Genomic DNA, 72,089 nt, shown 5'->3' with positions numbered 1-72,089 from the left:
CTTCACTTTCATTACTCACATGTGCTACTAGTGGTTACATTTGAAATTACATTTGACTTCCCAATTTCTTCAAAGGTTCAATCACTTACATTACAAACAAAGGACTTCACAGGTTCTTGGCCGTCTGCTGGAAGACAAAGGCTCCTTCTGCTTGAACCTGGACGATTTTAATCTCTATAGAAACCTGTTCCTGTTCGCGGCTGGGTGGCGCAGCTGACATTGCGCTCGTCACCAACGCAAGAGACACCGGGTTCGACTCCGGCTGTCGGCGTTGCCTCCGGCTTGGGCCAGTCGTCATACTAACTCAATTGGCAGAGTTAGCGGGTGGAAGTCGATGGGTGGTAATCTGGACGTTGTGGACAGCGACTCCTACAGGTCGGTTGGGGACGTCTGCACAGCAGAGACAGGAAATGGCGGGGGTAGTGTGAGCCTCCCACACGTTACACCTCGCCAATGAGAGTCTGCGCTGGCAGGTGAAAAGATGTGACAGGCTGCCTCCTCGTGTATCGGAAGGCTTCTATCCTCCCTACAACCGGCCAGTGGGGGGCATATGCGAGCAACGTTCAAGACAGGGGAGGGGAGAATTGGCACAGCAGAATTGGGATGGGAGAAAAAATTGAAAAAGTGGAGAAAAAGTGGATAAAAAAAGAAACCTGTTCCTGTTCACACCTTTGTGTCCAGTTTCTGTGAGAACCCATCACCTTCCAATCTCCCAGCTAAGACAGTCTTCAATACACAGACAGACATATAACCTAATTTGACTTAAAGTTACTTATCATTTAATAACTAATCATTATGAAATACAGGTGCAGCTCAATAAATTAGAATATCGTGGAAAAGTTATTTTATTTCAGTAATTCAATTCAAAAAGTGAAACTCTCGTAGATTATAGATTCATTACACACAAAGTGAAATATTTCAAGCCTTTATTTGTTTTAATTTGGATGATTATGTCTTACAGCTCATGAAAGCCCAAAAGTCTGTATCACCAATAAATTTTTTTAAATAGATGTATTTTTCTTTTGTATATAGAAATGTCGGCCTTCTGAAAAGTATGTTCATGTATGTTCACTCAGTACTTGGTTAGGGCTCCTTTTGCACAAATGACTGCATCAATAGAGTGAAATATACTGACTTTCCACGATATTCTAATTTATTGAGCTGCACCTGTATACCTCATATTCTAGGCCAAAGACAGGAGGCTACCTGTGACAACAGAAGAAGAGTGCTCTGCTTTGCACTGTGGACACCTCGAAAAACCTGAATGACAGCTTCATTAATGTCCACCATTCTACGTTGACTTGTGAGTGACAAAATGGTAAATGGCTGCATTTATATAGTGCTTTTATCCAAAGCGCTTTACAATTTGTTCCTCACATTTTACCCATTCACTCACACATACACACCGACGGCAGAGGCAACCATGCAAGGTGCTAACCTGCTCATCAGGAGCAATTAGGGGTTAAGTGTCTTGCTCAAGGACACTTCGACACGATGACCGGGAGGAGTGGGAATCAAACTGGGAACCTCCGGATTACCAGACGACTGCTGTGTCACACGTTTGTCACAATGATAGATAACTTAAACAAATGCAAAATCAAGTTAGAAGGGTGTTATAAGTTGTTGGGGGGGGGGGGGGGGGATCTACCAAAGTTTAACAACAACATTGACATTATCCTTTAATGTCACACAGATAAAGAACATTTGCTGAAAGTCATTGAGTCGTTCAGTAGCTAAATCACAGTGATATCCATGATCATTGGTTTGATGGTAAATCTATTGCACGTTTCTGCTACATGGTCAGTGTGGTCGATGTGCTCCAGCCAATGACTAGGCAGTGGCGGTGGCGGTGCATGAAGGCAGGCAGACGGGCAGGCGGCAGATAAGAGGACCTTGTATTAAAGCCTCGGCTCATTGTGCCACTCTGATCTCCGTCTACTTCCTAATTGGCCGGCTTCTGCCGGCTTGGCGGCCATATTTCAGTTTAAAGAGGAAGGCTCAGCAGGTCATGGAAATAAAAGGGCCCATTTGACAGGTCAGCAGGCCCCTGTCTACAGCATAGTCTGAAGTCAAAGGTCAAACTAACATCAAGATAGGCAGTGGCAGCGCAGGTCAGGCCCAGTGACGAGACCTGCAGACCGGTTGGAATGTTGTAGCTTAGCATTTTATTTGGCAGGGATTTTAATACCAAGAAGATTAGTTCATTGATTTCACCAAGTTGTCTATTTAAAGAGTTACATTCTTGCCCTCATTGCTGTGTTTTGAAGGGATTCAATCCTTTGGCTTGACAACTTTTTTCTTTTCTTTTTTTAATCTAATGCCTATCAAGTTCTAGTTTGAAAGTCTGCCATAGTGGAACAGAAAAGTAAAAGAATTCCAAGTCATTTCTGAGTTACATGCCTGCAGAAAAGAGAAGCGAGCTTGTGTCAAATTGTTGTAGAGTAATATGCAATAAATCTTTAGAGTTTACATTTACATTACATTTAGTCATTTAGCTGACTCTTTTATCCAAAGCGACTTACAAGTTCTGTACGACAAGTCATCAGGAAGGGCACAACTCTATCAGCTGAGTAACAATGTTCATCAAAGTGTTGAGTGCTACAGTGTAGGTTAGTTTATTAGGACAAGTGCATGACAGTAAGGTTAGATAGGGTTAGATTTTCTTCTTCTTTTTTTACCTGAGTTACCTGTCTTAAAGCCCCGACATGTAAGATATTGATTTCAATATATCATTGGCCAATTCAATGTTCACGCCCTGGCAGGATTACTACAATAACATGATGAGACGGATGAGAAGGGATGAGAATTGATGAGCCCACAAAGAGACATGACGTTGGTAGCCTCCATATTGTATTCATATTGTGTGCCACCAAGTCAGATCCACAGTTCTGCTGAACTGCATCACGGTGCAACGGTAGCCTTTCTGAGCAAAACCTGCTTCACCAATAAAAACTATTTCAGTTCACAGTTAGCAAGGGCTGTCAACCCTCTCAGTGCAACATTTCCTTTGCAATGGGAAGCAACAGCAGGGTTTATGGGAAATGTGGTATTAGTGTGAGAATTATGCTACCAATCGTCTTGCCAATTGTCTAATTTGTTTACAGTAGTTATACCAAGTATTACAACTAATCTGACAATAATATATGATATATATGATATTGTTGAGAATTCTGCACGTAGGGACATTACATTACATTAATAATAACAAAATAATGTTCCACATAATTTATTGGAAGATAAATGTCAATTGAGAATGTCAATCAAATATAATACTACAGTTAACAGTAATCTGACTGTAGAGTGTACATGTAACAGTTACCAGTAATCTGACTGTAGAGTGTACATGTAACAGTTACCAGTAATCTGACTGTAGAGTGTACATGTAACAGTTAACAGTAATCTGACTGTAGAGTGTACATGTAACAGTTACCAGTAATCTGACTGTAGAGTTTACATGTAACAGTTAACGGTAATCTGACTGTAGAGTGTACATGTAACAGTTAACAGTAATCTGACTATAAGAGTTTACATGTATGTAACAGTTAACGGTAATCTGACTGTAGAGTGTACATGTAACAGTTACCAGTAATCTGACTGTAGAGTGTACATGTAACAGTTACCAGTAATCTGACTGTAGAGTGTACATGTAACAGTTAACGGTAATCTGACTGTAAGAGTTTACATGTAACAGTAATCTGACCGGTAGCTACAATGCATTACAGTTAAGAGACTGTAGCAGTCAGATTTAGGATAATATAATCTGTAATGCCATCAAACAGCGACCTCTGGGCAAAACAGCCTCTCTTGGTACTGCACTTTGTTTACATTTGGTCTGATGTGTGGGTTGGAGTTGAGTGGGGATAGGGGAGCAGTTGCTATTGCTGGCCACATCTCAAACCCTGCCACGAGACATCTAGAGAAATTCATACAATGATAAGTCACTGTATAGCTAGCTATATATTATATTATTCATATATCTTATATTATTATATATTGTTGTATAGTTTTATTATATTATATTATTCATATAGTGTTTGTTATCAGATTACAGTTACTGATCTCCACTACATGTCCCTCTGTATTGTTATAAATTAAAATAAATATTGTGAGAATTCCATTATCTGCGCAATGCATCTACCGGGAAAACAATGTCCCAAGCCAAGCACTTGTTTTCATCACCCTGCCAGGTTCCTGTTGCTTACACATTGACAAAGGGTACCATGCACAGAGAGAGAGAGAGAGAGAGAGAGAGAGAGAGAGAGAGAGAGAGAGAGAGAGAGAGAGATAGAGAGAGAGAGAGAGAGAGAGAGAGAGAGAGAGAGACTGGAAAGTGTTGCCCTTTTCCCCTGAAGAGCAACAGGCAAAGACACCTGCACCTCCCAGCCCGTTGAGCAAGAACACATTGCAGACAGATTTTTAAAACATCTTAAAGGTTGTAATGTAAAAGTAAGTACTGTAACTAATTACTTTTCCCAGAAAGTAATAAGTAAAACCCTTTTTTTTTTTTTTTTTTTTACTGTTAAGAGAAGTGATTATATATATATATTTTAAATATTATTTAAATTCTATTTCCTTTATTTTGATCATATAATTTATAAACACACACGTCCTGTGGTTGGAGGTCTGGCCGCGTTCCGAGCGAACTGGGAAGCTTTAGACAGGCAGTACATGGCAGACACTTCAAACCAAAAGGTTTGAATCCACACCACAACATGCAAAGGGGTCACCTATCTCTAACACAAAATCATCACCCTCCAGCATTTTGAAACAGCTGACAGGCTGTGTTACCTGTGATACGGCTCCAGCACATAGTAATATTGATTGATTGATTGAAAACATTATTAACAGATTGCAGAATGGGTACAATACAGTACAGCTCAATACATACAACTGCTAAGAGGATGAAGCCCAGAAAAAGACTTTCGTCTTGTTTACATAAGGGTCCTCCATTTTCAATTCATCAAGACATTTATGACATACAAGACATACGGTACTGTGTAAGAAAGAGAGAACATCATAAAAAAAATATGTATCTGAAGGGGAAGAAACTGTACATTAGGGAAGAAACTGTACACAATACACTGGCTTTTTCAGAGAAACAAAATAGTGTCAAATGATACAGTACCAGAATCCTCCAGAGGTGCTGGAGGACGATGATTTTGTGTTAGATATTGTGGTGTAGATTAAACCTATTTAGTTACAGGACCCTGTTTGCGTTCGTTTAGCTTGGACTCCAGCCAGAACTTGGTACCATGGGACTCAGTGAGTAAGCTAATAACGTTGCATCCACTACACCACTGGTAAGTATTTCATACAACTTAATGTTCAAAGATTCAAACTATCCCTTTAAGAATGAACATCTCGGGGGCGGCTAGGTGGTGTAGTGGGCAAGGCGCTCGCCACCAATGCAGGATATGCTGGGTTCGAGCCCAGCTCTCCACATTGCTATCAGCTTGGCTGGTCGTTCATACTAATACAATTGGCAGTATTAGGGGGTGGGAAGCTGATGGGTGGGGCTCGGATGTTGTGGACAGCGACTCCTACAGGTCGGTTGGTGTGCCTGCGCAGCAGAATCAGGAAGCGACGGGGGCGGCGTGCCCTCCAAACGCAGACCCCCGCCGCTGAGAGATCACGCTGTGCAGGTGAAAAGATGCAACGGCTGCTTCCTCGAGTACCGGAGGGGACACGTGATGCAAGGCTTCGTCCACATTGCAGCCGGCTTGTGGGAGGCATGGCCTAACAGCGTTCGAGACAGGGGAGGGTAGAATTGGACGATACGAAATTGGGATGGGAGAAAAATAGAAAATGGGAGAAAAAGTAGATAAAAAAAAAAGAATTGGGGGAGCTCCAGTAGCTCACCGCATATCTCGGCGCTATCTCTGCGTCGGGGAAAACCGTGCTCGTCACGGATCTGGTGGACACGAGTTCGATTCCCGGACCCGCCGTCATTTATCAGAATGTCTTCCCCTGCTCTACATCCCGTTTCAACCTGTTTCTGTCGGTCATGCTTGACCAGAAAAGCGATAAACGCTAAAAAATAAAGTAAAAAAAAAAAAAAAAAAAAAAATGAACATCTCGCCCACACTGCACACACACAATATTGCACATACACGCACACATTATTCACATTTTAACTCACACACACACACACACACACACACACACACGCACACAATATTACATGTCCATTATTATTATCCCTCTCAATCTCTTGCACATAAACACACACACACATGCACACGTGCGCACGCACACACACACAGGACAGTCTGCCTGGCACCAGACAGCAGTGCACGGCCAAGAGAGATGTGTGAGAGCCCCCTGCTGCCAAGAGGCCGACAGGAAGAAGAAACAATCCCTCTCTAATGGAGACATGACATGCTTGCCAGGGCGGAAACTCAAACAAACGATTAATGGGCCATGGACCTTTCAGTACAGCAGCAAAATACCCCCCCTCCCCACCCCTCTCTCTCTCTCTCTCTCTCTCTCTCTCTCTCTCTCTCTCTCTCTCTCTGTCTCTCTCTCTCTCTCTCTCTCTCTCTCTCTCTATCTTCCTCTCTCACTCTCTCTCAACCTCCCTCCCTCCCAATCCCTCTACATATACCCATGTTGGTCAGGGGGCTCGGCGTTTCAAGACCCAGGCCTCTGCACTAAGGCGACATATTTCTGCCCCCAATCCGCTGCCCTCCCCCTCCAGGCTTTGTGCTTGGTGGAGACCCTTGAACTGGAGTGAGTGTGTGACGCAGTGCTGCTCTGCTGCTGCTCTGCTGCTGCGTGTTTTTTTTGTTGCAGGAACATGATGTGCAAAGGCAGTCATTTAGAGACGAGACATTAGGGTGATTTGTTGTGATCGCCATCACTTCCGATGTGATTTGCTTTTATGGCTTTTTAATCTGCCCCATTCCGTCACTAGGTTCAACATATCTGTTGCGTATTTGGTGTCCAAGAATATAGGCTTGACGGACTTGGCTATTGCTCCATGTCTGTGTGTGTGTGTGCGTGAGCATATATACAAATGCGCTGGTCAGCGCGTCTGCGATTGCAAGAACTTTCTGTATCGTGTCCAGAAAGTAGAGCATGGAAAGGTCCATCCTCTCTGGCAGACTCCATGTCGGTGCCTGTAGGAGTCTAGTCTCCGTGGCTTCGGGCGCAGAGCAGCTCAGCCTTGTTGGGCCACGCTCGGGTGGAGGATGTGACCTAACGAGGCACCAGCAACGCAGACCCAAATGGGATTACAGGGTCCTGGAAAAAGACAGAGAGCAAAAACACACAAAGGAGCACCCCCCACCCCCCACCCTGCCTCAGGAGCTCCCATGTGAAATACACTCCTACCACAAACATGGCGGTTGGATTTGTGGACCATAGGGTATAAGGCTGAGTCAGGGAAACATTGTGGGATTGATCAAAGTCAGGGACACATTGTGGGATTGATCAAATGAGATTCAATGTTTCTAACTGATGGGTCTTCTAGCTGATCTAACTTCGATACCACATTGGAAAGATTCTAGACAATCTTCGAGAGATACCGTACAAGAATTCTACCACATTTTGCACAAGCAATTAATATCCACACAAACTCTAGCTCTTCTAACAGTGTAGCATTTGCAGCTCGCAGTCCCACGTTGCAGAGTTCGCTTTTTCCCAGTGACACCCACTAACCGGTGAAGGCTACGGGTAGAGGGCCGGCTGGTGGGTGAACGGGTCCAGGGAGGGGTGGGGGTGGGGTTTAAGAGGGGCTCCTATTCTCATGGGGCTACGGAGGTCTGTCCGATCCAGTAGCCACCTCCTCCTCCTCCTCCTTCTCCTCCAGCTCCCCCAGAAGCCTGGCTCAGCCCAGCGAAGTGGAGCGAAGGGGAAGGGAAGAAGGGAAGCCCCTTACGCTCATGTGTTTTGATTAGCAGGTAATGATCTTTGATCTAATGCGCTGACTGGGAAAGTGCGGCTCCCATTGAAATCCGGTGGATGCTTGGCCGACCTGGAGCCACTGTCACGTCTCATTAGGGCCTGCGGCTCCGTGACCTCCCCATCGACCGTCCCAGCCCCCGCCTCCCAGCGTGAGCGCGCCCCGCGTAATGATATCAATAGCAGCAGGGGTGCAATGAATACAAATCCGCGTGCAGAATGTTTGGACAAGAATTCGCTCCCGGCCCTCCCACTCCTCACCACCCCACTCACCGACGGTCAGTTCCTCTCCCCCCACACAAAGGGCCGGGTTAGGGTATAATCTGGATGGTTGATTCCACACAGTGGTTGCATGTTGCAAAGACCAAACACCCCCTACTGGCTGGTGATGACCGTGTGCATGTCTCACGTACTTACAAAACTTGTCTATATAAATCTCACACCCCCTCACTGTATAAATGCGCATTACGAGCAAATAATGCTGTTGAAGTATATTCTACTGTGCTTTGATTGTTGGGATTATTTTGATAAACACAACTCAAATGTAATTTAAACGACATAATTATACAGTCAATTGAATGAGTGTTTGACTCACATTATCTGCAATGTGTTCTTATGGCTACATTAGTTCTTCACAGTGTCTGCAGTATGTTCTTATGGTTACAGTAGTTATTCACATTATGTGCAGTGTGTTCTTAGGACTACAATAGTTCTTCTTGGGATTATTTTGATAAACACAACTCAAATGTAATTTAAATGACATAATTATACAGTAAATTGAATGAGTGTTTGACTCACATTATCTGCAGTATGTTCTTAGGGTTACAGTAGTTCTGTACATTGTCTGTGGTATGTTCTTAGGGTTACAGTTCTGTACAGTGTCTGCAGTATGTTCTTAGGGTTACAGTTCTGTACAGTGTCTGCAGTATGCTCTTAGGGTTACAGTTCTGTACAGTGTCTGCAGTATGTTCTTAGGGTTACAGTTCTGTACAGTGTCTGCAGTATGTTCTTAGGGTTACAGTTCTGTACAGTGTCTGCAGTATGTTCTTAGGGTTACAGTTCTGTACAGTGTCTGCAGTATGCTCTTAGGGTTACAGTTCTGTACAGTGTCTGCAGTATGTTCTTAGGGTTACAGTTCTGTACAGTGTCTGCAGTATGTTCTTAGGGTTACAGTTCTGTACAGTGTCTGCAGTATGTTCTTAGGGTTACAGTTCTGTACAGTGTCTGCAGTATGCTCTTAGGGTTACAGTTCTGTACAGTGTCTGCAGTATGCTCTTAGGGTTACAGTAGTTCTGTACAGTGTCTGCAGTATGCTCTTAGGATTACAGTAGTTCTGTACATTGTCTGTGGTATGTCCTTCCTGCAGCAATTCTTCCGTGTGCATACTTAAAGTCCTCTTCACTCCCTATGGAGTTGGCCATTAATCTAAATGTCAAAGCCCTCACAAACAGTTCCCATGGCCTTACAGCAGCCTGAAGAGCCGTAGAGCATGAACATATCCTTAAATCCCTATAATGTATCACCGATCGTCAGGTGGCTGATGGGAAATTAAAACTACAGACATAGATTGAGTGCTGGAAGAAACCCCGAGCGCAGGCCGTGGCCTGTCTGTCCAACACACTGTCCAGTGTTGTGCCTGGCACCAGTGGCACGGCAGCCGTTTGATTTCCGTCTCTGGTATTGACACAGCCGCCCGCAGCAGCCTCGCCACCGGTGCCCTGTAACAAAGGCATGTTCATGAAACCAGCCAACGAAAAAGCCGCAGTTAAATCACGAAGGAGAGGGCCTATGCGTTTCTATGTCCGCATTAACAAGACTGGAAAAAGCTATAAAATAGCTCTAGCTATGAGACCTGTTTACTATCAATTACAGGGGCACAATGCCGACACACTGTGAACATGCATGTGCTGCGGCCATGTGCTTCTCTGCGAGGGAACACGCCATGCACACATGCCCCACACACACAGAGCCCTCTCTTCCTCACTGCTTCATTACCGCTGTCTGGACACATCACCTATTGGGTTGTACACAGGCTGTCAATTACATGCTCCAATGTTGGTGTGGTGTGTTGATATGTTGCAGTGTTGTCGTCGGCAACAACAACAACAACAACAACAACAACATGCTAGATCTCTTTTGAGAAGTGCTGTGGCTTACTGATTTGAAATTCTGAGTGTGGTTTTATGCAGATATAATTATGAGTAGTCTTCCAGGAAATTATGCAAACAATAGTGAAAAAGTTAAAAAGTTCTCAAGTAGGCTTTTTACTTTTTAACAAAGATCATTATGATTTAAGATATGAAGAAATCATTCAAAATAAAAAAAATTAAGATATATATATATATATATATATATATATATATATATATATATATATATATATATATATATATATATATAGGCCTACTGTTTTAAGTATATCTTAAAATGTGTTCAATATTTTTGATTTCTTTCATATTTAAAAGCCAGTATGAATTGAAGAAGGTGCTTACAGTTGTAAGCAGTTTATTTCCTCTTCTGGAGGAAGGCATTCAGCGAGGGCTCTCTGAGCCACTGAGCCTGGCAGTATGTAGTATATGATTCACATTTACCCAGAGGCCTTGTCTTGCTTGTAAATTATGTCACAAAATCTATTTTAAATTATCAAAGGACAAAACATAGCAGGACATATTTTTTGAAAAGTTCCCATGTTGATAAGTTGCCTTGAGAGGACCTCTGGGCGGGGGGGGGAGGGAGGGGGTTACGATATCATAATCATACATGCATCATAAACTCTCAATGGGCTTGCTGTCAGATTATCTGAATGTACATATGTGGGTCATTTCTCCAAGTGAGCATCTTCAGCATCCCCAGTCATAATAAGCAACAGAAGCAGAAGTATAAAGTGTGAGGTAGCATTTGCTCACGCGGATTGGACACTCATCCCCTGATCTTTAATTGCAGTGCAGCCAGTCCATCTAGTCACACCAAAGCAGTTGACAGGAGGTATTTGCTTATACCAAAAAAACTGAGAGACTCGCCGCTTGCGACAGTTGGACGAAGATCCTTAGTTTGTGGCCTGTCATCAGCCGAGATACTACAGTTTGAATTGTGTGTTAATTGTTAACACATACGTGGGCTCTCTCTGTGACATTCTGTGGTAGATGAAGATCGACTGTTTGTCTTGTTGTCTGGCCTGTTGGACCTGTTTGTTTGCTTGCTTGCTTGTTTAAATGTTGTAACAATTACTTTCCATAAGCAACATCAGAGAACATTTATGTACATTTTATAAATCAATAGACATACCATAACATACATTTTCAGATGTACTGTATAGGCCTTCAAAACCATTGAGTTTAATAATCAGGGGTTATCGGTTAAACACATAAAGCATGACATTGCTGTGTCTATTAATAATTTTAAGAACCTCGTAAAATAAGACCCCCCCCCACCAGCCCAGAGAGCCTTACCACAGATGGGTCAAATCTGTCTAGTCTTCAATAATTCATACACCCGCTGTGTAGTCGTTTTAAAAAGCCTGTTTGACACTTACATGGGTGTGAGAGCTCCCATCTCCTCTGACTTCACACTCAGACCCTCTTTGTATCAAAAGCTTTTTATTCAAGTACATCTCAAGAGCATTAGCATCATTTAATAAACTACCCTGACTCTTTACACTCAAGTGAAGAAAATCCTCCCGATAGTATAGTGGGCAACACGTTTGTATCATACGGTGCCCAAATTATTACAATAAAACATTTTAAAGCACTGATTGCTTTAGTGTATTTGCATTTGCGTATTTGTTTTTGTGTATTTTTTGTATTTACTTTTCATATATAATCATAATGAGTTCAGAGCATTATTGGTGGACAAAATATTCTCAACAAAACTACTTCACATAACACTTTTCTTTCCCATAAGGGGGGAAGCACTCTGCACGTTTGACTTGTAATGAAAAGTAAAGCGGCCTTCGACTCAATCTGGACTCAAAGACGGGGAAGATGAAGATAGATAGGTACATCTGGCGCTCAGTGAAATCAAAAGGAGGTCTAGATAACGAGGGAGGGTCAGGTTATTCATCACCATCCAGACATGCCGCTCCATACACAACTGTCACGGCCCAGAAAAACACAAGATGGACAGAGAGCAACTCTACTGCAGCACCTGCTCACTGGGAACTGGTCCGGGAGTGTGTGGTGGTGGAGGTGGATGTGGTGGAGGTGGTGCTGGTGGAGGTGGAGGAGGTGGTGGGGGAGGTGGAGGTGGGGGTGTGGGGGGTGCAGTGTCATGAGGTTCAATGTTCTACTTGTGCTGCTTGTCTATAGCAAGCCAGGCCTCTCTCTCCCCAGGGAATGATCATATTTGAAATGTCTTATTTTTACATTTTTATACCTAGGAATATGTCAGCCAATATGACGTATTATTAAAATTTTCAAAATGTAAACTGAAAGTGTAATTTCAGAACGTTGGACACCAGCCCAGTAGCACTTTGTACTATTTTCATGGGATCATATTTTTCAATTGTTATTATCACCATAGACCTTAAAGACCTTGCTCACTGTCACAGAGAGTGGCCTAAAAACAATACAATCTAAAGGATAAGTTCAGAATTTTGGAACCCTAGCCCTACCAACGATGTTGTCAATCGGAGTCCTTTCTCCACAAAATCCTTGCTGTTCTGCATACTGTATATACCTGCAGCGCCCCCTAGTTAGCTGCATACTGGATATACCTGCAGCGCCCCCTAGTTAGCTGCATACTGGATATACCCGCAGCTCCCCCTAGTTAGCTGCATACTGGATATACCTGCAGCGCCCCCTAGTTAGCTGCATACTGGATATACCCGCAGCTCCCCCTAGTTAGCTGCATACTGGATATACCCGCAGCGCCCCCTATAGTTAGCTGCATACTGGATATACCCGCAGCTCTCCCTAGTTAGCCACAACATACTGGATATACCCGCAACGCCCCCTAGTTAGCCACAACATACTGGATATACCCACAGCGCCCCCTAGTTAGCCACAACATACTGGATATACCCACAGCGCCCCCTAGTTAGCCACAACATACTGGATATACCCGCAGCGCCCCCTAGTTAGCCACAACATACTGGATATACCCGCAGCGCCCCCTAGTTAGCCACAACATACTGGATATACCCGCAGCTCCCCCTAGTTAGCCACAACATACTGGATATACCTGCAGCGCCCCCTAGTTAGCCACAACATACTGGATATACCCGCAGCGCCCCCTAGTTAGCCACAACATACTGGATATACCCGCAGCTCCCCCTAGTTAGCCACAACATACTGGATATACCTGCAGCTCTACCTAGTTAGCCACAACATACTGGATATACCCGCAGCTCCCCCTAGTTAGCCACAACATACTGGATATACCCGCAGCTCCCCCTAGTTAGCCACAACATACTGGATATACCCGCAGCTCCCCCTAGTTAGCCACAACATACTGGATATACCTGCAGCGCCCCCTAGTTAGCCACAAACTAATGCAAATCAGTACAAACTCTGAAATAAACATCTCACTCAAAGTAGGTTTCAGCATTTATTTCAGGGCTTGTACAGACTGGACATATACATTTTTAAAACATTTACAGTAGCTCAAAATACGCATTTTACCAGCTGGTTGTACTTGTCAAAACTCTCTACCCATGGGGCGGCCGGGTAGTGCAGCGGACTAAGCGTCTGTCTACCACCACAGTGGGATCGAATCCAGCTGTGGTGCTTCCGGGTTGGCCGACCGTCCATACTAACACAATTGGCTGTGTTAGCGGGTGGGAAACCTGGCGAGGGTGGGTCCTGGTCGCCTGAATACTTTTACCAACGGATTTCCAGTTGCGCGTTTGCGTTCTGCGCTCTGATTGGCCACTGACGTTTCTGGTCGCGCCAATCGTGTGACGGCAAGTTCTGCCACCGGTTAAGCTTAGGCACTCTTTCGAAGTTGGTTAAGGTTAGAGTTTGTCTTAGAGCAGGGCGATAGAACACCAGCCCTGATTCCAAACTCTAACCTTAACCAACTTCGAAAGAGTCGCCTAAGCTTAACCAGTGATAAACTATAGGCATTAGGTAGTTTGCTGCTGTCCGAGGCGGAAATGGGCACATCACGCGATTGGGCGCACATGTCACATGACCAGAAACGTCAGTGGCCAATCAGATCGCACCAGAAACGTCAGTGGCCAATCAGATCGCAGAACGCGAACGCGGAACTGGAAATCCGTTGGTAAAAGAATAGACGCGTCCTGGTCGTTGTAAACAGCGACTCCTACAGGTCGGTCAGGGCGCCTGCACAGCGAGGGAGGGAAATGGTGAAGGTAGTGTGACCTCCCACGCGTTACACTTCACCAATGAGAGTCCTCGCTGCCAGGTGAAAAGAGGCTGCTGGCTGTCTCCTATGTATCGGAGGAAGCATGTGATAGACTTCAGGGCTCCCTAGACCGACCAGTGGGGGGCACATGCGCGCAACGACCAAGAAGGGGAGGGGGGAATTGGCATAACGACTAAATTGGGATGGGAGGAAAATACAGAAAAATAGGAGGAGAAAAAGTGGATAAAAAAAACAACTCTCTACCCATTATTTTAATCTAAACCTAACTTTAACCACTCATTAGCCCGAGATAACTTGCCCAACATTAGTCTGACCCGAACCAAAGAAACGTCAAAATAGGACCTATAAAATCAGTCTAACAAGTAGGAATTTCAGCTCACATTTCACCCGCTACATAATACGAGTGTAAAGAAGGTTTGTTTTGCAGATACAGTTCTTCCCTGGAACTGTGGACCCACTGAGTGGCAGAATGTAGGACACACACATCAGAGAGAATTTCTGCACGAAAAAAGAAAACAGGTGCTCCAATCACAACCAAATCTGTCAGGTACATTAACAAAAATCGAGAAAACACTGGATTCTATAACCTTTCTTTCAGTGAAAGAGTTCGGTAAGGACCAGACTGTGAAAGCACCCATCTACAGTAATTTTGCTGCGGCCATTTTGCATCCATCCTAGTAGTAAGTAGTAAGGTTTAACTCAGTTCCGAAATGCTAAATTGTCCAGCAGAAGAGAAATGAATGTCACTGTTATCTGTGCCACGTCCGTGTCTTTGATGTGGTTCGCCATCATGACTTCGGTTTGTGTCTGAAAAAAAAGAATTGGGAGGAAGGAGGGGGATTGTAGAGGGGGAGGGGAGAATGGATTGACAGCTGGACTAGTGGGGGGCGCCTGGTTAATGTCACCTCTCATACAGGCCCACAGTGCCCTGCATCCCTGCATCCCTCTCTTCTTTTCCTCTCCGCTCTGTTCCTCAAGGGAGCCACTTTTCCCCCGGACCCTGACTGACATAAAGCCTCAGACCCCCGAACACAATTCACAGCAGACCCCTCGCTCTGCGGCTTCCTTCATCTATCTCTCTCTCTCTTCTCTCTCTCTCTCTCTCTCTCTCTCTCTCTCTCTCTCTCTCTCTCTCTCTCTCTCTCTCTCTCTCTCTCTCTCTCTCTCTCTCTCTCTCTCTCTCTCTCTCTCTCTCTCTCTCTCTCACTCTCTCTCTCTCTCTCTTCCACCATTTCCATCCCCTTCTCCGTCTCACCGCCTTTGTTCTTGTGGTCGATCGATGTGCCATAACTCAGCCGGGCCTCTGGTGTTTGATGTCTCGGCTCTGGATATAATTTCAAACTTTTTAATACCTCACTGACAATACCTGCCTCACACACACACACACACACACACACACACACACACACACACACACACACACACACACACACACACACACACACACGCACACAATCCACCACACAGGGAGAAAACAGGAATTTTTTTCACTGGATGTTTTTGACGTGTCATAGCAGGGTAAACGCAGGTGTAACTAATAACATTAATTATGGTTCAGTTCCGTTTAGGTGTGCCAGTACCAGGGCCCTGGTATTGTGCATGCTGGCTCACTGGAACAGGTCTGGCACACCTAAATGGAACGGAACCATTTTCAATCTTATTAGGGTAAGTACACCTGTATTTACCCTGCTATGACACGTCAAAATGGCCACTGTGAAAAATGGTGTATTGAGTAGGGCTGGTTGAAAACGATATCATTCAATATAGGCCTACACCAGACGTATTGATTTAGTATAGGCGGCTATCTGCACAAGGTGCACTTCAACAGAGATCAGCCTTGCAATCTATACCCAACCAACATCCGCTTTAATGGGGCATGTGCGTGTATGATACCATGCCTTCAAGACATCTGACGCGGGCCTATATCATGTCTCGAGACAAAGGGGTGCGTTGAAGCGGAGCGAGGTTGGAGAGAGTGCGGTTGTCATGTTCCCTAACGTGTAGCGGGATGTATTGCCAGCAGAGGCATCAGGGGAGATGCTGAGTCTCTCCTGAACACTCAGAGCCTCATGAATGAATGATGGTGGATTACCTGTAGGAGACGAGCAGGTCCCCCTCCGGAGTCCCAGGGTGACACTTTAACAACGGCGGTCCTGGCGGCGCAGAGAGCAAAGTGAACCTGCCTGGAGGCGACCAGGACATGGAGGGAGAGGGTCCCTTCTCATCCTTTCCTTTAATTCATCCACTGTTTCATTTGATTGTGATTTGTCTCGTCCACGTGTCAATATTCAAACCTCTTATCAACGACTGCAAGATATTGGATTAGGTTGCGCCGTATCCTCATCTCACGGAAGATTACTTTGGCTTTGAGGAATTCTAAATGGATTTCAAGCCTGAAATTATATGAAGCGTTTACTAAGCATCCTGTGAAGGCGAGGTTTCCTATCACAAACATATAACACTGTTTAGGAGAAAGTGTTTTGAAAACCAAATTGTGGTTTCAACTGACCTGTGAACAAAGAGTCAAAACAGGCAACATTACCTCTTGAAAAAGATGAGAAATTACACCGAACACCAAATAACACTGAGCAACAAATAACACAGAATAACAAATAACACTGAACAACAAATAACACAGAATAACAAATAACTCCGAACAACAAATAACATCAAAGACTGAATTATTATCCATCACCCAGCTCCAGGTCATAACTGTGTATGTTTTTCAGACCAACAGGAATACCGTACACATCCTGGTGTGTGTCTGTTCATGAACTGCACCTGAAAAGGCATGTCCAAAACAAAAGTTTTTTATTATCAAAAGGGAAATATCAATTTGACAGAATGCATTAACGGTGTTCAAAATACATCTTGTGGGATTTTGGGTGCGTTGCTTTTCCTAAAATGGTGGTGTTTTGAGATGCTCTACGCGAGCCACTGTACGTTGACCCAGTTTCAACGACTTCAATAGATTTCATGTATTTGGTAAAAAAAAGAAAGAAAAGAAACATACCATATTTTGTACCACGGCTGTTCTGTGGGGGAATAAGGTCCAGATGGCCTCGTGGGGCCCGGCCGCTCTCCCTCAGCCAGCCAGTGAGCTTATCTGGAGTTTCACTTCACTTCAAGGAACCACTGACAGCCCTGTTAATTAGCACCTTTAGTCCTTTTTCCCCAGACACAGACAAGACTATAGCATGATCATGTGCGTGCCGGCTCTCATGCTCTCTGTGTGTCTGTGTTTTCTTCTGATATTCTTTAAGGTAAGAGTTGAGTGCTATGACATGCAAATGTGTGAAGATTAGATTTTGTGGGAAATTTTTGGCCAACGTTCGAACAATGCCATAGTTTTGCTGTAGATTTGCCACAATCGGCAAACATTGTCAAACGTGGGGCAGCATAATTTTGAAGCGAACCAGTGGGTTGCAAATATGCTACAAATCTGTTCCCACAATTATTTCATTTTCCAATTTCTTTTACCCTTTGTTATCAGATAGTGATACCAAGTTAAAATTATATTTCTTACCACATGAGATTTCAGCACAGTGTGAAATTATTTAATTGGTCAGGTATAACGTGCTCTGAAAACATAATCCCCACATTTCTGCTCATCATCATGATTATCATCGTCGTCATCATCATCATCATCATCATCCCTGACATTGTCATTTAACATTGCTCTACTATAATTGCAGCACAGTGGCATCAGTCCAACTCCAGGTCCTTGGCCTCTACCCTCAGCGGAACTGAGTTCCTGACCTTGTGGTCATTTGTCCAGTGGCCTGGCTGGTCAGACCTCGGCTTTGATCTGACCATGGAGTGGGAGTATTGAGACTCTCCCTGCTAAATTACAGTGGGGTTCAAAAGACTAATAAATAATCGTGTCCCCTAATTACAGGTGCCTGGTCCAGATGCAGGTCACATTCTGTAATGAAGGAGGAAAGACTGATGGAGGTATTGTTTCTGAAGATGCTTCCTCCAGACCAATTTAACGACTCTACCAGCAATCCAGTGACAATGTTGGCTAATGTACTGGAATTCAACTTGGAAAAACAAGATATTTTTGGGTTGTTTTTCTGTTACTGGGTGAAAGATGGGAATAGTAGGATGGATGGACCTCTTTCCATGATGTGTTCCTTTTCCTACTCAGTAAACCAATCAATTCACAGGGACTCTCTCGGCCAAAAGATTGGCGAAACCGAGGGATCCATCCTGGTATAGTTTGGGTCATTTATGGAGAAGATGAATAGAAAACGGGTTCTAATGAGAGCTCCTATTTCTTAGCGTGTCGGCCTGCCTGACCAAGGCCTTAATCCGCCTGTGTGTTTGAAGTGGTGGGCTGTGGGCGGGACCAAGCACGTTGATTGATGGCTATTCGTCCTATTGGGTCAGTTGGGCTTCCTCCAGCAGGTCACATCTTGTCTGGCCCCTGTCCACTACACACTTCCACAACATATCCGGGGTCTCGGCCGCCAACCAGCGGGCACACGCACATGCAGACACACACATGCAGACACATACACACACAACCTCCACTAGAGCTTGCACACACACACACACACACATGCACCCACTTAGACAGGCATTGGCCACTGCGCCCCTTCAGATGTACACACACACACACACACACACAACCTCCGCGCCCTCTTGGCGCCACGCTGCGCTGGTGGTCAGGGCCTTGCGTGCCATGCGGGGTCTGGTGTGAGGGGGAGGGGAGGAAGTGAGACAGAGAGGCTGATGGGAAAATGGGGCCGGAGCTCCCAGCACTAAAGTTTCCTTATGGAAAAGGTTACGAGCCCCTCCGCTCGTTTTCCCGCCACTGAAACCATAGATTGAGGCTCTTCACGTGCTACGTTACGTGCCACACACCAGATGTAAAGTGTATTACCTGTTAGGTTTACACTTGGTGACACGGTGGGTTTTGTTCAGGCTCCCCACCGCCGCTCGGGTCCACACAAGGTGCCTGAAAAGCACTGCCCTTTAGTTAGAGACACCGCGCGCTGTTGGACACCGACTGTTGGCGGCCGGACCGCTCCCTGATGAACGGGCACTTTTCACTAACATTTCCACTCAGGCCGTGGCGTGTTGTTCCTGACAGCACGGTCATCTGAGACCCATTCACAAACATCCCCTGCACCTTGAACACAGAGACGTGAAGCGACTAGAGAAGGTCACCGGCTTTCAGTGTGAACCGGGACCGTGGCTATAGCGCCATCCTTTGGTGGCTAAAGGTGAACAGTGTATTACTATGCTGCTAAACGGTGGGGGAAACATTGCTGGAGGTTGAACACCTGGCACCAGGAAGTTTGAGGGAAAACGATTGACTCCGGAGATATACTGGGTTGTAAAAAAATATATATATATATGATAAAAATTTAATAAATAAAAATACCAGAATTCTCAAGGCATTCATCATAGATTTTCTACTGATTGCAGACATTACATTGTGTGAATGGATAGTTTAGCATGGATGGTTTGGTTTTTACAAAGGATGATAAAATGTGTTTACATTAGTTTCCAATAGGCAAATATGTAACTAACTAATTATACTATGAATATGATAATTATCTGGGCGTTTAGTGGTTCTTCCAATTATTTATTATTTATTTATTTATTTATTATTTAAGTACATAATAATGAATTTGATGTTTAATGTAAACAATAATGTAACACTATTATAACCTGTATTACAATAGTAATTAACAACTAATTGTTTTAGAAGCATATTTAACATAATGTAACAACAAGAATGCAATACTAATACAACACGTATAACAATAATTATAGCAACCCATTTTCCCACTGCAGTGCCAAGTGAAGTTTGCCAGAATCAGGGCCAATTTAAAATGTTCAAATAGTTGTCCCTTTCAGATGTACGATCACACCGGACTTATTAGAACTTGGCTACTGGCCATTGAAAGGTACAGGGTGGTAGAATTTCTAAGGTCGATTTTTTTGGGGGGGAAACAACTCACAAAAAAACATACTCTGCTAGGCAAATCACCCATCTAAAAAACACTGGGGAGTGGGAATAATGAAATATGCCATTAGAAAGCAACTCACAGAGGCTATAAAATGTAGCACATTATGGTCGTTATTACACAATTCATTTGACAATGATTTAGGGTAAAAAAATAAAAATAATAAACAATCCTACATGGGTTATGGCCCACTTGGCAAATCATGTCTTTTGGAAATAAGATGCAGAAGAGAATGAGATAAATGTACATTTGGGAGAAAATGAGCAACATAGAGAAATGACCAGGCCATGGAAGCTTTGTTTGGCCCAGCAATGGAGGCTATTGATTTATTGGTACGTTTTGAAATTTGCAAAAGATGTATGGCATCTTTCTCCTGGTGGTAATTAATTAACCAATACAAAATTAATAATAATAATAATAATAATAATAATAATAATAATAATAATAATAATAATAATAATAATAATAATAATAATAATAATAATAATAATAATAATAATAATAATAATAATAAAAATAAAAATAAAGAAAGAAAATCAACAGTCAAGAAAACTTTTTTTGTATAATGGTATAGGGCTCAATCCTGATATTGAAATGAACTTTTCCAATACATTGCTGAGTGTTTTCACATCTGAGTGTGTTCACAGCTAAATAAATTGGTCTCTCTGCTACCCATTTGCTATAAACAACCGTTAAATGTGCTGAAAGACCATTTTTCAATTAACCCCAAAATATATTTTGGTGGGGGGAAACTGCGTAGCTACCTTCTGATATTTCTAATGGTGCTCTGTTGAAGCAGGCCTTGACGTCTTGTTATCTGGGGCTTGTCTGTCGGCTTGCCTGTCGGCTTGCCCTGCTTCTTTGTCCAGTGATTATTTTGATTTCCAGGGCTCCTCTGATCCCCGAGAAGACAAATGAAGTGCTTAACCACGGAGAGACAGAGCGCTCGCAGAGGGTGAAAGGAAAGTCTGGGAAAACATTCCTTAAGAGAAGGAGAGGAAAGAGGGTAGAGAGAGAGAGAGAGAGAGAGAGAGAGAGAGAGAGAGAGAGAGAGAGAGAGAGAGAAGAAAGGGAAGATGTGGCAATCACAGATATATATATTTTTTTTAAATGGCCAGTCTCAAATAACATCAAACTGAGGTCTTTGTTTTTATTTCATAAACTCTTGGCAAATCCTTTGTGGACACAGATATCAGAGTATCGTTGAAGTTCAACAGAGTAAAAAATAAAACGACTGCAATTGAGAGTGAATCACCAAATATGATGAACTTTTGTCAAAAGAGTCGTAGCCATCGTAGCCATTTGCTTGTTACAAATGAGAGGACTGACACTATCTGCTGTTCCGTACAACTGGAGGTCTGACACTATGTAATCACACTCACACAGAGCGTGTCTGAGCGCTGGAAGACCCCTGCATATCTCAGTAGAACAGTGATTTCTAGCTCCCTCTTACACCAAAATCCCATTAACCCCCAGGCTGTGCTGTGATATGGTCAAGCCAAAACACACTCAAAAGCCTTTATTCCTCATCAATAATACATAGCAGACGAGAGAGAGAGAGAGAGAGAGAGAGAGAGAGAGAGAGAGAGAGAGAGAGAGAGAGAGAGAGAGAGGGATAGATTGAGTTTGGGAAAAGCAGGGTTTGTTGAGGAAGAAGAGGATTAATTGCATCAAGGTGACAAATAACGGTCTATTGAATTGAACTGAATGGAGGAAGGAGGGGGTCTCGGCCCTCACAGAGCAGTTGGACTAGAAGGCGATGTGTTGGGAAGTAGTCAGGAAGCAGAGGGTCGGAGCTCTGCCAGAGAGGGGCGGAAGGTGTTGACTAGATGCAAACGAGTTGGCCCCGGCGAGGAGGAGCAACAGTAGTAGGACTGATAACCCACTTTCCAACCCCCCGGCCCCATGGAGGAGCTCTCTTTATAAGGCCTTTGTCATCGGGCCCCAGGCACCTGAGCCTCCCCCAAAAATAACCTGCCGTGAGTCCTACTCCACTAAGCCGTGGCTCTGCGCCAGCATGCCTTCCTTCCCTAAAGGGGCATTTCACCCTGTAACACACCTGAACGCTATATGTCGTCCCGTGCACTCAGTGCATCCAGTGTGCTTGATTCTCCAAGAGAGATCTTTCGCCTATATACGGTCTTTAGTTCATCACATCATTTTATTTATTGTTTTACCCTGTTTTTATTTAAAATGATAAAACTATAATAATTCAACAAGTACCATAAAGCAAGTTGCAACATCAAAAATTATACTTGGATGACATTTCCATCTCACAGGGACAAATCCAAACTCGTAAACCCTCAATAACTCTCAATTCAACTGATCTTTTTACGAGTTTATCATTTTGGGATACGTGCAAGATTATGTATTACCGGTAGTGCTCCTTTAATAACCATACCTCTCCCCTAAACAACCCGTCAGAAACCACAATCAGAAACACTTGACAATGTATGTTCTGGAATCCTCTCGTCCTCCAGTATAGCAACGCACAGGATGTGATGTAAACACTCCTTGTGCCAAAACCATCTTGGTTTAAGGTTATATGAAAAATAAAGGAAAAATAATGTATGTATGTATTGTGTGTATCACTTCCTTTTGCTCCTATAGCCTGCAGGAAAGAATGCCAGCAGGTAACAGGAGGACAACCTGTTTCAAGAGACTTTGTTAAGAATCTGGTGATGGTTGTGTATTTCCCCAGCTCCACCACAAACACCTTCAAGTACAAACCTACGATGGTGCCATACACCCACTTTAGAACACACGCACGCACGCACGCACGCACGCACGCACACACACACACACACACACACACACACACACACACACACACACACACACACACACACACACACACACACACACACACACACACACACACACACACACACACACACACACACACACACACACACACATGTAAAATCTAGAAGCCTGGTAAACAATGAGCAACAAAAAAGATGGACCAGACCATTAACACTTTCAGTGCCAACGACGAGATTTCTCGTTAGTTCATGCCAACCGTTGAGTGCCAGCCGACGAGAGATCTCGTTTTTAATCGTTATTTTTTTTATTATCGATTTCCATTAATTTTTCATCAATCTAGCCTCACGTTACCAGTGGGGATCTGTCTGAGCTCGAACAGGGAAAATACCGCCCCCTATCGTCTCTCCGGATGGTACTGCACCCCATTGGATTGAATGAAACGCATGGAGAAAAAAAGTCCTGCTTCCACATTTTACTTGTCAGGCATGTAATCCAAGCCTACTGGAGTCATCGCCCACCATCAGAACAGCGGAGAATATGTGTTTCCAGTAAGGCTGAGCCCGAACCCTGTTTTTAGGGTTCGAACGTTCGCCAGGGTTATCGAACGAACGTTCGAACGTTCGTTTTTTGTAAATTTTTTAATAAAAATTTTTTTTTATTACTTTTTTTTTTTTTTATATAATTTTTTTTTTTTATTATTATTATAGATCCTAAGGAGGGCGGCATTGCATAATCTATTGGTGAAAAAACATGTTGTTTACAGTGGTGGCTGTTCATGTAAACATGTAATTAAACAAAGCACTCAGAAGAAAATAAACAAGCTACTGAGTACTGCATAAAGTTCCTACTTATGATAAACAATAGCCCTTGCACACCGCAGTCACGTAAGGGGCTAGATAAACAAATGCATTCGTTTTGTGGCATTCACGTTATATAGTTAGTGTTACACGTTCAATAACAGGTATTCACTCTTGGTCGACGGGAAGGAGAGAGGCGCGCGCCTCAGCTCCTTCCACCGTCACCTCGGAACGGGGGACAGCAGAGAGACAGAGAGACACCGGCGCGGGGGTCCCGCCGGGCTCCCAACACGCCCAGAGTGTTTCCAACGCAACCACCTCCCGCCATGAAGCTCGCGCTCCGTGGCCGAAAAAGGCTGGTATTCAATACTATTCATTAATGATCCTTCCGCAGGTTGACCTATGGAAAGTTGTTACGACTTTTACTTCCTCGGCGGGGAGCTAACGCTACGTTAATGCTTCTCTCAAGCAGATCAATGGCGGCATTGCCGGAAGTAAAAAAAATAATAAACGCTTGCCGATTGGTGGTAACAGCAGAGGCGGGTGCAAGCGGTGTGACGTAATTGGCAGAATCGCCTGTCATTCAATCAAAATTGTTCTATTGCATTGGTTGAGACAAGAGCTCTGGTTGAGTATCCAGCAACAGCCCGGCAGAGACCATACTGGTTGAGCCGAGCGATCTCACTCGGGGGACGCGCCGCTTCACATCGCCTCACCGTTGTTGCGCCTGCTTTATTTTTTTTCACCGAACGTTCGAACCCATTAATTAAAGTCCGAATGTCAGCTTAACGAACGAACGTTCGAACGTTCGAACGTTCGGGCTCAGCCTTAGTTTCCAGTACCCAGCATTGGATCAATAAATGCAATCGATATTTGGAATGGCGATCAGGAATTGGAATAACCTTTTTGGAGAACATCTGATCTGAGGTAAGGAATCTATTTTACCAGTCTTGGGATAATCAGAGATATTTTCACCTATATATCAGCGTGTGCCATATGTGTGTGTGTGTGTGTGTGTGTGTGTGTGTGTGTGTGTGTGTGTGTGTGTGTGTGTGTGTGTGTGTGTGAGTGTGTGTGTGTGTGATCAGGAAATAAGATAATCGATTTTCAGTCCGCTTCTATAGTGTGCATAAGTACACATATACTATCAATAATCTAGCATTTATTTGAAAACGATTCATAAACAGGCAGAAAAATGACAACGTGTTTTGTGTATTCCAGTGTATTCCAGTAAAGGGCGATTATCACAGAATTATCACAGAATCTTTATTTTTGTCTGAAATGTTTTTCAGAAAAAAAATGTTGCCTATTTTTTTAGAGAATTTTTTTTGCCGATTTTGCCAGTTTTTTGGGCGAAAATGGGCAGATTTTGTAACTATTTTTTTTTTTTTACTTTATTTCGGTTTTAGGGTTAGGGTTAGGTTAGATGCATCCATCTGTATGGAGAATGGGAGGGGTTTGTCTGATGTTAAGGCCTTGAGAACATCACCCACTGCCTTTGGAGCAAGGACCAGAGCCTCTACCTTTGTTCTTCCTAAAGTAATTTTCTTCACTATTTTGGAATCATGTAGAATCTTTTGATTGAGCTTGTTTTTTAATTTTTTTATTTATCATTTAGAATTGCATTTATTTCATATTCGACGCAGACGGTAGGCTATATATAGCACATTTTGTTAGGTTTTCAGTTTTCAATCCATAATAAGTTAACAGAAAAAATAAGTACACAACCACATTATTTCAACCTAATAAAACTATGTTTATTGTCATTGTTTTAAGAACACAAGGTGACTTGGTAATACTCACATTTTGAGTAAAAAGAATCCCACTGGTCACAATGGTGACCGTAATAATGTTTTTGTTATAAGGCTCTGAAAATGTTACTGAATGATGTATCAATGTATTTCCAGCTAAATTGAAATAATAAAGGCTCTCAATTAAATATGTGTAGTGTCACATGACCAGAACACAGCTCAGTCGTCGCAAGGTTTAACTGAGGCTAACGTTAACATGATGGCACACCCTCCTCCAATCCCTCCACCGGAGCAAGGCCAGAGAGAGAGGAGAGGAGAGAGAGAGGAGAGGAGAGGAGAGGAGAGGAGAGGAGAGGAGAGGAGAGGAGAGGAGAGGAGAGGAGAGGAGAGGAGAGGAGAGGAGAGGAGAGGAGAGGAGAGGAGAGGAGAGGAGAGGGAGAGAGAGGAGAGGAGAGAGAGAGAGGGAGAGGAGGAGAGGAGAGAGAGAGAGAGAGAGAGAGAGAGAGAGAGAATGAATGAATGAAAACTTTATTTAACAGATTGCAGAATGGGTACAATACAGTACGGCTCAATACATACAATTGTTAAGGGGATGCAGACCTGAGAAAGACGTTTGTCTTGTTTCCATCAGGGTCCCCCATTTTCAATTCATATGGACATTTATGACATACACAACATACATGACATTTATGGCATAGGGACATATAGGTATTTAGTACTGATACATTTGTGACATAGGCGGTATTCAAGAAAGACGTTCAAGTTAACATGCTGCAGTGCCATGTGTAGGAAAATAAACAGCTGCCTACCTGAGATCCCTGGCACTGTTTTGCTTTACTGAGCTCCGTTATCTGGGGGCTGTGTTGGTTGGTCCCTTTAAGCTGCACACCGGAGCATCTTTTAATCCAGCTGTTTGCTGTTCTCTGATATTTTCGGACATTTCGTTGATGCGTCGCTCGACACTTCGAGCTGACATGGGGATATCTTTTATCCTTGATTTGATTGTCTCTTTGTTTGGCAAGCCTTCAACATAAGTACACACAGCACGGTCCTTCTGACACACAAACCCGTAGTAGTCTGTCCACGAGGGCTGGAATGCCCGAATTTCCTTTGCTTTAACTTTCTTAGCTGTGCATCATGACAGAATGCAACCGCGGCAGCACTGTGTGATTTTACCTGTGAACTGCGCGAGGCCAGCTGACTGCTGGGATGTACCATGTATTAGCTGTCATAGGGGTGTGCAAACCAGTCAACTTACAAAAAAGAGCCTGTTGGAGGATTTCAACAAGATAAATGCGACAACAGTGCAAAATATTTCACTATAATATTTCAAAGCGAAGTAAAAAAAAATTATTATTATTATTTTTGATCACTGGGGCACAGCTGATCAACACTGGGGCACGTGCCCCAGTGATAGTGGTCTAAATACGCCGATGGTTTATGCGTTCGCAAATATGAGAGCTCTGTCATTGAATAGAGCGTTGGCACGCAGCAGGGTTCCTAGGCACCGCATGGCTGGCACGGAAAGTGTTAAAACCTCCAGACCGCAGTTCTATTTCAATTTGTGGCCAGTGGTCAGTCAATGGCCAGTTAAGACTGACCAGCCTCTGCTATAGCCACAAAATAGCGGCACGCACACACAGGGGCGTAGCTGGGGGGGGGGGGGGGGGGGTAGCTTAGGATGATTCCAAGGGCCCAGCACTGGGGGGGGGGGGGGGGGGGGGGGGGGGCCAAAAAAAAAAAGACATCACTCAGGTGTATTATTGATGCTCTCATTGATACTATGTTTGTTTCTGAAGTGTGTGTGTGTGTGTGGGATATATAGAGAGAGAGGGGGGGCTTTGGTAGACTATTGCATTGGTCCATTCATTGAAGATGAACGCAATGCGACATCCTTTACTAGGCTCACCCACCAACAGTGCAGGTGCTGAACTGCTGATCCGAATGTATAGGTAAAAACCATATTATGCGTTTTCATCAATAAAAAAATGGCCAAAAAAATTTCCGCTCGCGCGCTCGCATTCACTGGGGGCCTACAAATACATTCTTTCATGGGGCCCAGAATCTGGAGCTACATCCCTGCGCACACACACACTCTCTCTCTCCCCAGTGTAGCCAGGGCTGAGTCTGTTCTGGGGGCCAGCAGTTCTCCTGAGGCTTGCAGCTCTCTTGGGCCTATCTCAAGTGGATGCTGTGTCAGGGCCAGGCGAGCAGATAACACTGCCGTTCCTGCTGGCTGGAGCTGCCTTTAGCCCTGGAGAACACTGGCCCTCAGAGAGAGGCCATCAGATAGACCGAGGGAGGGAGGGTGGAGGTGCAGCCCGCCTATAGGCCTGTATATCTCTGTATGGGGATTAACCGCTATCACGGGCGGTGTACCCTCCTTCCCCTGTCTAGTCGCGCTCTGTTCCCAGAGCTGGAGAGCAGACAGTACAGGACCATATCTGGATGTTACTCAATCAAAGTGGAGCGAGAGGTTTCGTAACTATCCGGTGAGGAGGAATGCAATCCAAGAAAATCCCACATTTATATATTAGTTATTAATTATATATATATATATATATAACACTTAGGATAATGTTGAAAGATTACAATCAATAAACCCAGAGGTATTTGTTCCAATAAGGATAGAGACGATTCATGTTGTTATGAATCATCATCATAAACCACAATGTAAACTGAGTAAGTGTTGCAGGGCTTCCTTGCTTAGAAACAATAGCTGTGCATGTTTTATGAATTGACATAGGAAGACCCCCACTCCCACCCCATGAAAAACAACAGTGCTCTGGCGTGTCTCCATGGTGACCCAGACGTGTTTGAACCGAATACAGTACCTAGCCTACCTACCTACCACCCATCTTCCTCTACCGTCAGCATGCAGACGACTGGAAGCCACAAATCTTCATGGTGGAAGAGCCGGTCCACAGATAGCTCTGGCCATAGATAACCTATGATAGCAGCACGGTATATCATCAAACAACAGCTAGTGTCCTAACCATCTCCAGATGGTAGCGTGGCGTCCCACTCTCCGTCATAGGGGAACAATGACAGCTGTTAAGAACTCTGTCCCTGTACAGGTTGTTTGCGTTTGTGTAGTTTTTGTCTCAACGGACAATGGCTGTTGCTTATTCTTCTTAGCACATCTCTCCATGCCACTCACAAACACAGATCACGTCGTAGATTTATGTGTGATGTGGGTTAGAGTTGATCAGCTTTCAATTCAAAATATGAAGAAATTGCAGTTTACTTGCTATTCATTCTCAAGGTTGACACAGGCAACCAAATGCTCACTGCATTTTGACATGTACACATAGCTTACTGTAACCCTAATTAACTACTATACCATTCTCATCTGTTCTCCGAACATCAGTGCATGAGTCATTGTTTAAAGAATGTTTAACTGCCTACAATTAAAATATTCCCTTTAAAAACAAAACTCTGAGTTAGCTGATCATTAAAGAGTACATTTTGGACCCCAAGCCCCGTTTCCTAACTTACCAATGATGTTGTTGAGTCCTTTCTCAGCACCGTTCATACTGGACACCTGCAGCTCTGGCTAGTTATCCACAAAGTCAATGGGGCCTCACTGCGGTCTGTACAAGCCCTGAAATAGCACATTGGGTGCATAATGGACCCACCTTTTCATCACCATTTTACACGGATACAAATCTTTATGATTGAAATTAATAGTATTCATAATACTATATAGGCTACATACGGTAATACTGAAGCACCACCAAACTGATGCAAGTTAGGCTACATGAAGATGGGGTATTTTTGAGGAAATAATGACAAAAAAACAAATCACCTTTATCATATTAAATAGTTGGCGTTACTGTGAGTTCTTAGTCAGGCGTTTATTTTTACCACTAGGCCTACATCACTAAACATTAGAAGACTTTGGTCTGCCCGTGTATGTTTTTATATAAAAAACATAAATGTGACTCCTACCTCCTAAATGTGAAATTACTGGTGTTCTGTGACCTGACGTACCTGGTGAGCCCCAGTAGGCATGTTGTGGAAAACTGGCAATTAAAATCCATATATTATTTGAACTATAATCATATCCAAACATCAATGATCAAAAGCAAAATGTAAACACAGAAGAAATACCAGAAGGAATTTGAAACAACAAAAGCTACAGCGTGTACATACGGCATCTATAGCTCCATGACCTTGCCTCATATCATTTGCTTGCCGTGTTGATCACACTTTAAATGACAACCAATGTTCAACAAAGAGAGATTATGTATCTCAGTGAGTCATTGGGCTTTAGAAGTCGTTGCTGAAAGAAACGTTCCCTTAATACCCTTTATTCTAGAAACCTTTCATCCCCGCAAAACAGTTGGCCTTGAGTCAATCTTTCAACACCCTCTCGTTGCATTGGTTCACATGAACACAGAACGTTTGGTGATGCCTCGTTATAATCGCTGGAGATCTTTGGCTTGTTGCACCACCTTGTGGGGAGATTCATCTATTGCACACCATCCAATAGGCTCAAATTCTTCTAATAGCCACGTCTCAACCCAGCTCCTGTGACAGGGTCTCCGCCTCTGGCCTGATGTAACATTTCATGACTTTTCGGTGGTGCATTTTAATCACAGTTGGCCTTGCTGTGGAAATGTGGGCATACATTACTCATTCACATTACTCAAATAATATCAAAGTCCTTGGGTTTTGATGGAACTCCATTAGGAACCAGACCCAGGTTTCTAATCAAACAGAGGGGGTTAGTGGTGACTACTGCCCACCTGGACACTACCAACAATGCTGTGGATGATATTGACAATGACAAGGATGCTATGAATACCCATGATGCCGTGGTTGGAAACAAACAGCTATAGCATGTAAGCAGCGATGCCCTTGATGCCAGGAACCAAGAGAACACTGTCCTGGAGAACAAGAGAACACCGTCCTGGCCCTTAACTGCAAAATTGTTGCTCTAGAACAGTGGTTCTCAATATGGAGTCCACGGACACCCAGGGGTACTTGAGGAGGTCCCATACGCATAGAGAACATACTATTGAAGAATGACTATTCTGAGCAGAAGTTTAACTTGTATCACTCCTACTACATCAGAGTTATGGTACTCTGGAATAAATAAAAATCTAATGACAAAAACCTTCTGGATGGGGGGGGGGGGTCCCTGGGACAAAATGGGTAACCTGGTGTTGCAATTTGAGGGTCCTTGAGAGAAAAAGGGAGAACCACTGCTCTAGAACACCCAAAGCCCCTTTTAACTGATGGTGAGCAGCCAAGTGGTCATGGAGTATAGTGACAATAGTTCTATACTATAGGCGTCAAACAGAGAAAACGGCAGAATCCATCTGGAACACAATGAGCTAGCATGTCAACAGTGCATACAAAGATGGCTCCTGAGAAAACATATACAGTAGGCTACATAATAGCCATAATTAATTTATAATTCATTGAAAATCTAAGCCCTTTATCAATTCCATCCAATACCTGACTGACATCTCATTATCTGCTATCACACTGTGGCATTTTATGACATTTCAATGAATACATGACAGAGAGATCATTACGGTCACATCTGTATTAGCAGTTAATTAATAATATACAAATACAAACATTTAATTTCTTACACTGTCAATAGAGTTTAGTGCAGATCAATCTGCAGAACACAAGTATAGTGAAAGTCCTGTTCGTCAACATGTTTTTCAGAGGTGCTCCTAAATATATTGACCTCTGTTACGGACTGATGCTTTGTGTCACACAACAGAGTTCTGTGGAGGTTCTGAGTAAAAAAAAAAGAAGAAGAAAAAAAAGGATTCTCAGCAGAAACAGTTTCCTCATCTCTATCTAACCTCCATCCAACATCTTGATCCAGATCATGATGAGTGAGACTCTCCATCCAACATCTTAACCTCTTAACTGGCACCGACCCGGCCCGGGACGTTTTAAGGACGATTTGCCCACCGGCGTGACGCGCCACTTGGGTGTGCATATTTTTAATACAATTATATATCAAATTAAAGCCCTATTTGTTGCCTGTCGATATGTGAGGCGTGAGCCGAAGTACACGGCAGACTTTAAAAATTTTCGAATACCACTCCCGACTCCCAACGCTCTAGCTCCGTCAATCATTTGGCGATCTCGAAAATGATTGGACAGGGTTGTTGTAACCAATGAGTGTGGCTTTTCAATGCTACCCCACGTGGGTGAGAAAATCAGGGATCTAGGTGAAAAGTCACAAGCGCAAACAGGAAGAGAAATGTCTTCCGATTGCATTGGAGTCAATGAGGAAATGGTTTTCTGCAGCGCTTTTTTTCTTCTCTTTTTACCAAAATAGCTCATAATCACTCACACAAGTTCAGGCATACAGGTGGACACACACAACTTCAGGCTATGGACCCAGGGTGTTTTTTCAGCCATACCAATTTTTTTGGAAATATACTTTTGGATATTGCAACTACTACAGAAAAACTTACAACTCAAGTTCAGACCTATGTTACTCTATTTCAAGTTAATTCTCTTTATTGTATCAGAAACTTCTGAATGTTATCTTTCAAAATAGACCAGGCTCATGCATGTGCTATAAGTATAAAGTATAGTATTTTGGTTTGCAAAAGAAGTATGCAGTCCTCAAGTTCAAGTTAAAAAATTGCCACTTTTGGGGGCGCCAGGAGGTTAATCGAGATCATGACTGAAACTATGGTGAGACTCACCATCCAACATCTTGATCCAGATCAGGACTGAAACTATGGTGAGAGACTCACCATCCAACATCTTGATCCAGATCAGGACTGAAACTATGGTGAGAGACTCACCATCCAACATCTTGATCCAGATCAGGACTGAAACTATGGTTAGAAACTCTCCATCAAACTCTTTGACTCTACGTCCAACCGAGCCCCCTCCATCTCCCCTAGTTTCCACCATGCCATCCCTCACTGACCACTCTGTCTCACCCTCATCTCACTCCTCCCTCCCTCACATTTTCTTCCTCATCTTGCCCTTCTTTTGAGCACCCCGTCCGAAGCCGGACTTCTTGATGTCGTTGAGGCGCTGTTTGCCCTTGCCCTTGAGCTTCTTGAGGCCTCCGCTCTGTAGGAACCTTTGCTTCTCCTGCTTCTTGCGCTCCTTGAGGATCTGGTCGCGAGTTTTCAGCTCAGACTGGTCCCCGCGACCACCGCCCTTCTGCGATGGCCCCGGAGGGCCCTGGGACGAGTGGCCTCCCCGGCCTCGACCGCGACCTGGGAGAGAAAGAGAAGAGGGGTGAACTGGGTGAGGAGGGCCATACACGGGTAATTGGTATGTTTTTATTTTATTTTTATAAACCTTATAACCAAGCATGTGGACTAAGACGTTCTTCTTTACAGCAAAGGCCTGGAGGAGTAGTTGTCTTCTACTGTTGCCCACTGAGCAGCTTCACCAGAGAAGTTGGGGATTTGATGCCTTGCTCAAGGGCACTTTGGCGGTAAATATAGCTTACTTTCTGGCTGCAGCACATTAGGGCTGAACAATTAATCAAAATGTAAGCAAAATCTCAATATGGCCTAATAGTGCAATACCAACATCACAGGAAGCTGCAATATTTGTTAAATGTCCCCTATTGTAAAAAAATTCTTTTCCAGGGTTTTGCATTGTTTTCAAGCAATGTGGGGTAGTACCAACACTGACAAAATTAGAAATCTGTACCAAAGCCATTCTGAAATCACGCTGACGTGAATAGGCGCTGATCTGCCACCGCCTGCCCACAATCAACTGTGATACGTTGAAATTTTGAGCAAAATGGAGCGAGTGGAAATAATGCAGAAGAGGTTTCGACAGCAGAGTTGCCACCTTCAGCTGTTCCACTGTCAGCACTTCCTCAAAAGTGACAGCATAGCTCCAGAGTGCTTTGGTCGAAATAAATCCCAGCTTTCCCCCCTGCGCTGTTTCTATGTGCAGTTAAAGCTTCAATAATTCTAATAAGCTTTGCAATGCATCCTCGTTATTCCTGATGCCCACGAACGTTAAGCCGCTAGCTAGCCAACCCAGTCACACAGACAGAGAAGACAGCAGGTCCACTCGTAAAAAAGGGTGGGAGGGATACTCACTCTCTCTCTCTCAAATTATATTTGAAATTAGTTTCAAAACGGTTGCACCCTGATTAAAATAAGAAAATCTACTGTACATACAGTAGATTTCATTATCTGTTCTTATGCACGCCTGGTGATACTAAATCCAAATTGAACTCGGGCATTTGAAATATAAGATTTGGCACAATCCATAAATGTGCGAATTGGCTATAATAAGGTAATTTATAAGCCTGCTATTCTATAATAATATTTCAAATTGCATTGGTCCGGATGGGAGAATTCAGTACTGTATCTACAAAACCTTCTGTTTAATCATATTCCCTTTATTAATTTCCTTAGATTTTTTGTACACATGATCTCAAGAAGGTACTGAAAAAAAAAAGACATCACTCAGGTGTATTATTGATGCTCTCATTGATACTATGTTTGTTTCTGAAGTGTGTGTGTGTGTGTGGGATATATAGAGAGAGAGGGGGGGCTTTGGTAGACTATTGCATTGGTCCATTCATTGAAGATGAACGCAATGCGACATCCTTTACTAGGCTCACCCACCAACAGTGCAGGTGCTGAACTGCTGATCCGAATGTATAGGTAAAAACCATATTATGCGTTTTCATCAATAAAAAAATGGCCAAAAAAATTTCCGCTCGCGCGCTCGCATTCACTGGGGGCCTACAAATACATTCTTTCATGGGGCCCAGAATCTGGAGCTACATCCCTGCGCACACACACACTCTCTCTCTCCCCAGTGTAGCCAGGGCTGAGTCTGTTCTGGGGGCCAGCAGTTCTCCTGAGGCTTGCAGCTCTCTTGGGCCTATCTCAAGTGGATGCTGTGTCAGGGCCAGGCGAGCAGATAACACTGCCGTTCCTGCTGGCTGGAGCTGCCTTTAGCCCTGGAGAACACTGGCCCTCAGAGAGAGGCCATCAGATAGACCGAGGGAGGGAGGGTGGAGGTGCAGCCCGCCTATAGGCCTGTATATCTCTGTATGGGGATTAACCGCTATCACGGGCGGTGTACCCTCCTTCCCCTGTCTAGTCGCGCTCTGTTCCCAGAGCTGGAGAGCAGACAGTACAGGACCATATCTGGATGTTACTCAATCAAAGTGGAGCGAGAGGTTTCGTAACTATCCGGTGAGGAGGAATGCAATCCAAGAAAATCCCACATTTATATATTAGTTATTAATTATATATATATATATATATAACACTTAGGATAATGTTGAAAGATTACAATCAATAAACCCAGAGGTATTTGTTCCAATAAGGATAGAGACGATTCATGTTGTTATGAATCATCATCATAAACCACAATGTAAACTGAGTAAGTGTTGCAGGGCTTCCTTGCTTAGAAACAATAGCTGTGCATGTTTTATGAATTGACATAGGAAGACCCCCACTCCCACCCCATGAAAAACAACAGTGCTCTGGCGTGTCTCCATGGTGACCCAGACGTGTTTGAACCGAATACAGTACCTAGCCTACCTACCTACCACCCATCTTCCTCTACCGTCAGCATGCAGACGACTGGAAGCCACAAATCTTCATGGTGGAAGAGCCGGTCCACAGATAGCTCTGGCCATAGATAACCTATGATAGCAGCACGGTATATCATCAAACAACAGCTAGTGTCCTAACCATCTCCAGATGGTAGCGTGGCGTCCCACTCTCCGTCATAGGGGAACAATGACAGCTGTTAAGAACTCTGTCCCTGTACAGGTTGTTTGCGTTTGTGTAGTTTTTGTCTCAACGGACAATGGCTGTTGCTTATTCTTCTTAGCACATCTCTCCATGCCACTCACAAACACAGATCACGTCGTAGATTTATGTGTGATGTGGGTTAGAGTTGATCAGCTTTCAATTCAAAATATGAAGAAATTGCAGTTTACTTGCTATTCATTCTCAAGGTTGACACAGGCAACCAAATGCTCACTGCATTTTGACATGTACACATAGCTTACTGTAACCCTAATTAACTACTATACCATTCTCATCTGTTCTCCGAACATCAGTGCATGAGTCATTGTTTAAAGAATGTTTAACTGCCTACAATTAAAATATTCCCTTTAAAAACAAAACTCTGAGTTAGCTGATCATTAAAGAGTACATTTTGGACCCCAAGCCCCGTTTCCTAACTTACCAATGATGTTGTTGAGTCCTTTCTCAGCACCGTTCATACTGGACACCTGCAGCTCTGGCTAGTTATCCACAAAGTCAATGGGGCCTCACTGCGGTCTGTACAAGCCCTGAAATAGCACATTGGGTGCATAATGGACCCACCTTTTCATCACCATTTTACACGGATACAAATCTTTATGATTGAAATTAATAGTATTCATAATACTATATAGGCTACATACGGTAATACTGAAGCACCACCAAACTGATGCAAGTTAGGCTACATGAAGATGGGGTATTTTTGAGGAAATAATGACAAAAAAACAAATCACCTTTATCATATTAAATAGTTGGCGTTACTGTGAGTTCTTAGTCAGGCGTTTATTTTTACCACTAGGCCTACATCACTAAACATTAGAAGACTTTGGTCTGCCCGTGTATGTTTTTATATAAAAAACATAAATGTGACTCCTACCTCCTAAATGTGAAATTACTGGTGTTCTGTGACCTGACGTACCTGGTGAGCCCCAGTAGGCATGTTGTGGAAAACTGGCAATTAAAATCCATATATTATTTGAACTATAATCATATCCAAACATCAATGATCAAAAGCAAAATGTAAACACAGAAGAAATACCAGAAGGAATTTGAAACAACAAAAGCTACAGCGTGTACATACGGCATCTATAGCTCCATGACCTTGCCTCATATCATTTGCTTGCCGTGTTGATCACACTTTAAATGACAACCAATGTTCAACAAAGAGAGATTATGTATCTCAGTGAGTCATTGGGCTTTAGAAGTCGTTGCTGAAAGAAACGTTCCCTTAATACCCTTTATTCTAGAAACCTTTCATCCCCGCAAAACAGTTGGCCTTGAGTCAATCTTTCAACACCCTCTCGTTGCATTGGTTCACATGAACACAGAACGTTTGGTGATGCCTCGTTATAATCGCTGGAGATCTTTGGCTTGTTGCACCACCTTGTGGGGAGATTCATCTATTGCACACCATCCAATAGGCTCAAATTCTTCTAATAGCCACGTCTCAACCCAGCTCCTGTGACAGGGTCTCCGCCTCTGGCCTGATGTAACATTTCATGACTTTTCGGTGGTGCATTTTAATCACAGTTGGCCTTGCTGTGGAAATGTGGGCATACATTACTCATTCACATTACTCAAATAATATCAAAGTCCTTGGGTTTTGATGGAACTCCATTAGGAACCAGACCCAGGTTTCTAATCAAACAGAGGGGGTTAGTGGTGACTACTGCCCACCTGGACACTACCAACAATGCTGTGGATGATATTGACAATGACAAGGATGCTATGAATACCCATGATGCCGTGGTTGGAAACAAACAGCTATAGCATGTAAGCAGCGATGCCCTTGATGCCAGGAACCAAGAGAACACTGTCCTGGAGAACAAGAGAACACCGTCCTGGCCCTTAACTGCAAAATTGTTGCTCTAGAACAGTGGTTCTCAATATGGAGTCCACGGACACCCAGGGGTACTTGAGGAGGTCCCATACGCATAGAGAACATACTATTGAAGAATGACTATTCTGAGCAGAAGTTTAACTTGTATCACTCCTACTACATCAGAGTTATGGTACTCTGGAATAAATAAAAATCTAATGACAAAAACCTTCTGGATGGGGGGGGGGGGTCCCTGGGACAAAATGGGTAACCTGGTGTTGCAATTTGAGGGTCCTTGAGAGAAAAAGGGAGAACCACTGCTCTAGAACACCCAAAGCCCCTTTTAACTGATGGTGAGCAGCCAAGTGGTCATGGAGTATAGTGACAATAGTTCTATACTATAGGCGTCAAACAGAGAAAACGGCAGAATCCATCTGGAACACAATGAGCTAGCATGTCAACAGTGCATACAAAGATGGCTCCTGAGAAAACATATACAGTAGGCTACATAATAGCCATAATTAATTTATAATTCATTGAAAATCTAAGCCCTTTATCAATTCCATCCAATACCTGACTGACATCTCATTATCTGCTATCACACTGTGGCATTTTATGACATTTCAATGAATACATGACAGAGAGATCATTACGGTCACATCTGTATTAGCAGTTAATTAATAATATACAAATACAAACATTTAATTTCTTACACTGTCAATAGAGTTTAGTGCAGATCAATCTGCAGAACACAAGTATAGTGAAAGTCCTGTTCGTCAACATGTTTTTCAGAGGTGCTCCTAAATATATTGACCTCTGTTACGGACTGATGCTTTGTGTCACACAACAGAGTTCTGTGGAGGTTCTGAGTAAAAAAAAAAGAAGAAGAAAAAAAAGGATTCTCAGCAGAAACAGTTTCCTCATCTCTATCTAACCTCCATCCAACATCTTGATCCAGATCATGATGAGTGAGACTCTCCATCCAACATCTTAACCTCTTAACTGGCACCGACCCGGCCCGGGACGTTTTAAGGACGATTTGCCCACCGGCGTGACGCGCCACTTGGGTGTGCATATTTTTAATACAATTATATATCAAATTAAAGCCCTATTTGTTGCCTGTCGATATGTGAGGCGTGAGCCGAAGTACACGGCAGACTTTAAAAATTTTCGAATACCACTCCCGACTCCCAACGCTCTAGCTCCGTCAATCATTTGGCGATCTCGAAAATGATTGGACAGGGTTGTTGTAACCAATGAGTGTGGCTTTTCAATGCTACCCCACGTGGGTGAGAAAATCAGGGATCTAGGTGAAAAGTCACAAGCGCAAACAGGAAGAGAAATGTCTTCCGATTGCATTGGAGTCAATGAGGAAATGGTTTTCTGCAGCGCTTTTTTTCTTCTCTTTTTACCAAAATAGCTCATAATCACTCACACAAGTTCAGGCATACAGGTGGACACACACAACTTCAGGCTATGGACCCAGGGTGTTTTTTCAGCCATACCAATTTTTTTGGAAATATACTTTTGGATATTGCAACTACTACAGAAAAACTTACAACTCAAGTTCAGACCTATGTTACTCTATTTCAAGTTAATTCTCTTTATTGTATCAGAAACTTCTGAATGTTATCTTTCAAAATAGACCAGGCTCATGCATGTGCTATAAGTATAAAGTATAGTATTTTGGTTTGCAAAAGAAGTATGCAGTCCTCAAGTTCAAGTTAAAAAATTGCCACTTTTGGGGGCGCCAGGAGGTTAATCGAGATCATGACTGAAACTATGGTGAGACTCACCATCCAACATCTTGATCCAGATCAGGACTGAAACTATGGTGAGAGACTCACCATCCAACATCTTGATCCAGATCAGGACTGAAACTATGGTGAGAGACTCACCATCCAACATCTTGATCCAGATCAGGACTGAAACTATGGTTAGAAACTCTCCATCAAACTCTTTGACTCTACGTCCAACCGAGCCCCCTCCATCTCCCCTAGTTTCCACCATGCCATCCCTCACTGACCACTCTGTCTCACCCTCATCTCACTCCTCCCTCCCTCACATTTTCTTCCTCATCTTGCCCTTCTTTTGAGCACCCCGTCCGAAGCCGGACTTCTTGATGTCGTTGAGGCGCTGTTTGCCCTTGCCCTTGAGCTTCTTGAGGCCTCCGCTCTGTAGGAACCTTTGCTTCTCCTGCTTCTTGCGCTCCTTGAGGATCTGGTCGCGAGTTTTCAGCTCAGACTGGTCCCCGCGACCACCGCCCTTCTGCGATGGCCCCGGAGGGCCCTGGGACGAGTGGCCTCCCCGGCCTCGACCGCGACCTGGGAGAGAAAGAGAAGAGGGGTGAACTGGGTGAGGAGGGCCATACACGGGTAATTGGTATGTTTTTATTTTATTTTTATAAACCTTATAACCAAGCATGTGGACTAAGACGTTCTTCTTTACAGCAAAGGCCTGGAGGAGTAGTTGTCTTCTACTGTTGCCCACTGAGCAGCTTCACCAGAGAAGTTGGGGATTTGATGCCTTGCTCAAGGGCACTTTGGCGGTAAATATAGCTTACTTTCTGGCTGCAGCACATTAGGGCTGAACAATTAATCAAAATGTAAGCAAAATCTCAATATGGCCTAATAGTGCAATACCAACATCACAGGAAGCTGCAATATTTGTTAAATGTCCCCTATTGTAAAAAAATTCTTTTCCAGGGTTTTGCATTGTTTTCAAGCAATGTGGGGTAGTACCAACACTGACAAAATTAGAAATCTGTACCAAAGCCATTCTGAAATCACGCTGACGTGAATAGGCGCTGATCTGCCACCGCCTGCCCACAATCAACTGTGATACGTTGAAATTTTGAGCAAAATGGAGCGAGTGGAAATAATGCAGAAGAGGTTTCGACAGCAGAGTTGCCACCTTCAGCTGTTCCACTGTCAGCACTTCCTCAAAAGTGACAGCATAGCTCCAGAGTGCTTTGGTCGAAATAAATCCCAGCTTTCCCCCCTGCGCTGTTTCTATGTGCAGTTAAAGCTTCAATAATTCTAATAAGCTTTGCAATGCATCCTCGTTATTCCTGATGCCCACGAACGTTAAGCCGCTAGCTAGCCAACCCAGTCACACAGACAGAGAAGACAGCAGGTCCACTCGTAAAAAAGGGTGGGAGGGATACTCACTCTCTCTCTCTCAAATTATATTTGAAATTAGTTTCAAAACGGTTGCACCCTGATTAAAATAAGAAAATCTACTGTACATACAGTAGATTTCATTATCTGTTCTTATGCACGCCTGGTGATACTAAATCCAAATTGAACTCGGGCATTTGAAATATAAGATTTGGCACAATCCATAAATGTGCGAATTGGCTATAATAAGGTAATTTATAAGCCTGCTATTCTATAATAATATTTCAAATTGCATTGGTCCGGATGGGAGAATTCAGTACTGTATCTACAAAACCTTCTGTTTAATCATATTCCCTTTATTAATTTCCTTAGATTTTTTGTACACATGATCTCAAGAAGGTACTGAACGAGATCAGTGGCAGTTTTTCATGTCTGGTCATTATTAGCATGGTGTTATTCACGGTCAAAGATGCAAAGAAAAATCATAATTCATATTCTCCTTTGTTTCATCACAATTTAAGCAAGCCTAGTAATAGACACAATAATTCTGACTGTAGGTCCATAGATGTCCCTAGATACCAAGAATATGCAAATGGACCTTGTAGAAGTGGAGCAATATTCCATTTACTTATGTATTTTAGGTGGATTTTCAGAAAATAGGGCTCCGGGCTTAAGAGGTTAATATGCTTTTCAAAAATTATAAATAATGACACAGAAATTGCATATCACAATTTCACTTATTGCATCAGTAAAAATAATCACAATTAGATATTTCCCCTAATTGTTATTGAAAATAACTGAGAAAACTGGGACTGAGTTGCTAGGTAGTCAGTGGTTTGACGAGGTACCACTGCTTGCTTAGAAAACGTGCTTATACTAGTGATGCACAATATATCGGCCGCCGATATAATATCGGCCGATATGGCCGTTTTTGTACACATCGGTATCGGTCCGATATCAAGATATGGGCAGATATAAAAAAAATATATATAATTTAAAAAATTATTTACTTTTATTTTTTATTTATTTTTTAATATATACATGTTTTGGCCTTAAATTGTTTCAAAATATCAGTCATTTCTGAAAATAAGTTACAAAAGTAAAAAAAAAAAAAATGCGTTTTGGAAAATAGCTCTTTATTTGATTATCATAAAAAAGTGTTTTCTATACAGAGATATCGACATCGGTAAATATCGGTATCGGCCAGAACAGCAATATTAATATCGGTTATCGGTATCGGCCACAATTTTCACATCGGTGCATCACTAGCTTATACTGAAACTGACTACATGATAAAGAAGACATCTTACCTCCTCCACGTCCCCTCCCTCTACCTCCTCCTCCTCTTCCTCCTCCTCTCTCTCCATCAGAGTCTCCGGCGTCATCCATCTTGTACTTCTTCTTCCACTCCTCATAGCTGATACATAACGTCAAGGAGGAGGTGCTCAACAATGCAGTAACAACCAAGTAAACATTTTAGTATTCGTAGTAGAGAAATACAGCTATACAAACAAAATGCTATACCAATAACAGTAGTGAGTGACATATTGTTTGTTAAGTATACTGGAATAACAGTGTCTGGTGGCTCAGTGTGAGTGGAACTGGAATAACAGTGTCTGGTGGCTCAGTGTGAGAGGAACTGGAATAGCAGTGTCTGGTGGCTCAGTGTGAGTGGAACTGGAATAGCAGTGTCTGGTGGCTCAGTGTGAGTGGAACTGGAATAACAGTGTCTGGTGGCTCAGTGTGAGTGGAACTGGAATAGCAGTGTCTGGTGGCTCAGTGTGAGTGGAACTGGAATAACAGTGTCTGGTGGCTCAGTGTGAGTGGAACTGGAATAGCAGTGTCTGGTGGCTCAGTGTGAGTGGAACTGGAATAACAGTGTCTGGTGGTTCAGTGTGAGTGGAACTGGAATAGCAGTGTCTGGTGGCTCAGTGTGAGAGGAACTGTAATAGCAGTGTCTGGTGGCTCAGTGTGAGTGGAACTGGAATAACAGTGTCTGGTGGCTCAGTGTGAGTGGAACTGGAATACCAGTGTCTGGTGGCTCAGTGTGAGTGGAACTGGAATAACAGTGTCTGGTGGCTCAGTGTGAGAGGAACTGGAATAGCAGTGTCTGGTGGCTCAGTGTGAGTGGAACTGGAATAACAGTGTCTGGTGGCTCAGTGTGAGTGGAACTGGAATAACAGTGTTTGGTGGCTCAGTGTGAGTGGAACTGGAATACCAGTGTCTGGTGGCTCAGTATGAGTGGAACTGGAATAACAGTGTCTGGTGGCTCAGTGTGAGTGGAACTGGAATAGCAGTGTCTGGTGGCTCAGTGTGAGTGGAACTGGAATAACAGTGTCTGGTGGCTCAGTGTGATTGGAAGGATACAAGTTCTTCCTCTTCTTGCTGCTGACCACCAGACCGGTCTCTGTTCTGATTGTCTTCTTCTGGTCCTCCTTTCCAAAGTCTTTGACGAAACGCTTCTTCTTACGATCCCTGCGGATTTGACACAGAGATGTTAGGTGATGAAGTGGTAGTGTGTGTGTGTGTGTGTGTGTGTGTGTGTGTGTGTGTGTGTGTGTGTGTGAGAGAGAGAGATCTAAAGTAATATCTTCTCAAAGAATTCAAGGACTGTCTATTATGAATGGCCATGTTTGAAGCAAATAATTCTATATATAATTTGAAGCCATTCAAAATTGTCTATCTATCCCACAATGGCTTGCAATGGCAAAGCGTCTTGCATCCTCTTTGGCTGTTAGCTAGCATTATTACATGGCGTTTTAACATTCGCCGAAATGCTTGATTGTGATTGGTCAATAGCGCTCGGCAGAGGTCCGTTATTACTCGATAACGGACCTCTGCCGAGCAATAATGACCGCTGTTCGCTGCTGGAGCAATCAAGCCCACTGACACACACTGCATCAGTGCAATCAGACACACCTAAAATGAATTAGGTATATTGTTAGTAAGTTAGCCATGTAATAAGCGGGATAATGTATAGCCTATACTCGGTCATTGTCGCAAAATAATTGACCTTCACTACGTTTAGAACACCTCTGCGAGGCGCCTCGGTATTCTAAACTTCGTGTCGGTCAATTATTTTGCGACAATGACCTCGTAGCTATACATTATCCCTTACTTAGCGCTAAGATTTGCTACCAAACATTGGAGCTGCCTTGAAAAAGAGGATGTGTAAAATGTTTTTCATTGTGGGGTGGATTAACTAGCATAATTCTAATGAAATGGAAGCATTGTGAGTATGTAAACGTGTACCCGCTTACCATCTCATCATGTGTTTGTGCTGGTCGAGTCGTTTTCCTTCATCTCCCATCATGTCCAGGACGGCTGTGGAGGCCTGCTGTTCAAACGTGTTGCCCTCTCCTCCCAGACTCAACCTAAAACATGACAGATCACATGACATTATATACAGATTATTAAATGCAGAGTCACCAGATTCTGCTATGTCTGGGATGGGACGTTAGCCTGGTGGTTCCAGAGAGAGCCGTTACAGGTTTGACTCCGCCCTGTGGTGACTGCTTGTGTATTTCTAATGTTTGTTAACATTAGAACCCCCCCTTGCACGTCAACCCCTCTGGTAAAACATCATGTACAGTATGAGTTGCTCTGGGCGGGGGAATGTGGTCTCAAACTCAAAATACCCATTTGACTGCTATCCAATCAGGAGTGATTATTAGTGGATATTCATCTCATTCCATTATTGGTTCATACAACGAAATCAGCCGAGAGGTCATTCAAACTACTGTAGCTGCACCACTGGTAGCAAACTATGGGCGGGATCCACAAAGAATGGATTGCACGGTGCTAATTGCACCCTTACTTACAATTCATTATGAATTGAAAATGGGGGACCCTGATGTAAACAAGATGAACGTTTTTCTCTGCTCTGCATCCCCTTAAGACATTCATCCGTACATTTCCGTTTTGAATATGAGTATAGTTTTGGTGATTCTTAGTAATCCCAGGAAAAGACGCAATTAATAGCGTTTTAGTGAAATCCACTAAACACGTTGTCATTTTTCGCCTGATTATCTAATCATCCTGAAATCAACGCTAGATTATAGTTATTATCCTTCCTCATCCAAGAATGAAATGAGCCCTGGAACGTGGCGCTCGCCCCCCCCCCCCCCCCCCCCCCACCGCAGCCAATCACGGGAGAAAAAAATATCAGATCAACGCAAGATTGGATATAGAGTCCTTACCTGGTCTGTGATGTAATGCACAAAAAGAAATTCAATTATCTGATCGCCATTTGAAGTACTGGGCACGGATGTCCGTGCCACGTTCTCCAGCTTTGCATATGGAGGAGGGGGGGGGGGGGGGGGGGGGGGCAGCCTCGCAGATGTATCGTTGTAACAGGTTACCTCGACAGAGTATTTAAACCCCGCCCGCACGGCTCAGCTCGGCCCAGATAACAAACCACAGTGTTTCTAATGTAGTGCAGTTGCTGCCACAATGCGTTAGGGGGCGGTATTGATCGTCTGCAATCGCAGACACACTCAGAACAGTATGCATGAGGTGCCTCGATGAATTATGAATGGCAATAGCGAATAAAAGAAATAACGAGTTAAACACGTATATATACGTGATTGGCCGTCAAGCGCTGGCTCCCAATCACATATATATACGTGGATGGCCCCAGATGTGTTAACAATTGTGTGTATTGAGCCGTACTGTATTGTACCCATTCTGCAATCTGTTAATAACATTTTCATTCAATCAATCACCGCGCAGGTGATTGATTGAATGAAAATTTGATTAAGGAGAGGGGGTGTTCGCCTCCTTTTTTGCACTCTTCTCCCTGATTTGTGATTTGTAATAGCTTTTGGCAATCTGAAGTACTCCAAATGCTTTTCCTGGTCCGACCGATCAGTACAGCCAAAAACACTGCAATAATTGACCATTTTGAGCAACAATGACCAGGAACAGTTGCTAGTTCACTTGGATATGTTCAGTATCTCCCAAATGGGTGACCTCCAGTTTGATGACGCGCCGTGAAAACACTCTATTGGGATGTTAGATCCTAATATGAAAAACTGATTTGCCTTACTTTGCTGCTATATTTTTATGCTTGTTTTATATGTTTTTTATGTCATTTTAAAACTGAGTTGCCTTACCTTGCTGCTATCTTTTTTAAGCTTGTTTTATATGTCATTTTATGCCATAGAATCAAACCATAAACAAAGTGGCCTATTGGGATGCTAAATCCTAATGTGAAAAATTGTGATGTCTGCACTTTATGTGCTCATTTTGTGCCTGTCTTCTTTCTGCTGTAAAGCACTTTGAGCTGCAATTCTTGTATGAAAGTTGCTATACAAATAAAGTTTATTATTATTATTTGTGACGTGAAATAAATATCGGCCCGGTACCGGGCCCATCGGGCTTAAGAGGTATAGCAGTGTTCTCAGTTCTGAAACAGAACATGTACCCTGGGTGCTCTCCGTGTCATCTTAATCAATTCACCATCTATGGAACTTCAGACCGAATACCTGAAGATCTCACAAATTTCAGTTTTAGCACTCGTTTTCAGATTTGGGAGAGAGTTGTTCATGTTCACTAATATTTTTGGACTATCTTAGATCATAGGAATAAAGTATGAATTTAAACCCAGGGATTTGTGTAGGACAGGGTTCCGTCTCTTTACCCTCTCTCAGAGTTAAAGTCTTTGGGTCTGTCTGTGGGGGATGTAATATTCTTACCCTCTCTCAGAGTTAAAGTCTTTGGGTCTGTGGGGGATGTAATATTCCTCGTCTCTGCCCGTCAGTTTGCTCTTCTTGTTTTTTGACCTCTCCCCCTCACCGTCCTCCTGCGGTTTTCTCCTCTTGCCGCCGACCACCTCAGAGAACACCCCCTGGTGGAGAAAACAAACATTAGAAATACACAAGCAGGGGCGGCCAGGTAGTGCAGCGGACTAAGCGTCTGTCTACCACCGCAGAGACACTGGTATCGAATCCGGCTGTCAGCAGTACCTCCGGCTTGGTCGGTTGTCCATACTGACACAATTGGCAGTGTCAGCGGGTGGGAAGTCTGTGGGGTGTATCCTGGTCGTTGTAAACAGCGACTCCTACAGGTTGGTCAGGGAGGGAACTGGGAGAGGTAGTGTGATTCTCCCATGCGTTACACCTCCCCAGTGAGAGTCCTCGCTGTCAGGTGAAAAGAGGCGGCTGGCTGTCTCCACATGTGATAGACTTCAGCGCTCCCTACATTTACATTTACATTTAGTCATTTAGCTGACGCTTTTATCCAAAGCGACTTACAAGTTCTGTACGACAAGCCATCAGGAAGGGCACAACTCTATCAGCTGAGCAACAATGTTCATCAAAGTGTTGAGTGCTACAGTGTAGATTAGTTTATTAGGACAAGTGCATGACAGTACGGTTAGTTAGGGTTAGATATTTTTTTCTTTTTTAATTCAGATAATGGTTGAAGAAGTGCGTCTTTAGTCGACGGCGAAAGATTGGACGTGTTTCGGCTGTCCTAACTGGGGTGGGTAGTTCATTCCACCATTGTGGGGCAAGGACTGAGAATAGGCGACTTCTCTTTGATGACCCTCCCGGAGCTTGGATAGGAGTAGGTCTGAGGCGGCCAGAAGATGCAGAGCGTAGGGGTCTTGAGGGTGTGTAGTTAGAGACCATTGACCGGAGGTAGGCGGGAGCGGTTCCCTTTGCCGCACGGTATGCTAGGTCGAGGGCCTTGAAGCGGATTCGTGCAGCAATGGGGAGCCAGTGCAGGTCCCTAGGAAGTGGGGTGACATGGGCCGACTTCGGTAGGTTTGAGATCAGGCGGGCCGCTGCGTTCTGAATGAGTTGCAGAGGCTTAGTGGCAGTGGCCGCGAGGCCAGCGAGCAGTGCGTTGCAGTAGTCGAGGCGGGAGATGACTGTTGATTGGACGAGGAGTTGGGTGGCTTCTTTTGTCAGGAAGGGGCGGATCCTTCTGACGTTGCTCAGGAGGAATCGGCAGGTTCTGGTTGTCGCTGCGATGTCAGCAGAGAAGTTCAACTGGTCGTCGATAACAACACCAAGGTTCTTGGCGGTCGGGACGCGGTCACAGCTGCATTCTCGACTGTGATGGAAAGGTCGGTCAGGGGGTAGGATTTGGCCGGCAGGTGGAGCAATTCTGTTTAGCTTAGGTTCAGTTTGAGGTGGTTGGTCGTCATCCAGGCGGAGATGTCGGACAGACAGGCCGAGATCCGCTCAGAGATGTGGATATCTGAGGGAGGGAAGGAGAGGAAGAGTTGAGTATCGTCGGCATAACAATGGTAGGAGAAGCCATGAGACGTGATAATGTTACCCAGTGATTTAGTGTAGAGGGAGAAGAGAAGGGGTCCTAAAACCGAGCCCTGGGGGACACCCGTCCGCAGGGGGCGGGTGGCCGACAGGGTCCCTCTCCATGACACTTGGTAGGAGTCATTGAGGTATGATGTCAGCCATGTCAGCGCTAGACCGGCAAGTGGGGGGCAAATGCGCGCAACGACCAGGAAGGGGAGGGGGGAATTGGCATAACGACTAAAATTGGGATGGGAGAAAAAATACAGAAAATAGGAGGTCAAAGTCACGGCAATTTGCGAGCGGCTAGCGGCTCGGGCTGCATTTTTCGCCGAACATATAAATTACCGTTCGAAAGATCAACTTGTTGCCGTTCGAACGCCACCTCACTCGACCAAAATCCGTGCCTCAGTTCGCGAGTGTCTTTTTACGTCCCGCGCGTCAGATGACCACCCGGACTCCCGACGCTCCAGAACTGCCAATCATCCGCTGATGGTGAAAATTATTGATTCGTCAGCGTTGTAGCCAATGAGCGTACTTTTTTCTTTTCTTTTTCCCCTCCTTTTTCCTCAGATTTTCTCCCATCCCAATGTTAGTCGTTATGCCAATTCCCAATCCCCTTCCTGGTCGCTGCGCACTTACCCCCCACAGTCGGTCTGGGAGAGTGGAGGCTACCACGTGCTTCCTCCGACACACGTCTAGCCAATCAACCGCTTCTTTTCACCTGGCAGCGCGGACTCTCACTGAGAGGGTGTAACGTGTGGAAGGATCACACTACCCCCCTTAGATCCTATCCGCGCTGAGCAGGCGCCCCGACCAAACTGTAGGAGTCGCTGTTTACAACGACCCGGACCCACCCCGCCAGCTTTCCCACCCTCTAATACTGCCAATTGTATTAGTGTGAACGGCCAGCCAAGCTGGTGACACGCCGGGAGCTGGATTCGAACAGGCGAATCCAGCTTCTCCGGAGTTGGTGACGAACGCAATCTCCGCTACGCCACCTGACCGCCCCTTGAGCGTACCTTTCCAACGATACCCCACGTGTGGGGGGGGGGGGGGGTGCGAATAAGGGATCTAGGTGAAAGTTGACGAGCGAAAACCAGAAGTGAATCACACTTCAGAATGAACAGCCGTGGGGCGGCTAGGTGGTGCAGTGGGCAAGGCGCTCACCACCAATGCAGGAGACGCTGGGTTCGAGCCCAGCTCTCCGCATTGCTATCAGCTTGGCTGGTCGTTCATACTAATACAATTGGCAGTATTAGGGGGTGGGAAGCTGATGGGTGGGGATCGGACGTTGTGGACAGCGACTCCTACAGGTCGGTTGGTGCGCCTGCGTAGCAGAATCAGGAAGCGACGGGGGCGGCGTGCCCTCCAAGCGCAGACCCCCGACGCTGAGAGATCGCGCTGTGCAGGTGAAAAGATGCAACTGCTGCTTCCTCGAGTACCGGAGGAGACACGTGATGTAAGGCTTAGTCCACATTGCAGCCGGCTTGTGGGAGGCATGGCCTAACAGCGTTAGAGACAGGGGAGGGTAGAATTGGACGATACGAAATTGGGATGGGAGAAAAATAGAAAATGGGAGAAAAAGTAGATAAAAAAAAAATAATGAACGGCCGTGGATGAAAAAATCTCGTCGGTTATAAGTCTCTCAAAGACCCATTTCTGAACGGATCTTTATCAAATTTGGACCTGTACTACATAAGACTTCAGGCTATGGAACAGCTGTGTTTTCCAGCTTATACCTATATTTTTTTTATATATATTTCTTTTTATATCGCAAATGCTATAGAAAAATGTGAGTACACAAGAGCTGTCACGATTCATCAACGAATACATTTAGGCTATTTGCATATTCATGATCGACGCGTCATATTGTTGTTACTTGTATGGCTTTTGCAGTGGAAATGGCAGACGTTCAAAGTCATAACATGCGCAACGTATAATCTAACTAGTGCCCAATGAATCACGTTCGAAATATAAATAACTTCTCTTAAACCACTATTCGTGATTCCTCCTAGAGCCAGGACTCGACAGTGCGCATTTTGCTTGCATTTGATAACTTCCGTGTTTCAAGTCAACTCCAGCTGGAAGGGAGGGGCTGAGCGCTGAGCCCACTGCCCCCACCTTACATTTTAGAAGCTATGACATCTAGCTCTTCAGCCCTGCGTCCTACAGCCTGTGACAACTCCTTTGTGAGTCGTGCTGTTTCTATGTAAACTCTGCGAGCAACGGGTCCAATAAATGAGTCTAACTTGCTTTACATCCTCGCCATACCTGTATGCCCACACGTCGCGGTAAAAAACCTTAACCAACGTTAGCTGCTAAGTTAGAAAGAGTTCCAATAGTGAGGAAAGGGGGGTGAGGGTGAGGGGGGATGAGCCCGTCTCTCTCCCTCTCTCTCTGTACGTCCAATGATTTGAAGTAGCGTTACACTATAAAAACAAACTGGATAGTTGATAATAATAAATATTTCACTTCATTAGCAAAAATATTGTAAAATCATTAAGTCTGCTATAAGCTATTCCCCCTCTCTCTCGTGTGTGTGTGTGTGTCTGTGTGTGTGTGTGTATACATTTACTATAGTGAAAGAAATCTGTGGTGGTTTTCAATGTATGTGATGTATAGATTGGCCACATCATCATTAGCTTCGGCTAACACGAGGAGGGCTCTGGCTAACGACCAGGCCTGACCACTATTGGACCGAATAGCAGAAGGACGATAGCAAGGACGATACAATTTGATAACATCTGATTATGAGGTTCTGTTTATTTAATAAACAACGCTCTTCCAAGAAAGGTATCATGCTGTCAAAGTGTCGAATTCTTACGAAGGTGGAGAATACTTATGCTGCGGATTGCACTAACGGGGAATGATAAGGTTTATCAGCCAGTATGATGAGATGTCGGAGAGATAAAATTACACAACGCAGAGGGAGTGGATGGAGAGATGATAACACAAGAAGACGTGATACTGGCCGATTGATCAGAATCTAACAGTTGGTGCGCGTTTGGACCAGGATTTGCACAGAGATAAGAACAACGGAAACAGACTTTTCAATGCGGTGACGAGTGAACAACAGCCATCATGGACTCGAGCCAAGCCGGCAAACGAGGCTAGCCAACCATGGGAGAGAGTCAAGTCAAGTCAAGTCAAGTCAAGTCAAGTCAAGAGTATCAACGTTAGCTCCCGGAACGGTAGCTAGTTAGCCAGCACCATCCAGGTATCAACGTTAGCTCCCGAAACAGTAGCTAGTTAGCCAGCACCATCCAGGTATCAACGTTAGCTCCCGGAACGGTAGCTAGTTAGCCCGCACCATCCAGGTATCAACGTCATCTCCCGGAACGGTAGCTAGTTAGTTAGCACCATCCAGGTATCAACGTTAGCTCCTGGAACGGTAGCTAGTTAGTTAGCACCATCCAGGTATCAACGTTAGCTCCCGGAACGGTAGCTAGTTAGTTAGCACCATCCAGGTATCAACGTTAGCTCCCGGAACGGTAGCTAGTTAGCCTGCACCATCCAGGTATCAACGTTAGCTCCCGGAACGGTAGCTAGTTAGTTAACACCATCCAGGTATCAACGTTAGCTCCCGGAACGGTAGCTAGTTAGTTAGCACCAACCCGGTATCAACGTTAGCTCCCGGAACGGTAGCTAGTTAGCCCGCACCATCCAGGTATCAACGTTAGCTCCCGGAACGGTAGCTAGTTAGCCTGCACCATCCAGGTATCAACGTTAGCTCCCAGAACGAAAGCCACGTAACCCTCTGCTGGCGCGTGCTGTGCTCTACAATCAACTCAGTGTCAGTGTAATAGCAGTCTGTGACGTCACGGTATTGAGAATCATACCGGCAGGATCTCGAAATACCCTGGTATACCGTAATACCGTGTTACCGCCCAAGCCTACACAGCGCTCATCCGATTAGTCGCTTCTTGCTGTCGTCACACCTAAACCACGGCCGTAGCTGCCAGTAGTTCCTCAAAGGACGCTGATTGGTCTGTGGTTCAGGCACGAGTGCATAACTTGAAGCCCGCAAAGATGGATTCTCACGTGATCTTGTGAAGCCGGCTGCTTTGTTAGTTGCTAGTTTGTTTTGCCAGCACGATGTTACCCGCTGTTCCAGAGCCTGTTCTCACCTGCAGATCCTCCTCCGATTCGCTGTCCTCCTGGCCTGCGGTGTGTGTGGAGGTGACGGTCGGGGGGATGAAGGCCAGATGCAGCCTGCTCTCCGCCGCCAGCTCCGCCTTGTGTCGGTTGAACTTGTCCACCAGCCGCTTGTCCCTGGAGCGCTTGGCTCGCATCACCCCGCTGGCTGACGTCTTGCTGCTGGAATTGATCTCAAAGATGGTCTGGGAGAGAGGGAATACAATGTAGGTATGGATTATTATAGTGTTAGAGGAAGATTCCTACATGCTGAGATAACTGTCAATTATAAAGGGGAGGTGAGAGGAGGGAAAGAGTGCACTTCAACAATAAATACCTTAAATAGAGTGCTTAGCCAAAAATAGCTTATTCATAGTAGCACTCGAAGAAGAGTAACACATCTCACAAATAAATGATGGATTACTTACATTAATGTGTGGGAGTAGTCCCATATAACTAAAATGGAAACAAAAATACATTTAACAAAACTGACCGCTTTAGACTTGTAGACCTTGATGGCGTCCACTATGTGAAGACGTTCCAGCTCCATTTTCTCCAGTCCCGAGCCTGAGACAAACACAACACACAGTTTAATAACTGCCCCAGAGACAAACACAACACATAGTTTAATAACTGCCCCAGAGACAAACACAACACACACAGTTTAATAACTGACCCTGATACAAACACCACATCGTTTAATAACTGACCCTGAGACAAACACAACACACATAGTTTAATAACCGACCTTGAGACAAACACAACACACATAGTTTAATAACTGACCCTGAAACAACAGGGGTTCTCAATGTTTTGAGAACTGAGGGCCAATTTACGGACTCAACATGGGATTGAGGGCCATCCAAGAAGAAATGGAACACATCACCCAACATACATGACCCGCAAGATGCCTGGTTGCCATGCAACCAGTAGCCTAGCAAGCTTTCAACAAGCTCCTAGCTTGACAGCTTAACCCAGGGGAACAGTTTTACCCTTGTTAAAAGCAAAGTACTGTGTGATGTTGGCTTAAAACTATATTGGAAGTTGGAACCAGACCAACGCATGCATTTACACCATAACAACTCATCGCAGGCCACCATTGGCCCATGGGCCACACTTTGAAAATGCCTGGTTTAGAAGAATCTAAGACCCAATACTATGACAAACACCCAGAGACAAAGAAACATACGTATATGCGACTAATGATAACTCCTTCTCTTGAGAATCATCTGCATCACATTCTCACAGCACACAGTGGTTAGTCACTCACTACACTTCACAATATAGCTACTAGGGGTGGGGGGGGGGAAATCGATACGTAGTAGTATCGCGATACTTTGCGTGGCGATACTGTATCGATACAGGGACGCCAAGTATCGATATTTAATTATTCATAAAAAATAAAAGATTTTTCTTTTTTTGTATAACGAAGTTGCATTGTTCATTTTAATACCTGTAATAGTACAGTAGTCCACACACACACACATGTGCATTCAGTTAAGTTGGAATATGACTAATACAAACAGTTCAGTTTGTCAGGTACATGCAACACAGATTACAGTGTTTACATACGCCGGTGCAGATACAAGGCGGCTGGGTGGCGCAGCGGACATTGCGCTCATCACCAACGCAAGAGACACCGGGTTCGCCTCCAGCTTGGGCCGGCCGTCATACTAACTCAATTGGCAGAGTTAGCGGGTGGAAGTCGATGGGTGGTAATCTGGACGTAGTGGACAGCGACTCCTACAGGTCAGTTGGGGACGCCTGCACAGCAGAGACAGGAAATGGCAGGGGTAGTGTGAGCCTCCCACACGTTACACCTCGCCAATGAGAGTCCGCACTGGCAGGTGAAAAGATGTGACAGGCTGCCTCCTCGTGTACAGGAGGGGACACGTGATGCAAGGCTTCTATCCTCCCTACAATCGGCCAGTGGGGGGCATATGCGAGCAACGTTCAAGACAGGGGAGGGAAGGATTGGCACAGTGGAATTGGGATGGGAGAAAAATAGAAAAATGGGAGAAAAAGTGGATAAAAAAAAAAGCCGGTGCAGATACCCATATTTAGAGAGCAGGGCGGCAGATGGCTACTATAATAAAAAAAAAAAAAAAAACATTCCTTTTTTTGGTAGATCTGCACTCTACTTATTATTTTAAATGAACAAAAGTATCACGTATAAATGGATTGAAAATAAAAATCTATAATTTTTTGTAATCAATTGACACGAGGGGGAGCATTAATTCATCTGTCTATCACCACTGATTCATCGGTCTATCACCACTGATTAATCTGTCTATCACCACTGATTCATCTGTCTATCACCACTGATTCATCTGTCTATCACCACTGATTAATCTGTCTATCACCACTGATTAATCGGTCTATCACCACTGATGAATCTGTATATCACCACTGATTAATCTGTCTATCACCACTGTATGCCATGTTGGACATAGTACTGAAAGTTAATATACAGATTGATATGTATAATCTACTGTCCACTGCACTGGTTGCATTGTCACCATTGTTACCATTAGGGCTGCAACGATTAGTCGACATAATCGACGACGTCGATTATTAAAAAAATCGTTGACGAGGAATTGTTGCGTCGGGGGGAAAAAAAATTCTTCCTTTTTTTTGCACTACCTATCTTTGTGAAAGTGGCTTCTCAGCTCTGGTCCAGCCAGCTGAAGACTTCTTAGCTTAACATAACAGACCGACAGTAAGTTTGGGGGAACTAATGGGATAACTGGGGATGTTGTTTGGTCCTGACAAGAGTCTCAAAGCAACTCTGAGGTCATGCTCAATGTCCAATCTGTTCCTCTGCTCTGTCTTCAGCTGGACCAGAGCTGAGAAGCCACTTTCACAAAGATAGGTAGTGCAAAAAATATATATAATATAATATATATATTTTTTTTTAATAATTGTTTTTCGATTAGTCGACTAATCGAAAAAATAATCGACAGATTAGTAACTACCAAAATAGTCATTAGTTGCAGCCCTAGTTACCATCATCATCACTAGCACTACTATCACCACCATCATCACTAGCACTACTATCATCATCACTATCACTACTATCACCATCACCCATCATCATCATCACCATCACTACTATCAGTATCAACACCACCACCACCCATCATCATCACTATCACTTACCATCATCATCATCACTACTATCACCACCACCATCACCATCACTATTACCACCACCATCATCATCACTACCATCTCCATCACTACTATCAACACCACCACCACCAATCATCATCATCACCACCACCACCACCATCATCATCATCATCACCACCACCACCACCATCATCACTGTGTAGTGAACTGTTCCGGACCTACCCAGTAGAGGGTGGACAGCCATGCTGGACAGCTCTGTGTTCTTGACCCGTTTGAAGGACTCTGGCGAGGGGCTGGGCCGGGACTTCAGGTACTGCATGTAGGCGTTCTCCGAGATATGATGCAGGTTCTGCAGGTCCGTGGAGTTGCTATGACCCACATTCAGCTGAGCGCCCTCATCATCCAGGATACACTGAGGGACACGGCCAAACACACCATCTGCATCTGGAGAGAGGAGAGGAGAGAGAAGAGAGAAGAAGAGGGGAGAGGAGAGAGAAGAAGAGGGGAGAGGAGAGAGATGAGAGAGAAGAGAGGAGAGGGGAGAGGAGGAAAAGAGAGTGAGAGACAGAGATAGAGCAAGAGAGGGTGAGTGAGTGAGTGAGTGAGTGAGTGAGTGAGTGAGTGATGAGTGAGTGAGTGAGTGAGTGAGTGAGTGAGTGAGTGAGTAAAACAGAGAGGGTAAGGGTGAAAGAGAGAGTTGTAAAAACCTACAGGAAGTCAATGACTGTACAGTGCACACAAAAAGAGATTTAAGTAAAAACTAAAATGTTTGCCTATTTTCAGCCATATTGTATGAAACGTTAGAGAACTAAAGCACTCATCACACATGCCCCGCCCCCTTTTCTGGGTACCAACGGTATTGGACCAGATTAAGATACATATTAACCTTGTATTAAATGAAAGTCATTTTCAGAATGCAGAAAATGTGTTGTGAACAAAAATACCTTTGCAGCTTACTGTACATTATCAAGAGGTCAATACCCGCCAGGCGTCATGCAAAGCCTACCTGGTGTGTGTTCAGGTGTAGCCAGTTGAATGGGTCTCCCCAGGAACAGGTGGAGGTCGTAGACATAAGGGACCTCGTCTGGACACACCAGACTGTAGGCTGTGCCACTACGCCCAGCACGCGCCACACGACCTGGTAGCAGAGAACAGACGGTCAGTCATCAGCCTCAGAGCTCATCATTAGCCATAATATCCCGATCGAAATCAGAGCCGACCATGGCATATTTTTATTGATGGGTATTGATTGGTAGCGGCTATATTAAGCCGATCAAAATAGATTTTCTTGATGTAAATTTAAAACCATTAAAGCTATGATGTAGACAATTGTTTTCCCTTTACGCAGAGATATCCAATTACCAAGCATATCTCGGCTACACTGGATTAGTTTCACCAACTTTTATATACTTGAGTGTACACTGTGCAGCTGTATTATCTAGGAAAATACAAATATCGGAACAGGACTCAGTATCAGCAGATACTGGATATTAAATCGTATATCATATGTTAATTCAATCTTTGTCTCTCATCACCTATGAGAATATAAAATAAAAGTCTAGCAAACTATTTAACAGTAGGGATGCAAATGATTTGTCGTTTAATTAGCTGGGTGATGTGCTAGTAAACAATAGAAATACAGCTTGCATTATGGAAACTGAACCATCGACCAGAGCACCACACTTTAATATAATAATACATTTGCAATTCACATATTTTATAAATATCCCATTTACCAGGGAAAAAAGATGAACTCAACATTAGTCAACAGAGTTGTTGATAGATTTATGTGTTTGTACTGTGCTGTGTGACCACCCACCGACTCTGTGCAGGAAGAGCTTGGCCTTGGATGGGAAGTTGTAGTTGATGACGTTGTCCAGCAGGGGGATGTCTATACCACGGGCCGCCACGTCCGTCACCACCAGCACCATGGCCTTCCGGTGGACAAACTTCCCGATGTTGATTTTCCTGGCCGTCTGGTCCAAGGCACTATAGATGTAGGCACACTCGATGCCTTCCAATGTCAGCAGCTGAACGCCAGGAGCGACAAAGAGCAGATTAAAGAGTGAACTCCAGGGATGTACAAGAAGAGCTTAACCCTTTCACTACCACACTACCAAAGGGTTAACCCTTTCACTGCGACAATACAGAAGGTTAACCCTTTCACTGCCACACGGCAAAGGGTTAACCCTTTCACTACCACTACAGATGGTTAACAGTCTGTAGTGTGGTAGTGAAACCGTCTGTAGTGTGGTAGTAGTGAAAGGGTTAAGGCGTGTTTATGTAAAACTCCAGGGCAGGATGCAAGGGAATCTACTGATCCGTTACAAACTGGGAGGATTAACCAAGTTAAGTCAATGTTTCCTCCCCCGATTTAGTGTCATTCTGTGACATGCTTCTGCTGGGCACACAACGTTGGTGGATTAAATAGATGTAAACAGCGGCGTCTCAAGCCAATGGTCACGGTGTCTTTTTTCCCCAGGACAGTGAGACCTGAGGAGTAGTTGTGGTGGTGATGACGGTCAGTTTTAATAGGATGACAAGATTGTTTATAACACACTAAGGGAGTAATTGCAGGGGTTACACACACACACACATATAGACACTCACACCTGGGAGATGCACAGAACCCGTCTTCTACTGGTGGCCACAGAGTTGTTGCAGTTTCGGTGCCTTGCTCAAGGGCACTTTGATGGTAGTTGCTTAACTCTTTCAGCGCCACCGGGTCTAGCCATTTTTGTTCCTAATGCGCCAGCGCTCTAAGAGATAGTGATGCGTGGCAGTGTTTGCAGGCCGCTATATCCATATTCTATATTATAGCTGTGGAGACAATACTATGGCTCATTTGACATCAACTATCCATCGTTCAACATGTGAAAAATAATTCATTTTTTCATGTATACGTTCGCGTTATACCGTGTGAATATTGTATAGTTTCAGAGTGATCCTGGCTAATTCCTGAAAACGACGCTATGGAGCAATACGTGAATTTAGCTAAAAGCGTTGGCGTTGCTCGCCTGGACACGCTATTATTTCCAATTCAAAGGTATATAATAGGTATTATGTTTCATCGTAGTTTTTTTATGCTTTGATCGTCACAAACGGCATACGTTTTGGAGTATGTTACATAATGATCGTTGCGATCGATGTGAAATCATGGTTGGATCAAAGTAGGATTGATGTCATATAGTCCTTACCTTTACTAGGAGCTATCCCAAAAAGAATATTCCAATTGTCTGGTCACGATTTCCAGTATTGGTGTCCATTGTGTCCTCCACATAATCCGGCACAACACATGCATCAAGGGGCATTGGACGTGTTTCAATGTGATCGGGTGAACCGCTAGACTTGCTAGACGATAGAGCCAGTTAGCAGCTCCGGGTACATATAGGTAGCAACGTTAGCTCTCATAACGATAGAGCCAGTTAGCAGCTCCAGGTACATATAGGTAGCAACGTTAGCTCTCATAACGATAGAGCCAGTTAGCAGCTCCAAGTACATATAGGTAGCAACGTTAGCTCTCATAACGATAGAGCCAGTTAGCAGCGCCGGGTACATATAGGTAGCAACGTTAGCTCTCATAACGATAGAGCCAGTTAGCAGCTCCAGGTACATATAGGTAGCAACGTTAGCTCTCATAACGATAGAGCCAGTTAGCAGCTCCAAGTACATATAGGTAGCAACGTTAGCTCTCATAACGATAGAGCCAGTTAGCAGCGCCGGGTACATATAGGTAGCAACGTAACTCTAATAACGATAGAGCCAGTTAGCAGCTCCGGGTACATATAGGTAGCAACGTTAGCTCTCATAACGATAGAGCCAGTTAGCAGCTCCAGGTACATATAGGTAGCAACGTTAGCTCTCATAACGATAGAGCCAGTTAGCAGCACCGGGTACATATAGGTAGCAACGTTAGCTCTCATAACGATAGCCAGTTAGCCAGCGCTAGCCAGCACCTGCTAAATCGAATGCCAAACTGATGATATCAGGAGCTATCAGCAGCTAGATAACATTAGACAACGCCTCATGTATTAATAAACTAAAGTGAATAGTTCGTTGACTGGGTCATTTTGTTTAATGCTTCAGTTATGTTGAAAGAGGAGCTCTGAGCTGCTCATGCACTCCTCTTGCCATAATGGTTTGTTGACGTGGTTATGTGAGGCGGAGGAGGAGGGGCAAGGCGTGCACTGCTGCAGCAGATTTAGGAGTCTGATCCGACGGTCACAGAGCTGAGGGAGTGCGCCCAGTTAGCTGTAAAAATCCATAGATTAGCCGCACCGTTATATAAGCCGCAGGGTCGAAAAATGGGGGGGAAAGCCGCGGCTTATAGTCCGAAAAGTACGGTACTTAACATCAACAAGGATGAGCAAGCATGTCACCAACGCAAACTCCATGGTGTTTGGTGTATTATTACCTCGTAGAGGTACTGTACATGATGTTTGGTGTATTCTTACCTCTTTGAGCTACTCTACATGGTGTTTGGTGGTATTATTACCTCTTCAATGTACTTTACATGGTGTTCTGGTGGCATTATTACCTCTTTGCTACATGGTCTTTTGGGGGTATTATTACCTTTTTGCTACATGGTGTTTGGTGGTATTATTACCTTTTTGCTACATGGTGTTTGGTGGTATTATTACTTCTTTGATGTACTAGTCTTATAGTGTTTTGTGGTATTATTACCCCTTTGCTACATGGTCTTTTGGTGGTATTATTACCTCTTTGAAGTACTATACATGGTGTTTTGGTGGTATTACCTCTTTGAGGTAGTCTACATGGTGTTTTGGTGGTATTATTACCTCTGAGGTACCCTACATGGTGTTTTGGTGGTATTATTACCTCATATTATTACCTCTTTGATGCACTCTACATGGTGTTTTGGTGGTATTATTAGCTCTTTGATGTACTCTACATAGTGTTTTGGTGTATTATTACCTCTTTGATGTACTCTACATAGTGTTTTGGTGTATTATTACCTCTTTGATGTACTCTACATGGTGTTTGGTGTATTATTACCTCTTTGATGTACTCTACATGGTGTTTGGTGTATTATTACCTCTTTGATGTACTCTACATGGTGTTTGGTGTATTATTACCTCTTTGATGTACTCTACATGGTGTTTTGGTGGTATTATTACCTCTTTGATGTACTCTACATGGTGTTTGGTGTATTATTACCTCTTTGATGTACTCTACATGGTGTTTGGTGGCAGTGAAGATCACGGTCTGTTCCTGGGGCTTCACCACGTTCCTCAGCAGGTGGAGCAGCACTGGAGCCTTGTCGTCCAGTCGCAGGTGGAAGAATGACAGCTGGGGGGAAGAGAGGAGAGAGACAGGGATGATGGAGAGATGAAAAAGATGATATGGGAGGGAGATATGGCTAGAATCAGATGTTCTCGTGAAGTTGAGTGATCATTGCGTAGAATAGACAGGCTTCTCAATATCATTTGTTATGGTGTATTTATGTCGTTGGCTAGTCATTGTACCTTGAGAAGTTCACTCAGCTTGCTGTCCACATCCAGACGAATCAGCACAGGTTCGGTCAGCCCTGGAGAAAAGACACAGTACTTTCTTCAGCTCATTTCCTGTAAGCTAATACAAACATTATTAAAGACATCATTCTTTTGCTAACCATCTGTTATTTAAAGAGACCGCCTTGGATTGTGTTGCTGGCTGGTCACAGTGAGCAATTGTAGCACCTGGATTCAAACCTCAAAAATGTGGTGAGGTATTATACATATCAAGTTTCAGACAGGACTACACTGCAATACATGCTTGGTATGTTTTGTAATCTAAACACAGGCAAAACAAGACAAGACGAGCTCTAACATCAGCAGAGAAGCTAGCCATTTAAATGTTTTTTTTTGCATTTTGGTAAACACTGTTTTTTTGCACATTTACTTCCAGTTTACTTTCTAAAGTCTGTCCATCCGACCTCTAAAATGTAAGAGCTGTAGTGAACTGAATTTAAAAAATGTATCCGAGTCCGACAGCACTATAAAAAGGAGATGGGTTTTACCAGCTCTGGCGAACTCCACCAGTAGTTTGGGCAGCGTGGCGGAGAACAGCAGGGTCTGTCTGGTGTCTGGGAGCCTCCTGATGATCTCTGAAAGCTGCTCTGCAAAACCCATCTCAAACAGCCTGGAGAAGCAGGACAAACATCAGCACTTCACATGGACTGTATCTATACAACAGCTACTATCCAAAGCACTTTAAAACGTATGCCTCACATTCACACACTGATGGCGGAAGCAACCATGCAAGGTGCCAACCTGCTCATTGGGAGCAGTTACAGATTATGTGTCCAAGGACACTTCGACACGCTGCTAGGAGGAGCCGGAATTGAACCGGGAACCTTCTGATTACCAGGCGAAAGCTCTACCTCCACCTCAACTGTCGACCCATAACACTACAAAGGGGTTCATTTATAAACTCTATATATTAAACCTCTATATTTTAAAACACATATGATTGTATTTTCACAAATGTTGTTGTTTTGTACTCATTTACATTTACATTTAGTCATTTAGCTGACGCTTTTATCCAAAGCGACTTACAAGTTCTGTGCGACAAGACAGCAAGAAGGGTATAACTCTATCAGCTGAGTAACAATGTTCATCAAAGTGTTGCGTGTTACAGTGTAGGTTAGTTTATTAGGACAAGTGCATGACAGTAAGGTTAGTCGGGGTTAGATTTTTTTTTTTTTTTTATCATTTCAGATAATGGTTGAAGAAGTGAGTCTCCAGGGCCCTCATTCATCAACGTGTTCTACGCACAGATTTGTGCTTACCCTGTGCGTACGATCATTTCTAAGCAAAGAGTGGGATTAATCAATTTCGATTTGAACTTGACTCCGTGCTTACGTCTACGCACAGGTCAGAGCACACTTACCTGACGCCCAGTGGTAGAATATATTATTACAACAAGGAAATGAGCTTCTGTGCATAATAACACTGGCATGTTCTGTACGAACCGTAGTTCATCATAGTTCATTGTAAAATAGCAACAGTAGTGTAATTATGGTCAAAACCCTATAAATAGCATTTGGAATAATAGATCTTTCTCTCAGAATGAATGCAGCATGGTTTATATAGCGTTATCGGAATATACGGGGTGTAGGCTACTGACTGACTGCGCTCCGCGTAGCTTGATTGATTGATTGATTGAAAAGTTTATTAACAGATTGCAGAATGGGTACAGTACAGTACAGCTCAGTACATACAATTGTTAATTGGGGATGCAGACCAGAGAAAGACTTTCGTCTTGTTTACATCAGGGTCCCCCATTTTCAATTCATCATAAAGCTCAACTCGTTATTATTTTGCGCAGACCGCAGAAACGTTTTGATTATATTCAAAAGGCTTTACGTTAAACGAAACAAGTGGAATTTCGAAGCTGTAAGCAGAATACAAGTCATATGAATATAGTGTTCTTCCCCCTTTTTACTGTATAAGAAAGAATAGAAAACGCATTGCAATGACACCAGATAGTGGACAGACTATGTATATGATGGGATTCAAGTTCGCGTTTTTGTTGATCATAGGCATGCTGTCAGAGTATGATATCTTAACCAAACATTCTAGAACATTTGTCGTCACAGATCATGTCCTAATAGAACATAGGCTATGGCATGGATCGTGATATTGTGTGGACTGTTATTATTACTGTACCGGTACCACCCATTGTGACAACAGCCTTGTGAGTCCCGCACACAAACATGATGGAATTCAAGTTCATGTATTGAAAGGCAGGCTACATCATACATGCAGTGAGATTCATTGTTCTTGTATATGCTCTCGTATTATTGTTTATATAGGCTACCCAATACTGACATCAAAATAGATTGTAGTATGCCTCTAGAAATCATATGCAGCAGGTAGAAAATTGACGGGAGATCCATCGCGATTTGGAATAAAATTGAGGAGAACTTTAATCCCTGGGTATTAATCAAACAACACGGGAAAAGGCAGTCATATTCCAGCGCGGTATTTATTAGTGTTTGCGCTGCCCAGGCAGCAATGGTTAATAGATATCGTATCCGACATCACCGTAAGTGTACACGTCTGTCAGCCTGTCTCATGACACGCTTCCCTCGGCTTAGTCCATTTTTCCACATTTCATGGGTGTATTCCATTACCGTATATGGTTAATCGGGGCATTTCTGGTATGCAAATACGTGAAAGTGTGCACGAGCCTCGGCGCAGAGCCAAGGTGGGATTCATCATGACAGGTGTGCGTAGAGCCTGCGTACGCACGTGTGATGAATCCCGACTTCCCTGTGCGTACACTGGTTCTACATTCCGTGCTTACGTGTGGAAATAGAACATGTTCTACGCACACATTGATGAATGAGGGCCCAGGTCTTTAGCTATCGCTTCAATAATACAACATAACCAGCTCTACTCTTCTGCCAGCATCATTTTATATATTTTTTATGTATTTTTTTGTATACATTTAATTTTTCAGAGGGCAGGTCGCTAATTTAGTAATTAAACTCTTCAATTGCACATCAATGCTACGAATGCAAGGTATAAGGAGTTCAGTCCATCTCTTACCTATCGGCCTCGTCAAACACCACATACTCCACGCTCTGTAGCTTCAGGTTCATATCCATGATAACGTGCATGAGACGACCAGGGGTACCGATGATTCTGGAGGGAGATCAAGAGAAGATTAGCACTGGAACGGACAGAGCCTATCGGTTGGAAATCATGAACAAACTAAAGAGATCTTGTTACCACTTTACAGAAGTCCACTGTGAGGCATCGTAGGCACATTCTAAGTATCATATATGTACAACAGGTAACGTTAAAGGTATAATCTCTAATGCAGTCAAACAGCGACCTTTAGTCTAGACCAGCGGTTCTCAAACTACGGGGCGCGACCCAAAGGAGGGTCGCAGGTAGGTGACACATTGGCAAAAAAGATTTAAACGACGGCAGCTGTGTGTATTTGCCATGTCTCGCCCCTTCATCAACGGAGGCCGACACACAGTATTCCAATACACATCTCCCTACATCCTGCGCATGTATAATCGCGGGAGGGGGCCGGGGGTCTGGTCTTTTGTGTGTAACCTGGACTCGCAATGGATAGGTTTGCGGTGCTGGTTTGTCGCAATGAAATGGGCTCGGCACATAACCAGCTGCTATACCACACTGAAGTGGGGTGGCTATCTCGAGGCAGAGTATTAAATCGCCTTTTTTAACTCAAAGAAGCGCAGATTTTCCTTGCAGACAAAAACAACCCATTGGCAGAGAAATGTGCTGATAATGAGCTGGATTATGAAACTCTGTTAGTGACACTTCAGGTTAATCAGCAGAGATTTTGGGGTAATTCGTCTATCGTGTGACGAGCTACTGAAAGTCAAGTTCACTGGACACTTTTGGACAGGCCCTCGCAAAGTTCTGGATATCAGTCCGGAACGAGTACCCAGTGTTGTGTAATGCTGCGCTGAGAAAGCGTGTCCCCTTCTCATCAACATACCTCTGTGAGGCCGGATTTTCAGAGTAGAAGCGGATCTCCACCAATGCGCACGTGAGCCCATTTTCTTTTCATGTTCTGGCAACATATTTTGGCTAAATATGCCCTTTTTTTTTTTATATAATGTGTATACAGAAACAATTCCGTTGCTTTTGTTGATCATATGAATTAATTTCATTGATAACATAGTGTTGTAATTTCATTTTCTAATAAATATGCATGATCAAGTTCAACAACGTGTTTTTATTTTGATATTCCTTATTTCCACGTTAAAATTACGCAATACATTAAGTGTGGGGTCGCCAAAAAAATTCCTAAATAAAATGGGGTTGTGGTTATAAAAAGGTTTGGGAACCCCTGCTCTAGACAAAAGAGCCCCACTTGGTACTGCGCTGTTTACTTTTTCTTTTGGTCTGACGTATGGGTTGGAGTTTAGTAACTTATTTATTATACTGTGAATTTCTCCTGGGGTGTGGCCCCTATCCCCATTCAAATCTTATCCAACTCAAACATCAGACAAAAACAAATAATGTAAACAAAGCTCAGTATCATGTTGTCATATTTTGCCTAGGGGTCGCTGTTTGACAACATTACAGATTCTACTTTTAAATTATAATCAAATTGTTTATTTTGTTTGTTTATTGTTATTTGCACTTACATTCTGGAATAAATTAAGTAAAAAAAGAACAGTTAAAATGTGCAGGAAAGGTCAAAAAGCCCAAGGGCTTATAAGCGACCTCCCCTCTTAAACCTATATAGGATAACTACACAGAACCCCCCCCACATTATGCACAAACACACATGCGCATATCCCTCTCTCATACACACAGATACATACAATACAGCATTATACAACAATTATAATGGTGGGGGGGGAAAAGACTGCTCACAAATACACATGGATACTACAGACTACAGGATCATAATACATTACAAATTGTTATGACTCATGGTATACTATGTAATGGTATGATTATTAATTGTACAACCATAGAAAATATTCAAACATTTTTATTACAGCTTATATAATGTCCCTCAGATTAAAGTACCATAATGCACAACCACATTTGCTTTTATTCCTGCAATCATATTCTAAGAGTAGGTTGTTTCAAATAAAGCTCTGCTCTTGTGTGCACTTACATGTCAGGGTTTTCATGCAGGGCAGCGAACTGATCATCCATCCTGATGAGAGAAAAAAACAGAGCAGAGAAGACACCCTGATAAAACCATTCTGACATACTCAAGATTTCAACAAAAGCAAGATCATTAGAGGACATAGGGACCGCCTACCTGTCTCCACCCAGGATCAACGCTGTCTTGAGGCCTGTGAATCTCCCCAGCTGCAATACCAAAATAATACGAGTATCAGCTTATTTGTTTTTTGTAGGGCCTAGAAACTTAACCTACAGTGTAGTTACATAATAATGATAGACCTACATATTTATTGTATGTAATAAACAGCACTTTATTTACAGCATATACATATTTTATTTTATTTTAACTGAAATATAGTGGAACTGAAATCTTTGGAACGATGTGCGTCTGGAGAGAAAAAGCAACACAATAAAAAGAAATGTCCTCAATATCTTCGCAACACCTGCGAGTTATGAAACACCACCGGTATGCGATTAAGCATATTTCCTCACAGGGAAACCGAAACCTAAGTCCTTTACATTCTCCCTTCTACCCCTCCGTTTCGAGTCAGCAGTAAGGTGTCCCCCGAGGCTAAATGGTGTGAAAATAAGGGAGTCCCGTGCAAACAGAGCAGACCACCACGTCTAAAAAGCAAGCTGACCTCTTTGGTGAACTTCATGGTCTGCAGGGCCAGCTCTCTGGTGGGGGTCAGGATGAGGGCCCGGGCCCCTGTAGCCTGGGGGGCCTTCAGCTTCTCAAACATGGGCACCAGGAAGGCTGCCGTCTTACCACTGCCCGTCCTAGCCATGGCCACCATGTCCTTGCCATCCAAAACCACTGGGATAGTCTGGACAGGGGGAAAAAGGTATTGACATGATATATTAGGCCACACGCTTGTCCATATGAAAATAAATTATAGGAAATCCTATAGTATTCCTATGGATATTGTTTTTTTCATTCACACTATAGATGTTTACCACAAAATACTGTAATACTGTTTTTTTTCCATACACACCGCAGAAATACTGTAGTAACTCACCATAGTATTTCTGTCATGGAATATTATAGAAATTTAAAGGAACACACCAACATTATGGGACACTTGCTTAAAACTCTGGGAGAGCTGTTTTTGGCTAACTGATCCATATCCGCTTCCATTCAAGCTAGGCTAGCTTGCAGCCAGATACTGTAGCTTTCTACTGAATGCAGAGCAGAAATTGGTATCTACCTTCTTGTCTGACTCTGGAGATGATGGTAAGCGCATTTCCCATAATGTTGGTGTGTTCCTGTAAAAGGTGATGGATACCGAGGTGCTGTTAACTAACCTTCCTCTGGATCGGCGTGGGGACTTTGTAGCCCTTCTTCATGACCCCTTTATAAACTGGATAACTGAGACCTGAAGTGTGAAATGGGGCATGAGAGTGTAAACAATGCAGTCGCAAATTGTGTGTGATGACTTGACATGCTCAAGGAAATCTTTTTGTCAGTTTTCAGGGAGGAGGCATGACTCATGACATGATATGTATATTCATGTGAAAAGTTATGCCTCTTCCTCGGTTTATGTTTATCATATTTTTTTACGTGCACCTTAGCCCTGATAAAGGTCTTCTCCCAAAGGGTTCAGTCTAGCTTTACTGAGAATTCCCCCTATTTACATAATGAAAGTCCAACATATGTCCATACTCCTTCACTTGCCTATGTACTTTCTGGGGCATAATCCTATGCGCAAATGAACTTTTAGACGTAATTCAAGTACGCCTATACCCCTAATCTTGTGAGTGTATATTGCTCCGAAGCACAGCACCACTCACAGGAACAAGAAGTCGTGTGCCATCTTTGATTTTGTTTGCTCAGAGATTTGGTGGTATACTTGTCTTTAACTACTTCTGAAGGTTTATTTGTGTGTAGGAGATGTAGCATCCGTCACCGCCCAGAAAGTAGACAAGTGAAAGATTTTGTACATCCGTTTGATTCAGTGAAATTCTATTCTCAGACTTTTGTAGGGTGACTGAATACTCGACTGTGGAGCTAGACAGAACACGTTCAGAGAAGACTCATCACTAATGCTATATATTAATTATTATGCAGCCCTGAGTGTCTACACTCTTCACCAGTTCGTACCCATGGACTGGAAGCCTCCAGACTTCTTTTTCTTCTTGTTCTGGGCCCTGACCAGCTTTCTGGTGTCAGGCTCCACATCTGACGGACAGTCTGAGGGGGCAGGGAACCGGGGCAGCGTCCTGCCAGCCTGGGGAAACAAAGGACACCAACACAGACACGTTTGTTTACAACACATTGATAACAGTGCAAGTTTATACTTTCGCTAATTAGCCGTTGTCGACAGATAAAGTCACGAACACAACTAGCATGTAATCGTAATAGTTATTGTGTTGTGCTCTGCTTGGCTATAATAGCTAACCACACAGTGATATCTGTCGAACAGTTAACGTTGACTTGATCCAGATACAAATTCGCCACCACAAAAAGGTCAGCAGCAGTCATGTAATTATCTGGTGAGGTTTGCTGAACAACAAAGTTAGAATTGTCTGATGAATATTATTCTTACACCGTCATCGTCCTTTATTTCCGCAGCAAGTTCGAAATCTCCACCATCTGAGTCCAGATCCGGGTCTCTGTGGCCAGAGTGTCTCTTTTTCTTCGTCAACTTCTTCTTTCTCTGGGCCATATTTCGGACTGTCGGCGCCTTTTTGCTATTTAGACTGTGTACCGTACTTTTTAAGTACTGTATTTTTTTTAAATGCACGTTTTAGTGTTCGAATTAGCACGAGTCAGTTCAGCACACGAAAACAACACAGTAAGCAGACATTTTGAAACACGTGTGATTTCCATGAACGCGCAATTGCTGCGACGGAACAACAGGCGCTTCGAGTGACGTCATCTCCACGCCACCCACCCCATAGATCATAGATATCTATGCCATAGATGACCCACCCACCCATAGATATATATATAGATATCTATGCACCCACCCATATAACCCATAGATATATATATATATGCACCCACCCGCGTGATTACCAAACCTGGCCGCATTTCTCGGAGACGCTCTCTGATTGGCCGACGCCTGTTTCTACACTGGTTAAGTTTAGGCACTATTCGAAGTTGGTTAAGTTTAGAGTTTGTCTAGAGTCGAGCGTGACGGCAAGTTATTTCGACGGTTAAGCTTAGGCACTCTTTCGAAGTTGGTTAAGGTTAGAGTTTGTTTTAGAGCATGGCGATAGAACGCCAGGTAGTTTGCACTGCAGCATAGATATCTATATAGAACACGGATATCTGCATATGGCTCGCTGATAACAAACTATCTTTACACATGGGCAAAACAGAGTCCATTCTCTTCGGTTCAAATAACAAACTGAGCAAGACCGACGGCTTCTCAGTTACAGTGGGTGACAATATTGTCACAAGGAAAGAAGATATTACCTACCTGGGTTCCATCCTAGAGGCAAATCTTTCCTGTGACAAAATGGCATCCAATGTAATAAAAAAAGTCAACCAACGAACTCGATTCTTGTACCGGATCTCCTCACTGGTAAACAAGAATACCCTGAAGACTCTAGCAGGAGCACTCATTCAAGGGTACTACGACTATGCTTGCACCTCATGGTACCAAAGCACCTCAAAGGCGCTAAAAACAAAATTACAAACATCTCAAAACAAACTGGTCAGACTACTGCTTGACCTTACTCCTAGAACCCACCTCACCCCTGCCCACTTTGACAACCTAGGATGGCTTAGAGTAGACGACAGAGTACAGCAACTTGCAATGGGCCTGGTCTACAAGATACACTACACGACCAAGGTACCCATGTACATGTCAAAATACTTCCCAAAGGTCAGTGAATACCACGATCACAACACCAGAGGGAGCTCCACAAATCATGTTAAACCCAGATTCGGCTCAAACAAGGGACTAAACACGTTTCGCAATTATGCCACATCAATGTGGAACGCCCTACCCAAAGCTGTAAAGGAATGTGAATCACTACCCACTTTCAAAAACACTCTCAAAAAACACCTAAGGGAGACTGCAACTCGAAACTGGCCCCTGTAAATGTCCGAACACAACCCCTTCCAATGTACAGTAAATTACCAAGTATGGTCTTGTCAATATTCCAATGTACAGTTTTGTTTGTACAGTTGTACAGTGTCCCCCACCCACCCCTCCTACCCAACCTCCCCCCCCCACTCCTACCCAACCCCCCCACCCAACCACCTCCAATGTACAGTCCCCCCCCCCCACCTACCCAATCCAATGTACAGTTTCTACGTCAAATGTATATACTTTTTTTTTCTGGACTCTTTTTGTATCACAAACAGTACTGTAATTGCAAATCTGGTATGTCATAAATGTATAGATGTAGCAGTACTGTCTATCTGTATGTCATGTATGTCATATATGTTACGATGAATTGAAAATGGGGGACCCTGATGTAAACAAGACGAAAGTCTTTCTCTGGTCTGCATCCCCTTAACAATTGTATGTATTGAGCTGTACTGTACTGTACCCATTCTGCAATCTGTTAATAAAGTTTTCAATCAATCAATCAATCAATCATCTATGGTTTGCAGGCTGTTTGACGTGGAAATGGGCAAAGAAAGACACAGCTCGTCACGGATTGGGCAAACGCGTCAGTGGCCAATCAGAGAGCGTCAGTCAGTGCCAATCAGAGTGAGAGCGTCTCCGAGAAATGCGGCTAGGTTTGGTAATCACGCCACCCACCCACCCTTTTCACAACAGAAGCTGACTTTTTAAGGTGATGGTGATGAATGATGAGTTGTAAATGTAGCCTAGAGTTGAAAGAGCACAACGTAGATTCTTGTGTCCTACAAACCCAAATACAGACAATTTATTTTGTGATAATAACCTTAGCTTTCTATTATTATTATTATTATTATTATTATTATTATTATTATTATTATTATTATTATTATTATTATTATTATTATTATTATTGTTATTATTATTATTATTATTATTATTATTACTACTACAATATTATAATATTGTGCAGCTCAGTTTCAATTTGTGAACTGAAGTCTCTCCTTAAAGGACCACACCAGGATAAGTACTGGAGATGGGCCCTGTATTTAATATAATTTGTGTTCATGTATGTATAGGCTATGGCAGTGCTTCTCAAACTTTTTCTGTCAGGCCCCCCTTTGGCGGACCAAAATATTTTGGGCCCCCCCCCACTCGCCCCAACAAAATAGTCATGAAATGGGCCATGTTTAAATTTATTGAAATAACACCAATATCGTGACCTTTCAAATTGTGCAACCATGCACTTTACAACTGTGCAATTGTGCAACAACATAACAATACAGTCCAATACACACTCAAAGACTGCTTTTAAAAAAATAGAGACATCTTGTAACATTGCAATACAATTCAATGGACACTCAAGACTGCTTTTTCAAAAATAGAGACATCTTGTAACATTGCAATACAATTCAAGGACACTGCTTTAAAAAAAAATAGATAGAAAACTTTGTGAAAAACGTGTGAAAACTTGTGAAAGAACTTTGCAATTTGTGCAAAAAAAGAGAAAATGTAAGTAAATTATGTGAGTCATCACAGCATTAGTGGCTGCAATGAGCCTGTTTTGCACTGCACATCTTTTCAAAACGAGGTTGCAGGCTTGATACTGCCACTCTCAAGTCATGCTCAATGTTGAGCCTAGACCTGTGCTTTGTCTTCAGTGAAGCAACAGCTGAAAATCCAATCTCACAGAGATAGGATGTGGCGAAGGGAAGAAGGATGCCCACAGCCCTCTGCCCTATGAGTGGATGCTCCCTCTCCACACCAAGCCAGAATTCACTCAGTGTCTGAGCGTCCATTGCGCGTTTGGCGAGACCCCCTTGATGTGCGCCTGTAGCCCCCTCCTTTTCCCTGCCATGGCCTGCGCACCGTCAGAGCAAAAGCCCACACAGTTCTCCCATTTCAGTCCATGTTCTGTCAGGTAACTGTCAATCATTTTGAAGAGCTCATCAGCTGTCGCTCTGTTTTTGACATATTTGCAAAACAGCAGATCTTCACTCAGTGACTGGGAATTTACAAAGCGAACATAGGAAATAAGCAAACAGTCTTTATTGCTGTTAAGGCAACACGCATGTCATCCTCAAGGCTCAACTTGGCCCTATATTTTGTTTTCAGAGCTGTCATGGATGAAAAGCCAGCTTCACACAGATACTGTATGTGGTGCTGAATGGTATCAACACCTTAACTGCTGCATCATGAGATACTTGGTACTCAGCACCACACTCTGAAACTAGCTCTCCAGGTGGTATCAGATGAGATTTCAAAGAGTTCTTCCAAGAGTTTGGATGGAGATGTGTCAGGAAGCTTTGTCTCAATGTTGTCTGTAAAGGTTTTTTTTTTATCCAGAGTAACTTGGTGATCCTTTTCTGTGTTTTATTAAATAATGATTTTCAGATTTTGAGAAATGGTATTTTCATGGAGAACAGTGCAGCTGCAACAGATAGCACTTTAGTGACAATTTTCTGTAATAAAAAAAAAAAAAAATGTTTTTTTTTAAAATAAATCTCAAGGCCCCCCCTGTCATGCCTCTGCGCCCCCCCTGGGGGGCGCGCCCCCCACTTTGAGAAACACTGGGCTATGGTGTATGTTTTACTAGATCTCAGTCTACCTTACTAACACCATTCAGGCTGTCATTGACGTTGAAAAGGGGTGGGAAAATTCTCCTAA

The 72,089-nt window shown here is 43.6% G+C and overlaps 1 protein-coding gene across 1 annotated transcript; it reads right to left on the bottom strand.

Annotated features, from left to right (window-relative positions):
- Positions 1 to 37,757: 37,757 nt before the first annotated feature.
- On the bottom strand, positions 37,758 to 68,187 carry ddx54 (DEAD (Asp-Glu-Ala-Asp) box polypeptide 54). The gene is made up of 20 exons (XM_084324723.1): positions 67,929 to 68,187; positions 67,484 to 67,610; positions 66,688 to 66,758; positions 66,024 to 66,209; positions 65,519 to 65,568; positions 65,369 to 65,410; positions 63,304 to 63,399; positions 60,768 to 60,889; positions 60,235 to 60,296; positions 59,927 to 60,058; positions 56,568 to 56,778; positions 55,755 to 55,886; positions 54,971 to 55,192; positions 52,110 to 52,183; positions 51,610 to 51,822; positions 45,914 to 46,065; positions 43,478 to 43,591; positions 42,585 to 42,692; positions 41,528 to 41,634; positions 37,758 to 39,422 (listed from the first exon to the last, which is right to left on the bottom strand). Exons 1-20 carry the CDS (start codon positions 68,046 to 68,048, stop codon positions 39,160 to 39,162), a joined length of 2,604 nt encoding a protein of 867 aa, XP_084180849.1. The 5' UTR covers positions 68,049 to 68,187; the 3' UTR covers positions 37,758 to 39,159.
- Positions 68,188 to 72,089: the final 3,902 nt, after the last annotated feature.

Source organism: Notolepis coatsorum (genome assembly GCF_963971535.1).
Source record: "Notolepis coatsorum genome assembly, chromosome: 11".
Taxonomy (NCBI): domain Eukaryota; kingdom Metazoa; phylum Chordata; class Actinopteri; order Aulopiformes; family Paralepididae; genus Notolepis; species Notolepis coatsorum.
Note: the sequence above shows the minus strand (reverse complement) of the source record. Positions and strands in the feature narration are given on the sequence as shown.

Coding starts and splice junctions, on each gene's coding strand:
- ddx54 (XM_084324723.1), bottom strand. CDS start 68,048: ATGGCCCAGAGAAAGAAGAAGTTGACGAAGAAAAAGAGACACTCTGGC. Junction 60,297..60,767: donor GGTGGAGTTCGCCAGAGCTG/GTAAAACCCATC, acceptor TCTTTTCTCCAG/GGCTGACCGAACCTGTGCTG. Junction 55,193..55,754: donor TACACCTGAACACACACCAG/GTAGGCTTTGCA, acceptor TCCTCTCTCCAG/ATGCAGATGGTGTGTTTGGC.